The 72,089-nt window shown below is 35.6% G+C and overlaps 1 protein-coding gene across 1 annotated transcript; it reads left to right on the forward strand.

Annotated features, from left to right (window-relative positions):
- Nucleotides 1-11,015: 11,015 nt before the first annotated feature.
- On the forward strand, nucleotides 11,016-37,142 carry LOC111600479 (glutamate receptor 1). The gene is made up of 16 exons (XM_023316590.2): nucleotides 11,016-11,355; nucleotides 11,791-11,943; nucleotides 12,635-12,762; nucleotides 13,223-13,352; nucleotides 21,598-21,851; nucleotides 21,941-22,105; nucleotides 24,669-25,001; nucleotides 25,154-25,255; nucleotides 25,881-26,121; nucleotides 26,216-26,310; nucleotides 26,405-26,572; nucleotides 30,817-30,931; nucleotides 34,416-34,903; nucleotides 35,594-35,838; nucleotides 35,968-36,400; nucleotides 37,008-37,142. The coding sequence occupies exons 1-16, from the start codon at nucleotides 11,247-11,249 to the stop codon at nucleotides 37,110-37,112; spliced, it is 3,264 nt and encodes a 1,087-aa protein (XP_023172358.2). The 5' UTR covers nucleotides 11,016-11,246; the 3' UTR covers nucleotides 37,113-37,142.
- The last annotated feature ends 34,947 nt before the right edge of the window (nucleotides 37,143-72,089 follow it).

A 72,089-nucleotide genomic window follows, 5' to 3' on the forward strand; every position in this document is an offset into this window, starting at 1 on the left:
CAATTAAGACCAAGAAATATGTGTAAAATATAATATATGAAATTAACCTAAGCCACTTCTATTTTTATGAAATTTTTGTAATTTTTTTCTTTTTCTAGAAATGAAGTCCTAACAAATAAACATCTTAATTTATAACAATATAAGTTAATCTATATATTTATTTCAAAATGTTTTCCAAATAAAATTTTGTTGTTCAATATTTTAGTCGAATTACTATTTTTATGATCAAAGCTGTATATAAGCAAAAATAAATTGCATAACAGCTTCCTTATGTCTCCATAAACTAGATGATTATCAGTAAAAACCTATATTAATCAGCTTATCAACATTTAAGTACTCATTTTCATATCTTGTTTAAGCTTAATGACCGACCATTAATGCCTCAGCTTGTTAGAGCATATTTAAAGGTAAAATAGCCAAAAGGTATGAATCATTTCACATTTCCTTTTATGTCCCATTTCATGTAAGCACTTGAGCACTTGGCGCGTTTCTTCTTGTGCAGCTCATTTGGCAATTGGGTCACAATAACAGCGGCAGCTATAATAACAGTAAAAGTAACTGCTCTACCTATGTTAAACATTTAATACTGTCAATTTAATTCGTTTCCTAATTATGGCCATGTTTCGACAGAAATCAAACAGACGAACACACCCTAAGCTGCCTTTTTGCACTTGTCAGCCAGTTGCTCTTTGGACTTATTTCTAACTGTCTGTCCGACTGTCTGTCCGTTCGACTCTCTGTCTGGTTTGCTTTGTCGCACGTCTCAAGTGTCCGGCAGCTGCAAAAATCTTCTACATAATGAACACTTGACTGCTTTGGCTTATGGCTTACGGCTTTTGGTTAGAGCTGAATTGCGGAAACACTTTACCGCAACGCCAAGTCAAAACTCTTGAAAACTTTCCACCATCCAAAAGTTGGCCAAAACTGGGCCGATTCAAATGGGAAAAACAAAATGCGACATTGTACTTTAAATTGATGTGGAATTTGAAAATAAGATCCTACTTCTCTTTATGTGAAATTTTAAAACAATTCCATAAAAAAAGCAAAAAAGTATTAATTTTATTAAAATTTTTTCAACTTTTTCATAATCATTTGATCTGCTTAAATTTAAATAAAAAAATGATTGAACAAAGCAAAAAATTATATAAATAAACAATTGATTTGTAAAACCTTTTTACATAAATGTTTTCTTTATACACACATTATACAAATGAATATATATGTTAAATAATGTATAATGATAAATTCGTTTGGGATTTCGGCCTGTCTTTAATCTGATGCAAACTATTTTCAATTTAAATTCTTAACATTTTATGGCGTAAGGGAAATTAGGCGAGCTGCCTACAAGCTTTAAAGGCAATTGCTAACTTGTTGTTTTTTCGCTCTAAGGGCAGGTAATAGAGATAGAAAAGGAGAAAGGTTAAGAGGCAGGCAGGCAGAGTGTAAGCTGCTTAGCAAACGCTCTATTGCCATGCCTAACTTTTAACGTTTCGACGCCTAGCACACATACGCACGCACTCTCTCACACACACAGCATCCGCTCATTGGGCAGCTCAGTCTAGCCCCAAGCCAGAGTCGAAGCCTTACCTTACCTTACTTTGTACGATATCACATACATATCTTACTTAACGTGCCTGCAAGACTTTTTTCATTAGGATAAGTCTATTTTATGCCAAACATACACCGAACACACGCCCTCATACACACAGTTGAATACATATATAAATGTAAGAACACACTTGGAAGTTTTTTATACCCTGCAGCCATTGAAACTAGGCTGAAGAGGGCATAATCTACAAAGAGGGTATATCTAATGTGCAGACGAAGGCACGTTCGACTTAATTAGAGAGATTTTATATTAGTTATATTAATATCGTGTAACTATCTTGAGCAGAGCAAGTTTTTATTGAAACTATGTTGAGTTAGATCTTTAAATTAATAGCAGAAGCAGTGCTTAGGTCTTAACTATAGAAAGCTTGTGCCTATACTAGAGGTAACTCAGTTTAACTTCATATTTATTGATAACTAAGCTCCTTTCTTGTATATCCTCCTATACTAAAAGATTTTCGCAGGGTATCTGCCTATCACTCACTCTCTGCTAGAGCACACCTGCTTGAGTTTTTTTCTTTTCTTGGTCTGGTTTCCTTTTTTGCCTTTTGCCGAAAATGTTTATTTGGTTTCTTATGTTATTTATTTTATGGCACCTTTTGCGATACTTTATTTTTTGTGCTATTTATTTCGGCTACAGCGAGAGCGAAGACGAAAGGAACTTCGACAACAACAACGACAACGACAACGATGACGACGTCTGAGTCCTTGCGCCCTTTTGCCTCATCGATCCTTTTGATGTCATTTCCGCTTATGGCTTATTTTCAAAATGGCAGGTGTAAAGGTAATCGTTGATTGTAAGTGCCTGCCAGCCAGCCAAGGATTTTACAGGCAAAATGTGCCATGCGCCATGTGTCATGTGTGTGTGTGTTTTACGTTTTATGTCAATTCTCAATTATATTTCAATCATTTTTATTACATTAGCTAATGCCTAAAGAAGATTGCGTTCGCTCATAAATAAGTTATAAATTTAATTGGCAAAGCTTTTGCTTTATCTATAATCTGGACAATTTTGTCACACGCGACCCCCATACAACTAACCCTCCCCCACCCCTCCCGCTGTTTTCCATACCCCTCCCATTTCTACCCACCATCTGTTCATTTCCGCTGCTTAATTAGTTGCTTAATAATTTGCATGCTGCGTGACATGCGGCACACAGAAGCCTTCAAATTTTGTGGACATTGTCCCTCAACTGATTTCAATTGATGATCGGGCTTGGTATGCTCGACTACAATGCCAATCAAGTTGAGGTAGCATTTCAGCTTAATTTCCACCTGGAATACAAATTCACAATGTTGCGTCAAATTTGGCTAAGCTGACAGCGAGTGTTTGCCAGATTGCGTATACGCACCATTAGCCAATGGCCCATACCCCTATCAACCGCTTACAAAAGCGAAATGTGACACTTTCGCAATTATAATAAAGTAGACCGAACTGCTTATACTCTACACAAGGATACATGTATATATATATGATTGCATTCAAGCCAAGAGATTGTAATTAAGAATTGTTAATTAGCATATAAATTGCGGCACCTACCGAAGCTGCGGCTGCTTACCAAATGACTTTAACACTAGAAAGCCGAAGAGTCGGGTCGTTCTGGAACTCTTGAAATAAAATAAGTTGGGCTGGGTTCGAAAAGAGTGAAGAAGGCCTGGAACAGGTAATCTATGTTCACTTGTTGCATTATTTTTTATGATTTCTCTCAGCTGAGCTACGGCTATCAATGAAGCAGCTTTAGTTTGAGCTTAAAGGACCTGCTAATTTTTGACTGGCACTTAAGAAATTCAGCACACATAGGGTTAAGGTTGCTTGGCAGACGTGTGGGCGTTAAATAAAATCACATGTAGCACACTTTTTGGCGCAGCTGCGCGTTGCCAAGGTGCTGATTGCAATTACTTGTATGCGACAACAGGGCCGAGGCAGAGGGAGTAAAAGGGAAACGAAGTGAAGGTATTTTATTCGAGCCTGTTAGCAGAAGGCAGACCACAGCAGCTGCGGTACACACACACACCCACACACCTACAACCATACACGCACACACAGAGGCACGTGAAGCCTAGGAAACCAACTGAATTGACATCAACTTCAGCATGGAGTGAGCGAGAGCAATCGCCCATTAGCAAGCAGGCTAAAAGCAACAGGCAATATAAGCTGGGGGTCGGCTCAAATTGCGTGACTGTGCAACTGTTTATATACACACACACACATATGTATATATTTATATGTAGGTATAATAAAAGTAATTAACAAGTGTTTGCCCTGCATGATGCGGAATTTCAGGCGTGGATAAGCAACGAGCTGTATGCCACATGTTAGCGCTGAATGCCGCCGCACAAATCTAATAAAAAAGCATAAAAATAATATGTATATATATAAATATAAAAAATAAGGCAGAAAAAGACAAGTGAGAGCAGATAAAAAGTGTGCAGCCCACTTGAGCAAAAATCTCAATCGACAAATACTTTTGACAGCTCCGGATATTTGATGCGAAGAAACAAAACGTAAATTGAAAAGTTTTGCACTTAATACGGGTCCAATCATATATATATATATATTTATATGTATATATATTTATATGTATATATATTTATATGTATACATGTATGTACGTGTGTGTGTTGAAATCAATTTGTGTGCATTTACTGAAAATTGAATTTCCAATAAGTATCGACGCGTGCACACATGTTGCTCACATGATTGAGTTTTTTGCTGCATTAGTATGCGTGTGTGTGTATTTGTGTACGCATATGTGTGTGTGTGCTTTTTTTGCAGGTGTTCTTATTGCTAAAATGATTGTTCAGATGGCGCAACAAAAAAATTTACATACACGTTAAATCTGACAACGAGATCTGCAGCAAACCGGAATCGAATTAATTGAGCTGCAGCTATGCCTTTCATTAGATCTTAGTTACAGCAGATATACACATAAATGTACTACACACAAATATTCATTTAAGCAATCGAAGCACATTTTCATATATTTAGAACAAAATTTGAAGTCTAAACAATCAATGAGATATTTTAAGAGCTAAGTACAGTAGTCACTCGCTAATAGAATGCAATTTTACTTATTAATTTTTGGTACTTTATTTGAAAATAAATCTCATTTAATTGTAAAAGCTTTAAGATCACAAATTGATGTTATGCAACAATGCTTTACTACAAAGAACTCACAAAGGGAAATACGTGGAATTCCCTTAACTATTAAAATGTATTTTAAAATAAGATCAAATATGCAATTTGACAAAATTATATTTCTATATTATTGGTAGTCAGGCAAGAAATCCTTTAGCAATTTGCACTGCATTTAATTATTTGCTTATAATCAAATATAAGTTAAAGTATAAGCTATGGCATCTAGGTCTTAAGCTTGTTGTTTATTTTTACGGAGATGTTTTATATTGTTGAAATAATGTAAGTAATTGAAGGAATTTATATGTTGGCCATTCTAAAGAATTTTGATAATATTTTACTCAAGATTGTATTGTGAAAAGTAGAAACACTGTTCCGAAATAAGTTAATATGTTGAGTTGGAGTCTGTTGAAATATTAACTTGTTGCTAGAGTGTGTATGACAGAAGAGTATGGATTGGCGTTACAGAAGGTATATAAAACGAATAGGATTATATATCTGGGAGATGTGCCAAACTGCAAAAGAGCAAGAATCTTCAGTGTTCGATTATTACGTTACTGTTGACTCTCTCTATCGATGCACAACTAAATTTAACAGTCCGTCGGATGCGTGGCATTTTAAAAATACCCTGTGCTTTGAAGTACTTGAGCCTAAGCCCGAATTTGACAATAACGTTAACACAGTCTTAGTTTACAGCTAAAGATTGCAAATTTAATTAATTTAATTTACTCATTCAGTTAAATTTTTATATTTTATTGTTTATATATTACAATTAAGTTGCATATTTACCTGATTTATCAGCCATTTTATATTCTAAAAATCATATTACTTATGTCTAATGAATGATTGACATTAATCTACGTTCTAAGAGAGTTCAGTTTTGATTCATATAAAATATATTTGAGACTTTCTATACTAAAAGGCTTCAGACTAATACAGAGCTCAATAAGCTAAGCCTGCTGACTCTATTCAGCTTTATTTATTCAATATCCAAATGCCTTTAAAGGTAAAATTATGCACACTAAATGTAGTTTGGCAATCTCTTTAATCGCTAACTTTTTTGCCCATTTGCCATTTGCAGGGTATTAAAAACAGTGACGGCTGCCTGTTTGTGTTGTTGTTGTTGTTCCTGTTGTTACTTTTCTCAACAGCCACAACGAATAAACTTGAAAAACGGTTACTAGGTCAGTAACACCGACAGTTAAAGCCTTCGTACTCATCCTCGCCAAACGCACTTTGCAGACTTGACGCGAGAGAGCAATTGAAAGAGAGAGAGTTTACGGCTCTCTTTGGCTGGCTTCGCCCTTTTTAGTACAATGAGAGGATTGCGAAGAGATTTTGTAGCTTTGTCGCCCAGCTGGCAGGCTGTGCCGAGCTGTTCGCTTCGTGGATGCTGCCGACACAGTCAGTAGACAGTCGTGCGTCGCGTCAAACAGGACGAGAATACGGCGGATGATAGCTGCGGACATCGAAGCATAACTCGCAAACGAAACCCGAAAATAATATCCAACAACAACAACACAAAAAAAACACCAAATCTCCTCACTCAATCCAACTGCTTTCAACAGCTCAAAGCGAGTGATAAAAAAAAAAAACAACAAAAATGTTTGTGCGTTGCGTGTTTTTTAGTGCTCAACATTACGTGATAATAAAGAAGCGGCAATAATTTTTTGGGCCAACTTATGCAAATGTAAAAGTCGCTTAAGAGTCAATTTGCCAAAAAGCCAAAAAATTCGTAAGCCGAGCCAAAAAGCCGGCTACAACTGTGGGTTACATGTGACTGACGAATAATAACTTCTATTGCAAATAAGTACAAGTAGAAAAATAAATATAAATTTATAAATTGCTGTTCAATATATGTAAGTTACATCTTTGCTTATTGTTTGGAATATTTTCTCTTTGCCATGAATTTAAATTTAGAATTTTCTGCGGAAAAACATTGAAAGATATGAAAATTCAGCTTAAAAGCGAGCTAAACATGTTTGCCTATTTATACATCTAGTCGAATTGCCATTTTTATAGAAATCAAAATTAGGCGACATACATTTTAAGCAGCTCATTAAAATGCTAATGAGCGGGTTTTTGCATATTGCCAACATTTGGGCATCGCATTATATTTAATACCCTTGTGAAGAGGGTATTTGCCATTTTTAACACATTACTTGTTTAGGGCTGTGATACTGTGGAGTTATATTATATATTATAAAAAGATATATACAAGCTTATATTTAAATCTTGGTCTGCATTTGAGGCATTTATTAAATGAAAATAATAATATTATATTATTTACATATTATTTGTTATTTTTATCATTATCCCTCTCATTACCTACATCATTAACTAAATTATTATTAATTTTTTTTCTATTCATCTCATATCTATAATTTCTTGGAATTTTTTAAGCCTGGAAACCTTATGCAACAGAAGACAGAACCCCAATTTGACACCTAAAACAAACTGTTACTATACAAACTTAAGCCAACGGCATACACTTCTGGAGCACAACATCAAAACAAAAATGTCCAAAACACAAAAGTTTCATCAGAGACTAGTAAGCGAAAAATGATATGTTCGTAATCAGAGAGATCTTAACATACCAAACACTTCTCGAAGAAATCTTAAAATACATCAGCTGATATTTGACAGTGTAGAGAAAGCCATCAAAATCGTTTAAATCTCAACCTAAGAGACAGCAGCATAAGCGAGACCTTCTCTTGAGCTAGCCATCAGTGCGATCTATAGCTAACTTATTCACATTACATATTCCATACAAATTACTCCTCCACTTATTGTTTAACAGAATGCGCTTGATGTCATCAAAGACAGTTGCAAAAAGTGAGAACAAATTTGTTAACTTAAAAAAAATATTAAGAAATGTTTTAATTATATTTTTAACTATATATTCATTATCATAAAGAACATTTACCTAGCCAAATCAATGAAGGCTTTCGTATTATCAAAAACAGTTTCGAACTTTATATATGAAAAAAAAAATAGTTTTTTAATCAATTAGTTAAACAATGAACTTAAATTTCAATGCAATGAAAGACATATTTAGGTATTATAAATATTATTGAATTTTTTAAAAAAGTTCCTTGCGCTCCTCTGTTCCCTGTTAAAACAAACGAAATTACGACTTTCGACAAACACACGCATTCAACAATAATTAAATAAATAGGCACCCTGAGCAAAGAGTTTTTCTCTCTTTTTTCGGGCATCAGGCGAAGTGGAAAAAAACATTTTCGTGTTTCATATGAATACCTTTTTGTTTGCCTTTAAAGATAGATTTAAAAGCGCCTGCAATTTAGGAGCAGCTGATGGCTATCAGCGAGCGTGAGCGTAGGTGCAAGTGATGGAGGTCAGAAACAAAAGGTCGCCATAACCTAGCTGCCAGCAGCCAGCCGCCAGCAGCTGCTAAATGTGGCAAGTGGCGAATGAATGGAAGTCGAGTTTAAAGTCCAAAAGAGTAAAAAGTAATTAGCAAGTCGTTACAAAATAATTATTTAATTAACAAAAGTGGACGCTGTAAGGCAAGTAAGTATGCAGCTACCCACACGGCAAACAGACAGTCTATTCGCCTACCCACAGCCTCCTAGTTGAGCCTAGTCAAGGATCCTTGGCATTCTTTTAGTCTAAATGTTCATTCATTCGTTTCATTTATCTAAGTTTTTTTTTGTTTTATTTTATTTTGTTTTGTTTGCCTTATAAAATAGAGTCGGTTCGTGACGTGCAACTTTTAGGCCTCTAATTTAAATTTAATTAAGTGGCCCAACTCCAACCCCAACCTCAACAACAACTCCAACTCCAACTGCGACTTCCATTCGGCATTAGTTTTGCAGTCATTATAATGAATAAAGTTCCAAGTGCTTAAATAGTCAACGAGTCTGCGGCTCTACTTATGAATATAAAGCGTCTGTTAATCTATTTTCCGAAAGGTCCATTAAAGGACGTTCACTGCTGCTCGTTCCACAGGCAACAAATTGTGGCTCGAGCAAAAAGTTTTCTATTAAATATTTGACTAATTATTGAATTCAATTACAAGTTGGTTTTATGCTATTCTAATGGGCATACAAATAGATATATACCCCTTATATCTACCATCTCAAGCTGGCAAAAATCTATAAAAGCCACAAGTCCTCATCAAATTGTGGAAATGTGTCGTAAAAAATTGTAATAGCAGACTTAGACGTGTCTAAGATATAATGTTAGTTAAGTAGATTATTTTATGACTAAATTTATATGAGACCAAAGCCGAGCAGATGTTGCTCATATAAGGAAAAAGCACAACAAAGTTGAATAAAAAACATATTTAAGAATAAAAGACATTTTCAAAATATAAACTTGTTATTTTAGTTATTCTATTATATATACTATATATTTATGCATATGTAAACAATATTATTTATATATATTCTTTTCATTTTAAATTGGCAAGACTTAAAAAAGTGAAGTCGTCTGTTCAGCTGTCTCTCAGAGCAATATTAATGAAAGGTTTGAACATATATTAACTTCTTTTTTACTAAGAGTCTGCTTATATTTAAACAAGCGACAACTTAATATTATCACACAGCATAAAACACACGATTAACTCAACTGTTAAATCTGCTTATATAATGTATATAATATGATTTATATATAACATTTATCTACATTATATGGTCAAAGCCATTAGCAAATTCCCACATTTCACAGCCACAACTTTATGTTACCAAAAAAAAAACAATATTCTCGGTGCTTACAGCGTATAAAAAAGACCTTTCATTAAAAGCCCTTCCTATACCCATTTTTTCTGACAATGTGGCCGAGCTAAGCGGCTTAAAATACAATTTAAATGTTTAAAGTAGAAGCCGAAAAAGTAAAATAAGTGTGACCGTATTCTGCATAAAAACGAGTTTAGTGCATATTAAAAGTTGATTCTAGCAGCTGGTCTGCCGTTTTAAATAATTAAAAAGCTGAAAGAATAAAAGCGAAAGACATTCAAAGTACGCGCAAAATCAGCAGAAAAACAGGCAGCCAGCCATAAGGATAACGACAGGACACACTGTGCACACAGAGGATACACAATAAGGCTGCGAGTTGACATACTAACAATCAGTGCAACAACAACAATAACAATGAGAATAGCTTTAAGGGCAGCACACCTGAGGGCAGGATTGACAGAGGCTTGCCAGATAGGCCAGAGGATTGAAGCAGCGCTGCCAGATAGTCGCATGTGTGTGTGTGTGTGTGGGTATATGTGTGTACATATTTACATACAGTTCACTAAGCAAACACGCAAACCCCACACACAGCCAGAGAGAGCGAGAGAGAGACGGAGTTAAACATACACAACTGCAATGCCGCGAACAAAGTTGGACATAGCTTTGACTAGAGAGTTAGGCGGGGGCAAGGTTGACAGTGGGTGGACGGGTTTTGGCAATGGGCTCTCATAAATGTGAGCATCTGAGCAGAGTCAAATGGATGGAGCGCTGTCTCCACAATGGCTAGCAGAGGGTGCCAAAGACACGTGCTGCGTAAAGCGTGACAGCGTGAAATGCTCTGTGTGTGTGTAGACAGCTCACATAGAAAATAAATTCAAATTAAGCAGCTTAAAATGTATGCCAAAGCCGGGCAATCAAGTTAAGGCGCAATAAATGGAGCAAATGTATCCAAAATAAGCCCCAAACGAGAAATCAATAGAACGTGGAGGAGAGAGGGCTTCTATGTATATTTTAAAATTCTAAAAGAACACGGAAATGCTTAAAGCTTAAGCTACATAGGTATGCTATTTATAGCTATATAAACCCATTCGAACTTTCTGCTGTGAAGCATTGTGTAATTCTGAGCTCCTTGAGCGAAACAGAATGCATACAATAATTGCGATAATATAGATAAGTTTTTACATATCCAAACAAACAATTTCGCATAAATTTATGTTCTTCAAAAAATAAATAAAAATGATATAATATTGAAATTTACAGACCAGAAACTTCCACAATTCATAGCTGACAGATTTTTTATATAACAAAATTTATTTCTGTTGAAATCGTTGTTTTCATCAAAGTTTTAAGATTTAAACAAATTGAACCTATTCAGTTGAGCAGCACTGTATACCATTAGCCCATAAGCTACTTGTCAGATAAATGCATATTTAGATCCATAAATAATGTTTCATATAATTAATATTAACTTTGTTTCCGTCGAAAATAAATATTAACAATTAACTAAATACATTTTTTTAACATCTATTTTTATTCATAGAGAGCAACTACAATTAATATAAATGTCAATATTATCATTAAAATGGTGCACTAAGCCCACATCGATCAATTGCAAACTGTCAACAGAGTGAAAAAAAAACGTAATGCAAATACCTAACTAAGTGCAACAAAAAACTGCTCAAAATGCCGTCAACGGCAGCCAAAACCAACAAATAATCGAAGTAAACAACAATCAGAACAACAACAAGCACAACAGCAGCAACATCAACAACAATAAGAAGAACAACAACAACACGAGCAGAATGCGCATTTACAACAAATCTAGCAACTGGCTTTGGCGCTGCTTTGCCTTATGGCTAATATGTACAACGGTCAATGGTCAGCCATCGTTAACCGAGAAAATACCGTTAGGTAAGTGGCTGAGTGGTTGGTGCTGGGTAACTTAAGACCAATTGGTAATTGATGGGCACGTTCCGTTAGAACTGCTCTGCCTCCCGCTGCCTGTTGCAGCTGCATGCCCAAAAAGGCAACTGCAGCTTTAGCTCGCCTTGTTGGCCATTTGGGTAAACTGAAACGACAAACGCTTATTAACTTGCACAACATTTTCCCCAAATTGGCCAAGACAGGGCTGGCAACAACAACAACAGCAGCAGCAGCAGCAGGCAAGCAGCTAACGAAGCCTGCCAAGTTTTTTGCTCAAATAAAATTCAAGCGCAAAACCAATTACAAAGTTTAAAGTGCCTTTTTCTCCTACCTAATTGACAATTTCAACAGTAGCTATTGACTAGCAGCAAGGCTAAGCATGTTTTGACTGTTCTTTCTTTTATTTGGCTTGCTTGGCAACAGGTGCAATCTTTGAACAGGGCACGGATGAGGTGCAGTCCGCGTTCAAGTACGCCATGCTCAATCACAATTTGAATGTCTCTTCGCGTCGCTTCGAGCTGCAGGCGTATGTCGATGTCATAAATACAGCGGACGCATTCAAATTGTCACGACTGAGTGAGTAGCTTAGTATTTAAATACAATGTAATTTTATAGGCTGATGAATGCTAGAAACTCAAGATATTTCACATATAATACGAATTCTTTAATTATGTTCATATATAAATATAAATATAAATATAAATATAAATATAAATATAAATATAAATATAAGTATAAATATAAATATAAATATAAATATAAATATAAATATAAATATAAATATATAAATATATAAATATATAAATATATAAATATATAAATATATAAATATATAAATATATAAATATATAAATATAAATATAAATATAAATATAAAATATACCCAATTTAAATTCATTTATTTATTGTTGAGTCTTGAAAGGCTTTAAAATTATATAAAACTTTTTGTAGTAAAAAACTTTATTATATTCGCAACCTTTTCGCGATTCTCTATTGCTCAGTTCATAAATAGCTACGTATATGCATATTTACCTCAAAAGTTATTGCTCATGAAGCATTTAAATAGTTTCAGTTAACACTGAAACGTTTTAATTTACTCGGAATGTAGCACATGCGAAACTCTCATCAATTTGTAAACATTTTGCCGAAAACTAGTTAAAAAGCAAATAAAATCTCATCAGCAACTAATTTTGCATAGTTTTTACTTTCAAAAAAAAGTTTAACTATTATTTTTTGTTTTATGTATTTTATATCTATTCCCAAACAGTTTGTAACCAGTTCTCACGGGGCGTTTATTCGATGTTGGGCGCCGTCTCGCCCGACTCTTTTGATACACTACACTCCTACTCGAACACGTTTCAGATGCCCTTTGTGACGCCCTGGTTTCCGGAAAAGGTAAGCAGCGTTGAGGCCTAATAAATATTAAAGTGCACCGGTTTGCCGGCTTGCCTATTTTAATATGAAATATTAATCATACGCAACACTGGCTGCCCTTAAATTGCTAACCTTGAAATCGTGTGCAAAACTTTTCAAAAAACACAATTTATGAGGGGCTTCCAAATCATAATAATAAATATGCAAGGCTCAAAACCTGTTTTTGTAGCCATAATGATGCTCTCCATGGCGCTCTTTAAAAATTTATAAGCAAACAAGCTCTATAAATCAGTGAGCCAAATGCCCAAAACGAGCCAAACGAAACAATGGGCGCCCGAAAGCAGGACTCAATAATGATTCATGTTTACTAACTTGGCAAGCTCCCTCTATCTCTCACTTACACCCACACACACAGTCTATCTCTGTCTTTATGTTTATATGTATGTATGACCGCTGTTTTCCATAATTTGCGCGTTTTTAGGTGCTTACGCCATCGTCTGGCTTCCTGGACTTTGCCCTCAGCATGCGCCCAGATTACCATCAGGCAATCATTGATACAATACAATTTTATGGCTGGCGCAAAATAATTTATCTCTACGATTCCCACGATGGTGAGTACAATAAACCATATATATAATAAACCTTTACATTTGCCTACACTAACAAAAATTTTTTTATTAAATTTCTAAAAATATATAAAAAAAATATAAATTAAATAAATTCTCAACTTTAAAGTTCCTATACTCAGTTTGCTTTGGTCTATCTTTAGTTAAACGACTTTAACCAATTTTCTCTGAGTGTATAATAACATAACTAATATAGTGTGAGATTGAGCTACAAGTTAGCTTTGCCCAGTTTCCGGCTATGCTCAGGGGAGATAATAATCTTTCATTGCCTGCAAACTTCATTTTACTTTTCTCTCTCTCTCTCTGTCTCTGTCTCTGTCTGTCTTACGCTCGTTATATCTCTCAATTTGCTTTGTAATAAGTTTTTGCGTGGATTTTCCATTTAGCCAGTTTATAAATAAAACTTAATGACACAGCCGTCTGCACTGACAGCCAATTGGCTTATATGGCTGCTGGATAAACATATATACAGACAGAGAGACAGGTGGACAGACAGACCTTATATAGATATTGCTGATAGAGTGACAGACAGGCCAGACGATGGCAGACAATGCTGCCTGGTCAACTGGCGGACGTCTGCATTATTATTATTAATGAATGCCACGTGAAAATCTTTTTTATGGCACTCAATCAATTTAACCACAGCGAGTGTTAACGTTCATTCACTGTCTATATTTACCAATCTCTTTGGCCCTCTCTCTGTCTCTGACTCTGTCTGTGGTATTTGTGTGCGCTTCAAGGCGTTTTGTTTGTTTTAAGTTGTTTGTATAGGCTGCCATAGTTTAATACTGGCACTCAATCAAATTTCAAGCATAACAAACAATCGTGATTTTTGGCACAGGTGTGAGACATGAATATGTATATGAATATTCATTTGCGGCACGGGACACTCACTTATGTCTTTGTTAGCCCAAAAAGAAAACTTGAGATTTCGATTGTTTGCCAAGCAAATATTTGCGTATTAAAACAGTCGATGGAATGCCAACAAGGAATAAGGAGAATATATTAAGCAGATAAAAGTCTGCAGAGTTAAAATATTACAGCTAGATTATGTGTATATATTTATTTCACAGAACAATTGAATTCAATTATTTGCGATATCAGTAAATAAACTAAGATCATCAATATATAGAGAGAATTGAAGCTGTTTTCCAGCTCCTTAGCTTCATATTCAATGATGAAATGAAATAGACTTTGGAAATAAATAATAAATAAGTTAATTAATTAAAACATATTCATGAACCACAAATAGTTAATTTAGTTTAACTTTTTCCTTTTTCAGATTTCTTTTATTACAAGTAAGCTCTTCCCTTACCAAAGCCCCTCTTTTATAAAATATTTTTATTTACAAATCTGTTTTCATCTTTTAACTTTCTTGATATCTATCGAAAATGTCAAATTTTGACCCTCATATCTATTTGTCTCAAAATTGAGATTTCGTTTGTGGGCCAAAGGCAACGCCTTTCGTTCTTTTCTTTTTGTGTTCCACAATAATTGTAGCTCTTCAGTTTATGGGCATGTTTACACAGGCTGCCAGCACAGGGTATTGGAATATGCTCAGCGGCTACTTGGCACGTAACGACGTAGCAAGTTAACGGCTTTTGTTTTGGCCTGGCTCGCATCTGTGTGGCATGTGTGGCACTGGCAACTGTTCGTTCTGCCTCTTTTGTGTCTGTGTGCGTGCGTGTGTGTGCTTATTTGTGCCACGCAAAACGAGTTTATTACACAGAAATTGGAGAAACATTTTTCGCCTAGTGACCCTCCCACTCCATACACAAGCCAAGGAAAAAACTATTTATGGCTATTGGCAGCGCTAAAGCAATCACCACAACAACAACAACAAATACTAATAGTCACTATATGGTAGTTCACCCACAATATTTTCTATATGCTCTTTATATATTTTTCTATTTTTTTTTTGTTTTCTTTTGGGGCATCGGGCATCGCGCCCTAATTCATGCGTATATGCCTGCCAGCTTATGGGTTTATTGTCGCTTGTATTTACAACTTCGACTTGCGAAATTGGCGTACACCCATTTTAATTTTGGGGCTATAAGATTATGGCTTCTATATTGTAAGTCCATGAATCCATGGAGAGCAGGCGCATCTTGTGCCTGCAGCTAGTTGGACAGCAAGACAACAATATATACCCAAGTGTCTGCGCTCTCTAGAGATAGTTTTTACTTTCCTTTTTTTTTCATTTTATTATTTATATTTATTATTTATTTTTATATATATATTTCTTTAATAAAGAAAACCCAATTTTTGTTACTCAGAAATATTCTTAAACAACATTCAAGAGATGGAAGATTCTGAAAGAAAGAAGCGAAAAATGGTTCGATGTCTAAAATCCATTTAGTTTCCACAGATTACATAACTCTATAAGCTATATCTATTATACCTGTATCTACATGTATCATTAATATTATCGATTATTAATACTGTACAGTCACTGTCAAAAGTAAACTGTAAACAATTTTTGGAAACTTTGAGCAACTTTTCCATTATTTTAATAGCACAAATTTTTCAATGAATAAAAATTTTGCAAAATTCAATAACTTTTAGCTCAATTTTGAACTTGCCAAATTTATGCAGAGCTCAATAAAGTTTAATTTACGTTCTTAAAATTTAATTTTCAGGCCACAACAAAGGCATAAGGCCAGTGTTTGATTACACAATTTTTGTCATTTTGTACTCAAATTTCGTGTGCAAAATGAAAATGAAAAATATATATGAGATCTAATATTACACAGCCTCTGTTATTTGAATACAAAAAATCAAATAAGCCAAATCAAAGATAAATGTATATATGTGTATATATATATAGAGATGTTGAGTTGATATAGAATGAATACAATCAAGTGTCTGTAATGAAAGTAAATGTCTCACTTATTTTTAAGCACGCCGTCTCATAATATATGTATGTGCCTGTGCGTATATATATATATACGTATATATTCTCATGTTGCCTCCACATCAAGACAGCAGCAGTAGCAACAACACAGCAGCAGGAGGTTGTATTGAAAGAATGGCTCCTGTCCAAGCGTAGGCATTTCAACTCATTGTTGTTGCGAAAATTTATTACGCAGGCGACAGAGAAAGGACGCCAGCAGCCAGAGAAGAGCTGCTGAGAAACATTTGCATTTATCGCCTGGTTAGCAAAGGATATATAGGACATTTTTGCCAGCTCATCTGCCCGTCGAGTAATGAGTTCTGCTCTCTAGTCGTTTCGTCTCTTTGTGTGTCTTTATAAATATTTTACTAAGCATCCGGCCCAACAACAGGTACTCAAAGTCTTCTTACTTAAAGCCTTAAAACTGGATGGCTAATCAATTCGTAGACAAGTGCACATTTATGCAAATGATTTTATTTATCGATTGATTGTCAATGATTGGCTTTGATTGCTTTTAAATATGGAAAAAGGCCGCAAAATCAAATCAATGCAATTCCATTGGAATACCCTGTAGACAGTAAGGTGTGCGGAATAGGTATGATGATTTTTCTTGTGATGTATGGAAATGAAATCAAATTTGTTTATAGATATTTGGCATTTATGAGTTACTTCAAGTTGAGCATACACTATAGCTAATAGGTATATGGGGCATATACAAACTCACTATAAATGTACAGCATTGTACTTATTGCCTTAATGAATTTATTTATTTTATAAACCCTAGCTTATAGTTATAATGTGGATATACGCGAATTGATCAGAAGTATGCAACAGTTTTTGCATTTCATACATTTTTTCAACTGCTAATTCAATTTTTTAATTTATTAAATTTTCTATGTATACCCTGTACTTAAACATCCATAAAAAGGGGTATACCGAAGGCATGATAATGTTTGTTACATTCTTAAAAATAGACAAAATAAATTTTGAACGAAAAATTGGCTGTAAACGCCAAGCACTTTAAAGCTAAGAAATTAATACATTTAGTTTGAATGAATCTCATATACCCTATATACCCTATAGTACATGTAGCTATTTCCCTAGAGTTCTTTATTCCATTCTCATCATTCGAAATGTGTGCATAAAAATCCAAAACAAATCTGATTGCAGGCACCATCATGAATAATAATAAGGAAATGCGTTGTCCTTCGACTAGAAAATGATATAATAATAAAAATCGGAAAATCGTAAAAAACCGAGAAAAATCTGAAGAAATTTGCATAAGCTGTGTGTGGAAAGGATTCGATCAGAAGTCAAGGCTGGCATAAACTGCCAGCTTGTCTGCCATTAATTTAACCGTAATGGGCTTTTACAGCGATTTCACTTTCATGTTATTTGATACATTTTTGAAGCCGCCTGCTGCCAGAAAAGCCATTGAGAACATATGCGCATAAGGCCGAATCCTGCTCAGCCACTGCCACTGCCACGCCCACACTTTCAAAGTAATTAAACCAAACAAAGTTTCTGATAACAACACACAACAAGGCGAACAAGTGAAGGCCATAACAAGCAGCCAAGTTGCAACGGAGGGAAACCGAAGCATGGTGGGGGCATTCCGCTTTAACAGTTCAACATCTAAGATATTCCTTAAGAATAGTTGCTCTTTTCAAATGTGTTTCAAAAGGGGGCTTAAAGAGCTATGTTTCTAGGAGGCATTGAGATATCAAGAAGTTGCTACGGCAAAAAAACAAAAATAGAAACAGAGAATGATATGAAAAGGTAAGGGCGGAACAAAGAGGCAGACCTGAAAGACAATTATTGAAAGTAAGAAAATAAAATACATTGAAAATATTTCAAATTACACTTATTTAATCTGAATTGTTCATACAAACATCTTTAGGAACTATATAATTATATTTCAAAGCAAGGAAATGCTTAAAAAATACTTTTGTGTACAAAAAATCAAAGCAAAACAATTTGTAATCGGATGCAAACGACTGCGCAATACTCGTTCACGATACAAAAATATTTGAGGCATTTATGGTAGAGCTTAAGAAAGAGTTTGCAGTAACTATCAAGTATAGTTTAAGCTACAAAATATCACTTAGTGTGCGTATTGGAAGCCAATATACTCTCTTTACTACAAGAACAAGTGACAAAAGTATTTACAAGATTTTATGAATACATCAAAGCTATCTTAATTATATAAAATTATATTATATATATATGTATGCATATATATTTATATAAATATATATACATTTATCAGATATGCTAAGAGTCAGGCTGAGTAAATTGTCTACACAAAAACTTGCTTATAATAATTCCATTATCTTTCTCATTTGTTAGGGCATAAAATATGTAAGCAAATGTTTTGCTTGTTAGTGTGTTTTATAGAGCCTAGCTGTAGCTAAGTGTGTGTGTCTGTGTGCGTGTGTATGGCTGAGTGTCACTACCGATGGGAGGAAAACTTCATTTCCGCAAAACTAACTTTTGTTTAACATAACAAATTGTCTTGTTTACTTTTCGCATGTGAGTGGAAAATAGACAAGCAGCAAATAAACAAGAGTCAGGATATGACAGTCTCTACTGCATTTGCATAGCCACACAGCAGGCCCTCAAGATTCACAAACAGAGACAGCAAGACAGCAAGAGAAAGAGATAGATATCCCTTTAAAAAGAATTCAATTTTATTGAATTTGCCATTGTGAATTTAAAGCACCAACACAATAATTGAATTTACTTCGAGATGACTATAAAAAATAAATATAATTGTAAATTAAATTCGCAACATAAATAAAACCAAAGCAGACTTAGAAAGCAACGGGCATAAAACAATGCGACAGGCCACAGGCCGAACAGCAGAAGAAGAAAAAACAATAAAAACAAAACGGAAATACGCACAGGCCAAAATACTTAAGAAGAGGCAGAAAAAAAATTGGGAAAGAGAAAGGAAATATATAAAAATTAGATGTATAGAAGCTAGAATACCCTTAATATAATATGAAATAAATACATTTTCACCCGAAATTCAGATGAAGCAGAAAAACCAATCGGGAGAGAAAAAAATTTATATATAAAATTAGAAAATTATATATAGTCAAGCTGGAATACCCTTAATATATAAAATAAAATTTAGGAAATTTATATATGAAAGTTGGGAAATTTATATATATAATGAAGCTAGAATACCCTTAATAAAAATATTAATACATTTGTAAAACTTAAAAAAAAGCTGAAGAAGCCTTAAAACTTCAAAGCAGAAAACAAATAAAGAACTAAAAAATTATATATATTAAATTTGGAATACCCTCAATATAGTAAAATATAGGAAAAATTAAAAAAAAAACTAGACAAGATCCAACAAAAGAATATAATTTATAAAAGTTAGAAAAATTAGATATAATAATGCTGGAATCCCCTTAACATAGTAAAGCAATAATGGAATTTCCTCAACATATTGTTGCTTTCATGAAAGCTTTATCCAAACGTTTCGCACTTAAAGAGAAAATTGGAATACCCAACAGAACCAGAAACGAAAAGCGAAGAGCAACAACAAAAGAACAAAGCATAAAACAAAAATAAGAATCAAGACAGAAGCCAATTTCGAGCCATCAATTCGGGTACAAACATATTATAGGGAATAAGAGAAGTGCGATGGCTGAGGGGGCGTGGCAGTCGCAAATGTTTTCATATCAAAAATGAAATAAAACAAAAGCCCAACAGTCGCAGCACACAGTACGCTACTCAATTACACTCTCAATATTCGCACACACACGCGCACACACACACATGGAAATCCAAACGACAAATCTCAAATCGAAAAACACAAAACCCAAAACTCAAATCCAAAGGCGAGCGAAGCGTAAGGACTATAGAAAATACTAAAGGAGCGGAAGGGGCGTGGCAGGCAAGAAGCCGATTGACTTTGGAGTGGGCTCTAGATAGATAGAAGTGGGACTGGGTGTGTGTGTGTGTGTGAGTGGGCCAGCAGCCAAATGAAATTGTATAAAAGCAAAGCGCAAAATTTATTGCACTAAAACAGCGCAAAAAATTGGTTCTTCTGCTGAAGTACGAATTAAGTGAGCGGAAATAATCGACTAGCAGATATCCTGTATTAAACTATATTTATGTAAGCTTCTGGTTGATACCCTGTAAATGACAATTGTCTGATCAGATGTATGGGGTATATACCATAGCCTACTAACAGATACCCCTTAGTAAGCCTTGTAAAATAACTGACTTAAATATAGACTTTAGTCTAATTTACTTATTTAGTTATCAAATGGCTATTAAAATACCCGAGCTGAGCTATCAACTCATATACCGCTCTTAACGTACAGGGTATATGCCAACTTCATCCATTGGCATTGGCACAGGATATATGTATATAGTGTAAATCAAAACAACAACAAATTGGATATGTATAGAGAGATAGAGTGTGTGTGTGCTTCTGCCGTGAGCATCAACAGCCGCCTCAATGGGCGTGTCAGCCGTAACGCTCAATGGAATAGAGTCAGAGGCATGTGCCATTGCAAAATCCAAAGCAAATCCCATTTTATCCGCAAACATAAATTGAAGGCGCATTCAAGCTGCATCGAAAGAGACAGAGAGAGAGAGAGTGAGAAAGGGGGTGGCAGTGAGGTGAGGGTATTTTTTGTGCGTAGCTGTCATACAAATCATCTGCGCAGCTATCTGCCTGAGTGTCTGTCTGTCTGCATGCCTGCCTGCCTGCCTGAGAGTGTGTGTGTGTGCCTAGCTAGGCTAGGCTATCTGTCCCCCATCGTCAAGTTTTGGCTGCCTCGAGGCCTGCGTATCTGTTTAAGTGCGAATGAAAGTTGTATGCAGCGTGCAGTTAGTTCCAGCAAAAGCAACAGCAGCACCAGCAACGGCAGCAAAGAGACAGATAACTCAATAAACACAAATGCAAATCTCGGCCAATGATAATTCCAGGAGCGTGCAGCAAAAAGGGGTCACTGCCTGAATGAAACGTGGCTTTGCTCTAGGCACCAATTTGTTAGTTAGCCATGGCTATCATCTAACTGTGAGACCCAGCACATATGTCGTCCATAAATTTTTGTGAAACAAATTCTGAGTTGATTTTGATTTCCTGAAATGCGACAAGAGTTAGAAACTGTGCCCGACTCAGCTTGCTAGGAATTCATATAACCCTCTTCAGTATCTAATTAAACCTTTCAGTCCTCTGCAGGGGAGCACTGCGTTAATCGGTATAGTTGCTCCCCTCGACCGACTGTATGCGATAATAGCTATAATGTGCGCTCTCCTCTGTTAATTAACGCACTTAGAGTCATTCTCGCTCTCCACATGCCATTGCAGGTCTGCTGCGACTGCAACAAATCTACCAGGGCCTGAAGCCGGGCAACGAGTCCTTTCAAGTGGAGCTGGTCAAGCGCATCTCGAATGTCAGCATGGCCATTGAGTTCTTGCATACGCTGGAGCATATCGGACGCTTTACCAACAAGCATATCGTCCTGGATTGTCCAACGGAAATGGCCAAGCAAATACTGATACAGCATGTGCGGGATTTGCGTTTGGGCCGTCGCACCTATCACTATCTATTGAGTGGATTGGTAAGTAGAATAGTTCCAGCCAGCGGCAATGGCAATGGCAATGGACATGGCAAAGTTTTCAACCAATGTGCATCGATTTCGTTTGTCAGGTCATGGACGATCGCTGGGAAAGCGAGATAATCGAATTTGGTGCCATTAACATTACCGGATTTCGCATTGTGGACACAAATCGTCGTCTCGTACGCGACTTCTATGACAGCTGGAAGCGACTCGACCCACAGACTAGCGTTGGAGCTGGCCGTGAATCGATTTCGGTAAGGTTCTATAAATAGACAAAGGACGAGAGACGCACGCTGCAAGCAGTTGCAAAGGACGCATTGTCATTGCTGCTAGCAGTTAAATATTTGCTGGCATTTAATGTTTACCAATGCGAATAGAGATGAGGGCACTTTGACTGTGACTGTGAGATTGTTATATTTGATTCTTATTTATAAGTGACTCATTACATTTTACTAAATATTAATATTAAAACTATGACTAATAATATAGTACTGACTGTTAAAGGCAGATCATGACTAATAATTTAGACGAGACTGTTAATAGCTGCAATAGTTAATAGCTGTTAATAGCAGCAACTGCATGCTAATATATATTTGACTGTTATTAACAGAGCGCTGCATACTAATATAAATTTGACTGTTAACAACAAAGAATATAAATTTGACTGTTAGTAACAGCCAGACTGTTAAAATATGCAGTGGACTGCTATTCACAGTCACAGCCACAGTCACGGCATGTCACGATCAACACTGATGTAACCGTAGCATAGTTTTTGCTCTCTTCCTCTCGCACTCTCACTGTGTAGTCAAATAGCAACACAAACAGCACAAAATGGGCGACAGATTTCACTTTTTACATAGTTCAGCAGCAACTTTCAGTCAAAGGCACACACAAAAGGCACAGCTACATAGCATATGTGTGCCGTTGTCCTTGTCACACACACACACTCACACGTAAACTACTCGACAGTTGGTATAGTTTGCGTGCTGTTTATATTTGTATTTCCTTGGCATTATCCTTGTTGACAAAGATTTCACTTTGTGGCGCTTAAATGTTAGTTTGTATTATGCTTCAGGACTTCAATGTTACGCTCTACATACATATATATGAACATATATACACACACAATCCCTTTTTGCTGTTGCTCTCTTTGACAATGCTTATTTGTTTATTTGACTTGTGCGAATCTCTTTTACACACACACACATGCACACATCCACACATGCACACATACACATATAAATGTGGATGTATGTATAAAGCTTTACTACTTATGAGCTATACAAATTAGAAACTTTTACTTACATTTTACACATTTTCGCTTTTAGCACTTAACACAGAAAAAAGGCAGCAATTTAAAACTTTAACTTGTTCGCCTTTCACATGCTTCATTTAAAAAAAGTTATATAAAAAAAGAATTTCACTTTCCTTTGAGCGTATTTTCGCCGTCATACAAAAAAATTAATCAAAAAAAAAATGTAAAAAAAATTGCACTCACACAAATTGCTATGAAAGAGCTGAAATTTTCGCTCTCCTTAGCGCACTCACTCACACACACTCTCACACACACATACATACTTGCATGCATGTATGTATGCAATAGAAAATTTACAATAATTAAAGCCGTCTTTTCTACTTTTATACACATTTCGCATTTAACGGGCACAACAACAATATAATTATAAAGAATTTAAACTCACTTATTTGCAACTTTTACAATTACAATAAAAAAAAAGAATTACGCACGAAAAATATGGCGGAAAAAAGCGAAAATTTGCGAGCATTTCTTTCGCTGTTCGCTGCTTTTTCTCTCTCGCACTCTTAGGCATTCTTCATATGCTTTCATTTTTCACTTTTGCAGAGCTCTGCACACACGCAAATGAGTGAAGAATTTTGCAGGGATTGAAGCTTTATTCAATATAAAAACTATAAGTTTTTATTTGACACATTCAAATTTCACTTTTGATTACATTTTTAATTATATCTAAGCGAAATAATTATTAGATCGCAATAAACCGCACGAAATGCTCAAAGTCTCCGCCATTTTATTCGTGCGCGTCTTTCGATTTATGAACTACTAATAAGAAAATGTTAAACAAGGATGCGACATGTCTTACAGAAATGTACCATATTTGGTACTTGTGTACTTGATCTTCTGTTAACATAAGACAATAACTTACTCTTATTTTATTTAATAGATTTGGTACTATCCATCAATTTGAAAATATGTTATATTTCGATATTTTCATTGTAAATTGTTTAATGCATGTACTAAGGCTTAAATCTTGTTATCTACGTGCTATTAGAAAGGTACATAATCTTATTAGTGCAACATTCCTACAAGTCGCAGCTTTACAGAATACCAATCAGATTCTGTTAAGCATCTCTGTTATCGGACAGCAACAATCGTGTAGAATTTAAAACTTACGCTCAGCTGCATAATTGAATAACATAATATAGTACATTTTCATTAAATCAACACTAATGCCTGCATTTATATAAGTATTACTTTAGATACCCGTAAAATATATTTTTAGTACACGTTTCACATATCGATCGAGTCTTTTCGATAAATTGCATTTAACGATAGTTGCTGCTGTTTAACAGTCACCTGTTAAAAACAGCGCCCGCCAAAAATCCAGCTAACTTTTTTTTAGTAAGCCGTCGCGACGCGTAAATTCTCAATTCGATTAAACATTAACAAAAAACGGGGTGAAAATTGTGAAAAAGAGCGTGTAATACACTCATTAAGTGCCAGCAAATGAAATGAGTGCAGCCCCGTCCACCTACAATTTTATCATTAAAACTCATACACAGGCACAAGCGGCGCTCATGTACGATGCGGTCTTTGTGCTGGTGGAGGCATTCAACAAAATTCTGCGCAAGAAGCCGGATCAATTCAGAAACAATGTGCAGCGTCGTAGTCAAACGCTGATGGTCGCCCAGGCCCAGGCAGCGGCCTCCACTGCCGGCGATGGCTCCAATGGCAGCAACAACGTTGGCGGTGGCGGCGCCAGCGGCAGCAACGGTGGCAGCAGCGACGCCAGCAGCGGCTTTGGCAGCGCGCCGCGTGCTTTGGACTGTAATACGGCCAAGGGCTGGGTGAATGCATGGGAGCATGGCGATAAAATATCCCGTTATTTGAGAAAGGTGAGTTAGACATCAATGTCATGATCATAATGAACATAAAGACGATGATGATTACGCCGAAGCTCGGCAAAGCAATTAAAACGCCACGCTCATATTTTTCTTTTTGTTTTGGTTCATTTTTTTGTTCTCGTTTTTGTTATTACCTTTGACAGGTGGAAATCGAGGGACTCACCGGGGATATCAAATTCAACGATGATGGCCGACGAGTCAATTACACCCTGCACGTTGTCGAGATGACCGTCAACAGCGCCATGGTATGTAACGGTATATACATATATAAATAACGGCACATGTAACGGGAAGACGAGCTAGAGAGCCAGCAGCAATTGCCTGCAGCTTTAATTCATGTGGCGCAGCTAGAAAAGGAAGGCAGCGAGTACCGTTATTTTTGGCATGCAGAAGCTTAAATATCCTGTGGCTTAAGTAAACTAGCAAGGGAGTATATTAGTTTTGTGCAGTTAATATGTAAATATAAGAGAAGTTGAGAGCTTGATGTTCGGAGTACTTTGGTATATAGAAGTTAAAGGTCTATTAGAGGGCGCTTGAGCTTTAAAACGCTTTAACTCGAGAACTATAAGAGCTAGATCTTCCAAATTTTAAAGGTATACTACTTATAAGTCGCTTAATGTACAGTATTAATATTTTTTTGGATTGAAATTCTTATATCTCTAAATTGCTTGAGTTCCTACGCTTACAGGTGACATGTTATATATTTGCTATATATGTCAGCCATGCAAGCTCAACCAACAATACTTGAACCCACTTTGCTAGGGTGTGACACGCCCACTCAATATGAATATGAACTTCATTGTCTTTTACTTAAATAAAAGCGGAAATTCGTTTTCTTTTCGTATTGTTTTTCTCTTTTTCCTTCTGCAGGTAAAAGTTGCCGAGTGGAATGACAATGGGGGACTGCAGCCGTTGAATGCTAAATATGTGCGCCTGCGTCCGCATGTGGAGTTCGAAAAGAATCGCACGTACATTGTCACTACGGTGCTGGAGGAGCCGTACATAATGATAAAGCAGCCGGCATTTGGCGAGAAGCTGCCTGGCAATGAACGTTTCGAGGGCTATTGCAAGGATCTGGCTGACTTGCTGTCCAAGAAGCTGGGGCTTGAATGTAAGTTGAAAAAGATGTTGCCAGATATACACGCCTATATATATATGGAGAGACAGATATCTATGGCAGCTGTTTAAATGCACGTTTCTTGCAGATGAACTGCGTCTGGTGAAGGATGGCAATTACGGCTCTGAGAATCCGGCCGTGCATGGGGGCTGGGATGGCATGGTGGGCGAGCTGGTGCGCAAGGTGCGACTTTATATACATATATACATGACTGACAGCTAGCTATAACTTCAACTCCAACTCTTTCTCTCTCTCTGTCTCTTTCTCATTTGAGCAGGAAGCGGATATTGCCATTGCCGCCATGACGATTACCGCTGAACGCGAACGTGTCATCGACTTTAGCAAGCCGTTCATGTCGCTGGGCATTTCCATTATGATTAAGAAGCCAGTGAAGCAAACGCCCGGCGTGTTCAGCTTCATGAATCCTTTATCACAGGAAATTTGGGTGCGTATATGTAACTGTTTCTATATATCTATACACACACACACATATATATATTTATATACTAGTCTCTCCGTAGTAGCTGCTCGATTAGAAACTTTACGTTCCAGCCAGTGGCTTGAGCGCAACTTTGACTAAGGCGCTGCATTGCTGCTGCAAGATGTCATAGGGTCGGCGTCCCCCTCTCTAGTTGTAGTCGTGTCCCAGTTACAGCCTAGACTCGGTTGGCAGAACTTATACATACATATTTTGACTTGTTTAGCAACTGAAATGGGTTTGCTCAAGGAATTTTACTTAACAAATTCGTGACTTCGTTTTTGAGCGAAACTTTCTGCAAACTCTTATATTTCTGAAGTATTTTAGAAAAGAGAAAAATGTATTTATTCCGTTCCTGTACACAAGTTTAGCAATGTTATTGATGGTTTATATTATTGAACTTGTCTGTCTGTATTTGAACTATCTGCGGATTAAGACTTTAAAAAGCTCAATGTTATGAAATAGATTGAACGGCTCGAATATTTTTTTAAGATTTTACAAGAACTAAGGCAAAAGGTTTGTTATAGGATATGTCTTATACTATCTTATATTATTGGCTCATGGAATTCGTACTGGTCCAAATGTGACGAGGCAGTCAGAAGTTGTTTACTATGAAATGTCTTATATTATCTTATATTAGTAGTTCAATGTGATTTTATTGATCAAAGTGCCTGTAAAGTATAGCTGTCACAAGCTACATGTTATACAACTCTACTTTGCACTGTCATAGCGAAACTCTTAGCTAACAAATAGCTGATTGATAGACATGTGCTGCATACTATAAAAAGTCTTATACTGCCTTATAATAGTAGCTCACTGGAATTCCAGCTGATCAAATTGCAAAGCATACCTGTCACAAGCTCATTGGTATAGCACACCATTGTTGACTTAGGCTTGCCATTGCCTTGGCGAAGCTCCAAGTTGACAAACAACAGATTGACAGACAAAAGCATCTTGATATGCGCTCCTTATAAGCAACATCAATTGCGATTAATTCCACCATATAAGCCAAATGCTGATAACTGTATCCGCGTCTAGACGTGCGGCACACTGCTTTTCGTTTTTTCTTAGACATTTGGTAACGAGTCAAAATAATGCAAAATTTTGCGCTGCATACAAATGAGTAAAGTTTTTATAATTTTTTTGTTTTTTTTTTGGCTTTTTTTAAATAAAAAAAAAAGCAGAAAAAAATCCTCCATTGCCTGGTAATTTTTACGCTGCCAACCCTCCATTTATTTTTGTTCATCTTATTTTATTTCTGTGCGAAACTTTGCGGGCAGAACTTGGACTTTTGTATATTTATTTCCTTTGGTTTTCGGCTTCAACTTGCTACCTCGTAAGCTCCCCAAAAGTTTAATAGAGTAAACGACAAACTTTTTTTCTCTCTCTCTGTCTACGGTTTGCCTCTCTGTTGTTGTATTTTTTTTATTTTATTTTGAAACATTTATATAAACAACAACTACAAGCGCTGCGAGCAGAAATTACGTCGACGTCAAGTATTAAATTTGGCGCTAGTCCAAAAGTTTTTGGCCGCTCGACGCTTGTTTAAATAATGGCCAGCCATCAGAATTATATGAGCATTTAGTTGATGATGTTGATATAGGAGCCGGCCAAAAAGGCACAAGTTGCAAGGACTCTCAGCATACTCCACAGCAGAATTGGCTCTTTAATCTAATGACAGCGACAACTCAATTGAGCTGAAATGCATGAAAAGTGAAGCAGTTCTGGGCCAAGAGCTAATAAATATGCCTAATATACTCGAATAAAGCCAGGGATTTAAAATAAGCATTATTTATATGCATATCGAGGCGAGTAGAGTGGATTATAAAAGACAAGCATAGTTATGGAAAGTTTTAGCTATAGAAGTATTGCCTTATGAGCAGCGAAGTGCTGTCAGCTGAGATTAGAAAGACGTAAAACGTATCGATTATTTGAAGGAAACTTGAGCTGTGCGATCGAACCACAAGTCACTAACTAGAATACGCTCAAACTGTAATATATATACTCTATGGGATATGCCACGCCTCTTTCTACCTGTTACACACATCTTAACATCATGCCCTGGGTCTAGATGGCATTGTTTGACCTCAAATTATATATAATAATTATTTATTATAAAAAAACACAAAGTGCATAAAGAAATGTTGAAACTTCGATTCATACAAGTACACGTAACATGTATAAAATGTTACCCGGCTTTGTTCGGCTCAATGATATTTAAGATTCACATTTTCTTACCTCAAATCTAACTTCATCTCAGGTTGAACTGCTTTCCAAGCTAACATACGCCTCAATTACACCAAATTAGCAACAAGTTTAGTTAATATGCATAAATAATCACGCCCACATATCATTTTCCAAGCCCAACTGCGACTTCTAAGCCCCAACATTTTCTAGCTTAAAACATTTTCCGGCTAATGTCGACAGCGCGGCAAATCCTTTCTGCAGTAAAGAACGAAATTAAACGCTTATAAAAGTCAGTGAACAGCGCTGTGAAATCTTACGCTTATTTTGACATGAGCTCAAAGAATTACAAATGCAAATTGCTTCGAGCGCAAGGCAAAGAGCAAAAGGTGGCTAAAAAAAAAGGCTAAAAGCTCGACGATGCCTGCTGAAGTTAGCGAGCTAATATAAATGAACTTGACTTGAACAAAAAATTTTATCATAAATTAAATGACGCATTGTACACACACAGACTGGCACACACATGAGCAAAGCAGGCCTACAGTCTCGACGGGTGTGTGTGGGCGTGTGTGTTCATGAAAGCAACTATGACGACGCCGTCGCCGACACCTTTTTCTTTTTTGCCAGCACACAAAGGCGCGCCCCGTGGCAGCCATTGAAGCATTGATAACGACAACGACAACAATATAAACAGCAACAACAACAACAACGGCAACAGCAGCGAGAACGGCAACGGCAACAGTTGGCAGTCAGACAGGCACACATGGGGGCAGCTGGCAGCCTGTCGAAGTCCTCGACAGGAGCCAACGCCACCTGGCTTTGTTTTTATACCCTGTAACCCATTTTGAATGTAGAAAAAGTTGTAAATATATATACATATATAAATATATATTTATATATATATTTACTTTCTCAACTCACAATTAATGCTCTTTTTTGGTAACACAGTTACAGCTTTTTAGGTTTTGGAAGCTTGTCTAAAATATAAATAAATTTGCTAAGAAGCATCAACACCAGAGTTCATTGACTCATGCTCACGTTTATATGAATAAAAGCCAAGGACTGTGCATTTGTTGGTCTTCTTTTCATGATTTACTGTATTTTGCTACAAATCGATAAATATCGATAAGCAGCAATTGCCGTTTAGCGCTAGTCTCAGAGATTGTAAAAGATAGAATTTCAAAATTTTATATATATTGTTGTTACTTCACTTAATATTTAGCTTACTTAATATTTCTTATTATTTTTTTATCTTTTTATTTAGTTTTGTTTTATTTTATATATTTTGTTTTTTTTTTGTTGTTACTTTGTTACTTTTACTACCATCGATAAATATCGATTTTTAGAGATCGTCCGCTTGTCTTAGACAAACATCAACAGACTTGAAATTTAGATTGTGTTCAGAATTTTTGATCCGATTTCTGTCACTTACGTAAATAGAAATCGAAAAGCTTCAAAAGCTCTGTTATTTTCCTTACCATATTTTACACAATTCACCACTTACACCAAATCGATATATATCGATTTTGAGAAAATATATTTAGCAAATCTCCCAAGAGATTTTATAGAAGCTAGAGGTGATTTAGCTTACACAAATACATTACATTTCTTTTCTGAAATAAGACCTTCCATAACACTTACAAAATATAAAATTTAAATTCTATACTCAAAAAATACAATCATAACTCTATAGATATTTACAATGCAGGGTATCTGCTAGTCAGTCATGCTTCTCATTTAGGATACCTTGTTTATTCGCTTGCTACTGCATCCCATTAAGCTAATGTTCCTCCATTTTCTAGGGAAGCCATTGCCGCTTCCGCTTCAATTAGTAAAGAAAATTGAATGAAATTTTTTTCTTTTTTTTTTTTGGTCAAATTATACAGTAGCTAGAAGTCTGTGTGTGGGGCAGGTGAAACGGGCTAGGCAGGAAGACAGGTGGCAGCAGCTGAAGCAGAAGTAAAAGCTATCGTATCTGTATCTGCATCTCACACGCTTCTCCTGTTTTTATTATGCTTCGCCAACAGGTGAGCGTCATCTTCAGCTATATTGGTGTCAGCATCGTGCTCTTCTTTGTCTCGCGCTTCTCGCCCAATGAATGGCGCCTTGTGCAGCAGCCGCTACAACAAAACCAGCTAACAGGTAAGATTTACCTACAATGTGTGTGTGAGTTTTGAAATTTGAGATATTGTTTGATAAAAATGGAAATTAGCTAAAAGTAGCTTTAAAAAACGTGTTTAATTGAAGATGTATTTCCTATGGAATATATATAGGAATGGATATATATTTATAATAGAGTTAAATGCTTTCATTGGAGTTGGGCTAAACTTGAAGTGGAAACGAATAAAAAAAAAGTAATTTTGAAAGCATTGTAAGATATACGAAATAAAATATATATAATTATTTTATATATAAGGTTATAAGCTTATATAAGGTCTTTGAAGAGTAAAATAATAAGAGTAAGGAAAGTTAAAAGATTTATAATATAATATATTATAAATCCCATAAGAGTAAAAAAAAGTTATTTTGGAAGAATTGTAAGATATAAGAAATAAAATATACATAATTATTTTATATGTTATATAAGGTCTTTGAAGAGTAAGGAAAGAGTAAGGAAAGTTAAAAGGTTTATAATATAATATTATATTATAAATTCCATATAATTCATATTCTTAGATATATTTTGATATGATTTACATGTGTGCAAAAATATAATGTTATAAAAATGAAAATTAAGAGAAGAGATTCTCTGCTCATGACAAACGCTAAGTAGACTTCTTAAATTAACTATATAACAAAGAGGTAAATAACATATTGTGCTACTAAATATTATTTATCTTATTACATATATAATAATATTAACTATAGTAATTAACAATTTTAAAGAGAACAGGATAATATAAGTATTTGACGCATTACTTAATTAGCATTACAAAATGACCATGAAAAAATCTTATTAATGATCATTATAGTTAACGATAATTTCCAGTAATAATCATTAACATAAATGATCATTATTTTGAATGATCATTATCGCTAATGAACATCATTATTATAATAACAATTGGTGCTTAATAATAATTAAAAGCTACTTAAATACTAAAATTAAATATTTTTAACATTTAAACAATTAAATAATAAATATTCAGTAAACAAATAGACAATGTTCAATAACAAGAAAAACTTAAATATATATAAAATATTAATTGAACAAAAGAAATTTAAAATTAAACAAATTTAACAAAAAAAAAACTTAAATTTATTCACCACTTGCACTGCACTGCACTGCGACTGACCCAGTCCAGGTCAGAAACTTGACTGATCGTCCACAGCCGCTGCTGCGCCCTTTTATACCCAAAAGTCACTCAAAAGTCAACTCGAGCAGAGCTCTTGAGCACTTTTTGAGTGAGAATTTACATTCGTTTGGAATTAAGTGAGAAGCAGAACGAAAGGCGAACAGACAGAACTAGCTGTATAGACATAACTTGTCATTGCGATAGGGAATATATATGCTACACATATATAACTGATATATATGCATCAAATCTGTTTTCTCTATCTGCTATTGAGCACATTTATTACTTTTTATTTTTTTTTAAATAATATAAAAGACATACAGATATAGGCCACTCTATTAACAGAGAACTCGACCTCTAGCTCCAGCTCAAGCATTAGAGATTACAAGCAGCTGAAAACAAGATATTAGAATATTTAAATAAAATTGAGGCAGCATAAGCGAAATATAAGTACATCTCGTGCAACACTTTTATGGATATTTTATGAGCTGGTGCTAGCTGGGAAAGCCTGGGAAAACGCGCAACGTGTTTTTGTGATTTTTCAGAGGGGGAAACTGTGAAAATTGCTGTGGCATCTGCATAACTTTTTCGAGGCTGGTTTTTTGCTGCTATTCGTATATAATTCAATTATGTGATTCAATTTGGTTGTTTGGTGTTTCGCATTTGGTTTGGCAATCAAAGTCGAAAAAGCGTAGGTCACATATGAAACCGGGGCAGACAATAACAATCTATTGGCATCCTGCAAAACATCCTTAATGTAATTTTAGCGGAAAGTAAACAACATTTTGTATGCAAGCAACGTGTTGCCAGGCAGACACGAACACTGAAAAATATAAATAAAAACCACATAGAACATACAAAATGACGAAGAAGAAGAGGAGGAGAAGGAGGAGGAGTAGGACGAAGAAGGAGGTAATAGGAGAGTGACGAGTGCAAAATAAAAACTTGGAAATGCGAGTGCATGAAAATGTTCAGATATGACAGACCGAATGCCTGAAGCCATTGACTAGTCAGAAGCCGTCACTAGCAGCAATTGAAGCAAATGACAGCAGCTGGCAGTGAGATGGTAGCGCCAGCAGTAGGAGCTGGCAGCAGGAGCAGAAGGCCAAACCAGTAGAAGCTCTGGCTATGCGCTTGATTGCATATCAATTAGAGCAGGCGCAAAAAGTCAAGCCAAACGAAATGATTGACAGTTGCCAGTTGGACAGCCAACACGAGCGCCAGCTGAACAACTTATACATATATGCATGCATGTGTGTGCGAGTGTGTGTGTGTGTGTGTGCTACATGTGTATGCAGGATATGTTTCGTCTGTCTGTCGATAAGGACAGCTGGCTTGTCCAGCATAGTTTGCGTGCTGCGGCTTAGTGTTGGCATAACATATATATATATATATATATATATATATATATATATATATATATATATATATATATATATTTAAAAATAGCTCGAAATTAATTGATTTATGAAGAAAACAGTAACTCAAAGCGCAAATGTTGCTGCTTTTTTTGTAGTGGAGTGTAATTTGATTAGATTTTATAAATACACAAGATTTTGGAGTTCATTTAAAGGAATTTTTATTATATTAGATAATTTTATATATATATACTTTTTACTATGTGAATAGGTAAAAGTTTATTTGGCAGTGTATTAAGTATTTATTTATTAAGTAATTCTTTAAATATATAAAATTATGTCTTAAAATAGCCTAACTATTTTTCAAGTTAAACAAGAGCTATATTTTTAAAAATAAATTGCCATGTTAGATGGAGTGTAAATTATTTTTAAATATGCAAATAAAAGTATAATATAACTAAATAATTTTACAGCTAGGTCCCTTTTCTTGATATTAGCTGAAAAAAATAATCTGAAAAATATTTCTAGACGAAAAATAAACATATGGCTATTATTTTTCTACTAGAAAATATCCAAGCTATGACAGTCTAGGACAAGCTAGATATAGCTCTTTACAAAATAGCTGAAAATTGGCTAAATTCTCCAAAATTGTCTACCTAAGTCTAGCAGACATTAATGACTACGTCAGAACTAGTTTAGGCGCTCTTAAAAGGAGTAGACTGCCTTAAAGGGAACGCACCCTAAAAAGGTAAATGGCCACATAAACTAGCCTTAAGATCAAACCTTCTAGCTAAAATCTAGCTGGAAAATGCCCTAATTAAGGTATTCGTAACGAGCGCTACACCTTTAGCTTTAAAATAGATTGCTTACTTGTCAGCACTGTTGCGGTTACAATTTGTGGCCCACTCACAAACTTTACCCCGCTCATTCTCACTTTTCACCGTTCTCTCTGCCTATTTGCTTCGCTTACAGATCCACATGCACATCACGAACAGCTTGCCAATCAGCAGCCACCCGGCATCATTGGCGGCGCACCCATACCACCGCCGCCCGGCCCCCCAACGCCGGGTGTCCAGACGTCTGCCGCTCTACAGGCATCTCTATCTGCTGCTGCTGCCGCCGCCGCCGCAGCCTCTGGCAACAGTGGTCTTGCATCTGGCACGGCAGGCGGCGCAGCGTCCGTCAATGAGTTTAGCATTTGGAATTCGTTTTGGTATTCGCTGTCCGCCTTTATGCAGCAAGGCTGCGATCTGTCGCCTCGTTCTGTTTCGGGTCGAATTGCTGCTGCATCCTGGTTCTTTTTTACACTCATACTTATCTCTTCGTATACCGCAAATTTGGCTGCCTTTCTTACCGTTGAGCGCATGGTTACGCCCATCAATTCGCCGGAGGATTTGGCCATGCAAACGGAGGTCCAATACGGCACACTGTTGCATGGCTCCACCTGGGATTTCTTTCGGGTAAGTCTGTGCGAACTTTTTGTCATTTGATAATACGAAATTTTAAGCTCAACTGAGCAAAGAGTCGTGTGGGCAGAAAAAGCTTTGAACTGCTATGACTTTTGAGTTTTTTGAGCAATCTGTGTTATCGATAACACTTCATTTGATTTTTTTTGAACGAAATATTTTTGAAATAGCTAACTTTAATTCGAATTTCTGCGCATCTTCGTTAGCCTTTTGTTACTTATGAGTTACCTAGTTGGGTACATTGAAATGGTTATCGATTAAATTTCCAATTCATAATTCATATCGATTCAGCTTAAATTAAATATAAATTATTAAATTTAAGTCTCATAACACATAGATACAGCTTTGATCTGTTACAAGCAACAGCGTATTTATTTGGCTTTTATCTTTTATATCGATATATATCGATTTGTTGATTTTACCTTTTATTAACATTCTTAGCATACATAGATACAAATACGAATACAATTATACATTAATAAATTCCAACTTCCACTTTCTTGAGCTGCAATCATTTTACATTTATTTATCGATATATATCGAAAAAAAAATATAGTCCGTCTGTTAACAGTCATAAAGTCTTAGACTAAAGCTCTCTCAAAGACCTTTAATATTCGAAACAAATTGCAATTATTATAAATACTCAACAATTATAAAAAACACTCGTCTGATTCGTTTTCACAGCGCTCCCCCATTGGATTGCACAATAAGATGTGGGAGTATATGAACTCAAGAAAGCACGTCTTTGTTAGTACCTACGACGAGGGCATACGACGGGTGCGCAATTCCAAGGGTAAATATGCCCTGCTCGTGGAGTCGCCAAAAAATGAATATGTAAATGCTCGAGAGCCATGCGACACAATGAAAGTGGGCCCCAACATGGATACAAAGGGATTTGGCATTGCCACGCCGCTTGGCTCAGCACTCAAGTAAGCATAAGTATATGTATAAATGGTGAATTGGGATGCATAAAGTTGCCAGACTTTATTAGACATGACATTCGAGCTAACCGTGATGAAAAAAAAAGAGGAAGAAAAATCATCGCTACCTATTTGCAGAGATCCCATCAATTTGGCTGTGCTGTCGCTCAAGGAGAATGGAGAGCTGATTAAGCTGCGCAACAAATGGTGGTACGATAAAACAGAATGTAATCCCAACAAGGACAATCAGGACACATCGCACAATGAGCTCTCGCTGAGCAATGTCGCTGGCATATTCTATATACTCATTGGTGGCCTGCTTTTCGCCGTATTCGTCGCAATTATTGAGTATTGCTTTCGCAACAAGGCAAACAGTGCGGCCGGCAATCTTGGGGGCGCTGGTGGCAGTGCGGCCAAGAGCAACGGCTCCATGTTATTGCGACCGGCGAACGCTGTACCCGGCGTGGGCGTGGCATCCACACATCAAAGGAACACCCTGACCGACACAATGCATGCCAAGGCCAAATTGACCATTCAGGCGAGTCGCGACTACGACAATGGACGCGTCGGGGTGAGTGGATATTACAATGTGTTTATTTTCTCTATGCACCCTGTAGTTGTTAAAGGTTGATTGTAGTTGTGACGAGCCTGATTTGTTTGTGTGGAATCAAATTGTTTCAAAATATATTATTGCATAGACTTATCATATACTATCGATAAATATCGATCTGAAATTTTTGTTACTGTAAAAAATGAATGGACTGAATCGATCTGTAATGATCATTTCAGTTGAAATAGAATATATATATATACAATATATATATATATATATATAAAGTACAGTATACTAATGAATAACTATCTTCCTATGTTATCGATGAATATCGATCTAAAGTTTTTGTTATCTTAAGATATTAAAAGTCTAAATTAAACCAAGCTAGGTCTGTATGAAATGATCAATCCATCTAACAAATTGTTGTATACAGTACCCTAATCAACAATAATCGATAATTATCGTTTAGTATATAGACAGCAACACGCAAATATTTTACAGCAATTCCCAAGTATTTACAGGGTATCTGCCCACTCACCATCTCTATCACTTTTAACTTCTGTGGTTTGGGGTTGTTTTATGTGCTTAATTATGTGGTCAGCGATAATGTCTAACCGACGCACAGTATCTCAATTGCACTTCTTTGCAGTACTATCCACCTGCCCAGCTATCGGGGGCGCCCTCCGATGCCGGCGAGGCGCTCCACATGAACGCACATGGTCAGGTTTGACATGAGCACGTGCAGGAGTCGCGTCTCTGACGCACACCCTGCGCGCCCACTATACGACGCATAATGGCGAATAGTCGCCAGGAGACGGAGAAAATGATGGCGGGCTGTGCCGGCGGCGGCTTGGGCATGGCCAGCGGTGGCGGCGGCGGCAGCGGTGGCAGTCACGAAGGCAGCATAACCCTCTCGCCAGTTAACGGCCAGAATGCGACTCTAATGCGACACTCGCCGGACATAAAGAAGCATCCGCAGCATGCCCACCCTTATGACAAGTAAGTGAAGTAGATTTAGCATTAAGCGAACCCTAGTTAATAAGTGCCCAGAAAAAAATATAAAAGGCGCTCATTAAGAAGAAAAAAATTTAGAATTAAGAAATGGAAATTATGTATTCAGGGAGCACACACAGAGAATACTAGAAAATTATTTCTGAGAACTTGTCAAATTTCATTTGATTAACGACATAAATAATTCCGAGTGAACTCTTTGTTCTAGCTGCATCCGCACTTAAATTCCTTAATTGAATATATCAATTATAGCATTCCATATATTATATATATATATATATATATATTTATATATATATATATATATATATATATAATTTTTTTAATAACAGCAAAAAGCATTTTTTAATAAATTTTACTCAAAGCGTGAAGTCAGCGGCGCACAAAAGTAGGCAACATTATTTATGGCATCACAATAGAGATAGAACTGAGCGCGTGTCGTGTTTGTACGCGTGCTAAGAGCAAAGATTATTTAGCGTTTCATTATCAGTATCATTGCTATTATGATTATCATTATGATTAACATTATTATTATATTGTTTATATAAAAATCGTTATTATCTTATCATCATTGGCATTATTTTTATCATAACATTTTTTCATTATCATAATTATTACTATTATCATTATCATTAGCATAATTTTTCTTCATTCTTATTATAAATTCATATAGTTTAAAATTATAAATCCAATTGTAGTTTGTATTATTATCATTATCATTATTCATTATGATTGTCATTATCATTAGCGAAAATCATAAGTTTTGCATTTATGTTAAAAACATCGCACGCGCTCTCTCATCTCTAGGCCGAAAATAATTGCTGTTGGGCAATCAGTTGGCCAAGTTCTTATTTAGCCTGTCAGCAAGTGCAATGCAAATGAATGGGCATAAATTATTGCATTACTGTTAACAGCCAACAGCCTAGGAGCCTAGAAGCTAGGGGCTTGGGTGGGAAGAAGTGAAAACCTTAAACACTATTTATTGTGTATGTGTGCGACGTACTATATATAAATATACACACACAGCAATTCATTGCATTCAAATGACTGATTAATATTTTTAATAAATAAACAAAAAGAAATATAAATAACATTACATGAGCTCAATAGCGAAAAAGTAAACAGAGAAAAAGCAAAAACGGTGTGTTCATATAGCTCTTTAATAGAATATGTTGTTGCATATTTGTTTATAATTAAATTACACAAAAATACATAGCAAAATAAATAATAGTAATAATAAGAATAATAACAAAAAAAAATGAAAACAAAAAAAGCGGATTGGATTGCGATGGCTCAGTAAAAATATTGTAATAAATTAATTAGCGCAAAGAAAATAATTTAAATTGTAGTCGAAAAAGGAAATAAACACTTTGGTAAACCAAAGACTAAATGCCCTTGTGGAGGATGACTTTATTATATATATAAATATTTTTGTCAGATATTTATTATAGAAATAAGCTTGTCCGATATGATAGGAAAGGCAGACATTTCATGAGTGCTTCTCTGAAGCTTTTAATTTGGGATATATATATCATGATATATATATATAAAGAGCTTATCTTTCATGCTACCAAACACTATGTCTATATAATTGAGAAAGTTAACCGATCTGATACTATATTTATATATAAGAGAAAGTAAAATAATTCGATTGATTCAAAAGAGCCTCTGCTAGATATAGCCTCTGCTATATATAGTGTAAAACCTATCTGATTCTAGCAATTATCTGCTAGATACAGATCGATTCGATTGAAGATATAGAGATAGACTAAGTATAGACTGATTGCAAAAGATAAACAAGAGCTGCCATACAAGCTATCTGATCTACTCGACAGACCCGATTATATAGAGCGAAATGATTGATTTCATACTATAACTCTATTGAGTATACTAAATATATAATATAGATCCGATTGATTCCAAAATTCTCGCAAGAGCTCTACGTACAGCAGCTATATAATATAGTTCAACAATCCGATTGATAATGGAAGACAGATGTAACGCATCAGAGACTTCATCGCTTATGCGTTACATAGCTCACATATAAGCGATCATACCCTCTGCAAAGGCATTTTGAAAGTGTGCAGTGAGGCCAGTAAATTTTAATTAAATTTATTTTAATTGAAATCGTTTTGATTTGATTCGCTCACAAACAACACAGCAAATGGGCGACATTAATAAAAACGAGCGAATTGTTTATTTAATAAATACTAAATTGACAAGCTATTCTTTGGCATTTATTTATTTATTTGATTTATTATTTATGGCACGAAGGTCTGAATGAAGCAACAGCAGAAGAAGAGAAAACTAGTTTTAAGGCGACAACAACAATTGCATTACTTCCGCATCTATTTAAATATAAATGTATAAATAAATTAAATTTAATTTGAAAGTTCATAGTGTCGAGGCTTTTGCACAAGCAAACACACATACATACATAGTGTATATATATCTATATACATATATATATATATCGTATATAGTTGCCATACAAAAAGAAAAATTGCTTAAGTCATATCAAAAGACATTTGAATGGTACTGAGATAAACCTTATAAAGAATATATATACATACTATTGTAAACTATTTACGTAATAAACTGTTGCTAGTTAATTATTTTGATTTGATTTTAATACAACTATATAGATACGACATATGTATAGCATAAATATACAAACTTTTTATAGGACTACTCAACCAAAAACCAGTTGCAGGTAAAATGCATTTACAACCATTTCTGTTTAAAGCGCATCAAATCAAACATTCCAAAATCAAAAACTCAAATCAAATTAAAATAATAATAATAAATAATACAAAAATACCAAAAAATACTACATATATGTGTGCAAAGATGAAAAATTATAACTATGATAAATGCAACTAGCTGGAAGAGCAAATAAAATAATAATAAATGGGGAAAAGAGAAAGAGAAAGTAAATTGACACGTCAGATGGCAAAAATCAAATAAATTTTTTGCCAAAAATAAATCAAATAAAAATTAAATCAAACACTAGCTAAAGTAAGACTTAGATTATTATCATGTAAGTGAAATAAAAACAAAAACTAAAAATTAAAATTTGAAAATTTGTTTTTCTTGTTTTGCCAACCCGTCGCAACTCTTTACCGTAGTGTAACTGTACATTTTTTGATATGTATTTTAATTTACGTGTGCCACGGTAGAGGATATATTTGATATATTTATTAACATTAAGTAAACATATTGTTATTACACTGCATTTAAATACCAACAAAAACAAAACCAGAGAAAAACCAAACTTAGAAACAAATAAAAGCCAAAAGCTAAATACAACTATTACAATAAACGTTTTAAATGCGGTTTGTGTATTTAAGTTTTTACTTTGGAATTCTGCTCAATACACTTAAGCATCTCTGGCCATATTTCAATTTAAATATAAAGTATTTATGGTGGTTCGTCTTAAGCTCTATTTGCATCTAATCCAAATGAATTAACAGCAATTCTCTGCTAAGCAAATAAGCTAGAGTCGAGGCAATTTCAGGAACTCTGCACAAATTGTCGGTTAACCGCAGTCGCCACATGACTAAAAACTCAACGTTGCCACATCCGAGCACAAGTGTTAAGAACCAGAGCTCCATCATCACATTAGCAAGTGTTGAGCGTAGGCTTTGTTGCTGCTGCTGCCCATCCCCTCTTGCCTACCCTTTAGACGGCCTTAAACTATTTACAGTTTAATTTGAAGGGCCCCAGCCTTGCCACAACACTTTTGCTGAATTTTTATTTGTTGCATCATAATTGGAAAACGGCTGTGGCAATCCGGAAGTCATGATTCATGCGCTCGCCGCAGTAATTAACACAGCCAGCGTTGACAGTACAGCCGCCAGAAAAAAGATGTTCGTGTTTGCTTGAAGACCGCAAGCGCAACTTGCCGCAGTTCTCTGCCACACATTAGCATAAAAAGTCACATGGCCCACAGCGCAAGATGGCCCAAAGTTTACTTGACGTTTTTCTTCTTTACTACTTTCTTCGTTTTTTATATATTTTTTGGCCCCTTTGGTGTATTTTACATTTGACGAGTGCCAAAGTTGGAGCTGTCATAAAATTAGCGCCGTTTTCAACTTGAAGCACAGGCAAACAGCAGGACTATGAACTCAAATAAAGTCAAGAAAATGGGAACTGACTTGTGAAAACTAAATTGAGTTCTGAACAAAACGAGGCGGCGGTTAAAACAATTTTCCTTATAGTTTTAGCTTTGGTATTTTTATTATTGTTAGTATTATATTATTTTTTATTTATTTTTATTTTATTTTATTTATTTTATTTATTATCCTTATAATCTTCTTGATAATATTAATCATGATGCTTAGTGGTATTTTTATGTGTATCTTGAGTATTATTTTTTTATTAATATAATTAATATTTTGGTCTTTTAATTAGTGTACTTCTTGCTCTTGCTATCAGATGAGGTATATGTTTCTTAATTTATTTATTTCATATATAGTTTTTATGTATTTTCTGAAAATATTTTTGTATTTATACTATAAATTTTTGAAAAATATTTTTTATACTAATTTTCTTAATACATTTTTTATTTTACATATATTTTTATATATATTTACAAATGTATTTTTTTTATGCATTTTTCTATGAATTTTTATTTATTTTGTATGTATAAATTTTCCGTATATTTTTCATATATTTTTTAAATAAAATTATTTTATTTAAGCAAGAAATGTGCAAAGTTGTTCAAAATTTATATTTTTAAATTCATTTTTTATTTGCAAAGTTGTTAAAAAATTATATTTTTTAATTCATTTTTTATTTGCAATTTTGTTAATATTATTTTTGCCTTTATTTCAAAACTTTCAGCATACAGAACAGAACAATACTTCTACTTCTGCTAAGAGCTCTACGTATATAGGGTGAGTATAGTCATTTTTATGTAATATTCTGTATAGCATCAATTAAGTATTTTATTTTTAAATATAAAATGAAAATTCTTAGACCTTATCGATTGAACATATCAATCAGTAGCAAAACCTCAGTCTCAAGTGTGCAGTTTCTTGAAAAGGTTTCACGCACATGGCAAAAAAAGAAGAAGAGACGAAGAAATCAATTTCTATAAATATCTTAATGCAAAGTCGGCTACATTAATGGGCCTAATCCATCAAGGAGCAGATGCCAAATCAATTTGTAGCCGCTTCAAAATGAAACATGGCCAAACCAAAATCACTTACCAAAATGACCAGCCAATTGACATTCGTGAATATGGCTAATAAATCTGTGGGGAAAAATGTTTTCCTTTTTTCCCTCTATCAATATGCCAGCTGGAATTAGAATTTGGTTATGTTACTTGGTTTGATGAGTTTTTAAAGTAGTTGAGTGTGTTACGAGTAGAGCATAGAGTAGAGTAGACTTAGTGTTCTTAACTTTAGTTTCCACAGGTGTGACGGTTGCTTCGCCAGTTAGAATGCTCAACCAATATACGTCAAAGGGCTTGGGGTTTTTAGGTACATTAGGTAATTAGGTACAAAATTTTTATATTGAAGAGTGCTTTTGATGGAACAACTTTTTGCTATACTAATGAAAAGTTGCCTTCCAATGTAGTGAAAAAGTCATGTGTGTTTGTTTTTAGCTTAAATCATATATTTTTTCCAGGACAGCTTCTGGTATTGAGAACATAGCTTGGAAGATAAGGAAAATAAATATTATTCTACTGACAAGTTCCTTTAAAGGAACAAGCTCTTCTCTATCTACAGCTAAACCGCTAACATTTTGCCTTCTAATATAGTGAAAAATGTAATGTGTGTTTATTTCTAACTTTGATGTTATCAATTTTATAAGCTCTAAATATTCGTTAAATGATCAATTTCAAAGTAGAACTCTTTGCGCGCTTAACAAATGTTTTGCCTGTTGTTTATGCCTTTCTTTAAGTTAATAAAATTGCTATAGCAACTTTAATGCCATTAATCATAAGGTTAGCAGTCATAATTTCTTTGAAGCATACCTAAAAACATAAATTATAAATATAACTGAGTGCTTAACAAATTTAAGCGCCACACACACTGCGTATACGTGATGCCCACGGTATGTACTTTATGGGCTTGATACATGTATGTGTGTGTGTGTGTGTGTCTGTATTATGTGCGTTATACCTTGCATATTTTATTGAAATTCCACACTCGCAGTTGCGTTTAGTGTTACAGTTAGCAAAAATCCAAGTAATTTGGCAATTACGTTGCCAGCATATCAAAATTTCGCTCACTGTGTTTGGTCCAGTGCGAAATTCCTCCAGAGAAATGGAGAAGATTCCCACTGGAGTCGAGGACGAGGCCAATGACGACGATGTGTTGGATGTACGCGCGCGCCTTAATTACACGTAATATTAGCCGAAGCCTATGTCCAAGGCACACTCCACTCCCACACACACACACACAGACACACACACTTAAAGCGTCGTATCATATTTTCCTGGGCGTATAATTGATTTCTGGGCTAAAATGTGTGGCCGTCAAGCTGAAACGCAACATGAATATTAAATGCGGCTTGGTGGAGCGGGGGCGAGACTTATGGCCGGCAAACAATAGGAAGCTTAGGGCGTGGCATTGTTAAACCAGTGTTGAGTAATGCCGCTACGCGAAACTAAGAGCTCACATTGCAACTAGCTTTGTATTCACGAAGTACAGTGCATGGAATAAGCAAATACCCTGTACGTGGCATTGTTGTGAATGAAATTGGCAATAGGGGGACGAAGCATAACATAGCTGACTTGGAAACACCCTGTAACTTGTTTTGTGGTAGTGATAATCGGATAGGCAAATATTTAGTTGACGGCAGTTGTCGTGCAGTACAATTATTTTAGCATAAGTTCGATATAATGAACGACTTTTAGATACGCTGTAGATCTGTTTTCAATATAATTGATAATATAGTGATCTAATCGTATATAGCTGACTATACTGCAAAGCAGTTTGATGAGAATACAATTTATATAAATTTTTAGACTAACATGGTTGACTGGAGATACCCTGTACAGTGCTCAGCTGTAGCTATGATTCAAAATGAGGAACTATAGTTAAGTGTTAAGACTTGAGGATACCCTGTTTACTGCTTTAGTGATTTTTCATTTCACAAAGTATGCAATTTTCGAAGATAATACCCTGTATCTGAAAATGAAGCATTCTACTTGAGTTGGTGAACTGACAGTTACCCTCTAATCAGCTATGTTTTTAGTTACAATTCATAATAGAGTTGAGAGTAAAGACTAGAATATACTCTGCAGCTCAATTTGTTGTATTCAAGTTCAGCTAAATGACTCCAAGATACCCTGTATTACGTTTTATATAACTACAGCTCTAGTACACACTTTTTATACCTCCTATCTGGCTATGTTCAGGACTATAGGGTATACAAAAAAAAACAATTAAAACGGCAAACTAGCTTTTAGTGCTCAACGGCATCAATACTCAATACTTTGTGGCTAAAACCAGCTAAAATATTGGAAATTGTTGCGCTCTATCTCTATCTTTTTCTTTCTGTCGTTCTCTTTTCGCTTTTGGGGTTTTTGTTCGCTGCTCTGTCCATTATTAAATGCTTTGCGGTTTTGCTGTTAACCAATTTGCTTGATTTCCGTTGACCCGAAACCCGAACTATATATTAAATGGCAATGGCCGCCAATTTGGTCAAACTGATGGATGGGAAAAGTTTTGTGCAGATTTTTACAATTTCCGACATTTCCGCAATTATCAATTAAAAGTATAACGAATGGAGGCACCCAGCGAGCGACGACAGGAAGAGGAGACAAACAAGTCGTTGTAGCATGTAAAAATCAATCAGACTTGGACAAGGACATCAACCGCATTAGCTGGTCAGCACAGCGGGAGGACAGGCAAAAGGACAGCAGGAAAACGGAGTGCGCTTTGCCAATGCGCCTATAATCCTTGTCGACGTCCTCATCCTTGCCAGCTCGTCAGCCCTGTGGCTATGGCGGCTGCGGTTTCTTAGTTTTCAGCTCGATTTAGTTTTTTGGTGCCGCAAAACTTTTGACATCGTCTCGACTACAGCCAATACAAGAATAATTATCGGAAATGCGGTCTAGACGCAGCGAGGCAAACAACTGGCTGCCACATAATCGCGGCTAATGAGCTGCCTTCCTCGACTTCGACTGGCAGCTACAAATTCTCACATTCTGCATTCAGACATGTCGCCTGTCAAAATATGAGGGGGCGTGACTGCAGCTGACAGACGAACGAACATACGGACGGACGTAACGTCTGCTAAAAATGTGTTTTTCTTTTTCTCAATATTTTTGCTGTTGTCGCAGTTGTCGCTCAACACAGCTCCGCTCGTGCTGAAAGATAGTCAAGTATCGGCTCTGACAGCTGATTGATGCATTTTGCAATTATTTCTGACGCCGACTTCGAATCGAGATTGAAAAATTGTCAGTTGCATTGACGCAAGTCCCAACAGCTTTGCCTCGCAAATCAACGAAACCCAAAAAAAAAGAATACGAAAATGAAACATCCAAAAGATGTGCGAAAAATGCGCATAAATGATGCGTTGTTATGATATCAGGATAGGACACAACAGCTGCTGCCAGATTAATCGATAAATAACATGGCCTATTTGTGTGGCATTGCGTTGAGGCATAGTCGAATTGTTATCATGTATGTAACGTTAGGGTAGATGTAGGGCTGAATGAGAATATCAGTTGATCTCTATACCTCAAGTGGAAGCTGAGTTTCTCTAAGTTTAATATTTAAATGGCGTTTGGGTAGAGCTTATCAAGAATAACGTTTCCATACAGCCTAATCTAAAGCCTCAAATATCTCTTTTAATTCTAGCTGGGATCTTATGGGAGCTGACTTCATCTATGTTTGATATTTACATGTCTTTTGTGTAGAGCTTGTCAAGTATCACGTTCCCATATAGCCTACGCCATTCAGTGTAATCTAAAGACTCAGAGATCTCTTCTAATTCCAGTTACAGATACTTAATCAAAGTCTACAACTACAGTAACTACTCAATATTGTGACACTGACATTATAATCACAGCAATAATTTCGCTTGACCGCATTCACAAAGACTTTATAACTTTTTATTTGCCACATTTTATCAACATCGAAACTTTGCTATAACAAAATATTACCAAAGTTATGCCAGAGTAGCCAAAAATTTCTGCTTCTTCGACTTTTTTTTTGTGTTTTTACCTTTAAGTTTGGCCATAGTTTCGCCTTTGCCATTGCCACAGCCTTCTGCCTTTACCTTTACCTTTGGCTGAAAATGCATAGAACTCAACTAATTAGGACGTTGTGGAACCAGGACGACAACGTGCCATAGTTCTTATCGCTGCTGTTGAGGTGCTGAAAAATATTAGAAAGTTTTGCTGCAGCTTCTCCATTCTGCCCCATCGTCAGCTTCATCAGCTCCACACGCAAAGTTTTGCGTTTGACAGCAAGCGGACAAGGCATGGCTTGGTTGGCTGGGTGGGACTGTGGGCTTTGCTTTGGTTGGTTGCCTGGGCCAGTCGACGTCTTAAGGTGGTAGCTTTGGGAAATAGAAAGCCAGAACGCAAATGACAGCAAATCCTCAAGGCATCGAGTCAGCCAACGACTGCAACGGGAACGCATCTCAGATTGCAACATTCAAATAAATTGCCAAGGATCAGCTTTAAACTTAAAGGCGACAGAAACAATAAACTGTCAAATTCGTAAGGCTTAAAGGCAAAAGAAATGGAAGGCCAATGAATGACAGAAATATCAGCGCGAACTGTGACTATAAAAGACAAAAGTTTGCTTAAATTAAAGAGGATTAGGACTGTGACTGGCTGAAATTAAAGATAAAATTTAACAGAGCGTAGACAATTTTAATGTATTCGAAAGGACTTATAGAATTATGAATAGCACGGAAAAAAGAGAATGAGAAATATAGATATGTAGAGATAGAGAATGTAGAGAGAGACTGTCAGAAAGAAAGACTCTCAGATAAGGGCAAAATGAGAGAGATTGTTAGAAATATACTGTCAGAAAAGAAGTATCAGAGAGAGGGTGTTAGCGAAGGAGTGTAAGCAAAAGGGACTCAAAAAGAGAGAGAGAGATAGAAAGGGGAAGACAGGGAGAGATACAGCGAGAGTGTCTCAGTAAGGCGAAGAAAAAGAGTGGCAAAGTAACAGAAGGAGAGAGAGTGGCTAAAAGAGACAAATAAAAAGAGAGAGAGAGAAAGTAACAAAGATAAAGAGAGAAAAAAATAGAGACAGACAGAAAGAGATAAATACAGAAACAAAGAAATAGACACAGAGAGTTAGAGAAAGTCATAGCAGAGAGACACCGAAAAAGTGTCAGGGACAGTGAGTGTGTTAGAGAGAAAAAGATAACGTGGCAGATTGAGAGATTGAAAGAGAAAAAACAGAGAAAGCGAGAAAGAAATACAGAGAGAACGACAGAAAGAGATGGACAAAGAGGCATTGAAAGAGAGAAAGAAAGGCATGATAGAGAAAGCGTAAATGGAAGAGCGAGGGTATGGGCATGGAAAAGCACTTGACACCTTTGTCTGCCATATAAAATAAATAGAAGCGCAGAATCCAACATAATCTTTTTCTGAATAAACCGAATGATATTTTTATATAATATATATATTTTTATATATATTTTTTTATGTATATATTTTTATATAATATATAAATATTTTTATAAAAAAAGAGACAAAAAAATGAGTGTCAAATGCAATTCTCATATATAATGCATATAAGGGTCAGACAAGTGCTGCTCTTGCGCTCTTCTTGTGCTTGCGCACATTTTTCATATAATCCGCTCTTCATTTTGATGGGTCTGGGGTTTAATTAGTTGTAAGTCGCTTCACAGTCAAAAAGAATGCACAAAATGTAAGCCGCTTAGAAGGTAGCTGTCCGAGCTCTACAATGCCTTTCTTCCTGCTCTTTCACTTACGTTTTTAGTATATACCAATTAAGTATTTAGTTACAGTTGGGTTTTGTGTGCGGAAAATGTGATGCGGCTGGGAAATCAAGAAGCTCTTTAGTTAGAGCTGACAGGAGTTTTCGCAAAGCCATTTAGAATACACTTGCAGAAAATGTTGTTGAACATTTTAAATTAGTTTCAATTGAGAATCAATTTGTTGCTGAAATAGCAATAATAAATTGAGCAGATATTAAAAGTGCATGACGAGCTGAATACCCTGGAAATCAGTTTGGAAATGCTAAAATTTATTTCTCAATTTGACAAGTGATAAGAGAGAGAGACAAACTCTCCCTCTCTTGCTCTGTCATTCTCTTCCTCGCTCTCACTCGTTCTACGTCTTTCTACACTGTGTGTTTCTGGGTCTTATAGAGTCCATAATAGACTTAGGACAGTTTATATAAAAAAGACTTTATAAGTCTTGGGAGATTTCGAATTGATGAGTTTTTGCTTATAAATTATTGATATCATCAATAGCAAGAATCTAGCCTACGCAATATGTTTTAAGTTCAATTTTCAATTTTTTTGCTTGTTAACTCACACTCAATCTTAGACTCTGTCAAGTCTCTAGACAGAGAAATAGAGTTGGTTCAAGTTCAAAGTCTGCAGGCATCAAAATTTACTGATTGCAAAACTAATAAAGGTCAGCCCAATATTTGCAGCTAATACTTAACTCAAAGCTGACTACGATTAGAATATTAGATGTTACTGTGTTTGCTGTGTGTAAACACTAAGCAGATGTTAATGGCATTTAGTTGAAAGAGCTGACAGATCACAGCAGAGAGCTCAGAACTGTCGCTGCAAGTCAAAATGTGGTCGAATACCAAGCAGCTGAAGAGCACTGCGGCTAGGGTAATGTGAAAGGGATGCGGCACACTAATGTCAGAAGCGAAGCCAACTGGCAATAAAAGTGATGCGCATATTTCAAGGAACAAGTGCAACATACAGAAAAAGACATTCAACAAATGCCAGATGCACTCAGCTGTAGCTGCAGCAGCTGAGGCAGTCAGACAGACAAAGTTGCCTTTGGCTGCGACACATGATTTTTGTGTTGAGCTAAGTGCGATGAGTGACATGTTATATATGCATAAATATATATATATACATATATTTATATGTACATGTGTTGTAATTTGATATGAATTCGCAAATTACACTGCCAATTGGCAAATATGTGTCTCTGTCTGTCTTTGTCTGTCACTCTGTTCGTAGTTTGACATGGCGCACATGGCGTATGCGTAATTTTAGCTATGGCACACAGCCTGCGGCTGGCAATTTGTGCTGCGCAAGTCAAAGGGTGTACCTAGCTAAGCAGCCGCAGGTTACCTGAACTTTGATTAACCTCTAGAACGCCAAAAACTTGCAACAAGCTGACACAATATAGAAAGGGTTGCAGCGGCAACAGCAAGGTGCTCAAAGAGTTCACTGTATCGACATTACAAAACGTTTAAAGTTGTGAACTCAGTTGGTTTCCTATCAAAGACTAATTAAAAACTTTTGCCCAATGCCCAAAAGCGCCAAAGATACAGCCAGCGCTACAGCTCTGATAGCTGGGCGGGCCAGGTGCAAAGTTTTGTCATTTCAACAGCGCAGAATAAGCGATAAACTAAAGCCGCAAATGCAGCGAATGCAGCCTTTTATCATAAAGGAAATTTCATGCAGAAATAAATAATAAAACGTAGTTTTTTCACTAGAAGCTTTTGGTTTTCACTGACCAAATCAGTTGGATATGGCAATCAGAACGCGTCGTTAAGCAGGATAATAAAGCTGTCGACTTTTTGACTGAGAGGAGTTTTTGTTTTTTGTTCGATACTCGAAATGAAAGGGTATCAAATGGAGAGCAATAAATTGAGTGGGATTTCTGTTAAAAGTTTTTTTAAAATGAATACTCAGAATGATATAAATATATATTAAATATATATAAATCTATAAAAATATATATCATATTTAAATGCCTATTAAAGCAAAATATAATTGATTTGAGAATTTAAAAATAAGATTGATAATATTTGGTGTATAATATGTTTAAGCTTAATGAAAAATGCAAGCACATTTTTAAGTCTAAATACCCAAGCGCTCATTTACCTTAAGTTTTCTTAAAAGCAGCTGGTTTCTACTAGTGCTATTAGTAAAATGATTTATTTACATTTATTTATTTATTTATTTATTTACAAACAGTCTATGTTAACCCGCTGTTGTCTATTTAAAGAGTATTTATGTCACCAATGACAATCAGCAAGATTAATAAATAAAATTTGTTGATCCTTTGCCAACAATGCAAAAAGATTTAAAATACAACAAAAAAAAGTTTGACATATCTGATAAAAAGCTAAAAAAAAATATTTTCTGCAAAAACAAACTATTTAATAATTTTTCAACATTTTGACATAAGCTGAGAATTAAGCAAAGAATGAAGCAAATGATGCATATAGAGATAGAGCAATACAGATTGAGATTAAGATGTTTATAGAGAGATGGAGACAGTTTGTTAAATATAATAAGTAAATATAAAATACAAACAAATTCCAGTTATTCAAAAGTTCACTTAAAGAGCAGAAACCTACAGACAACAAGCACAAATAGCTCCAACTACAACAGTCCTTTTTCTTTAGTTATTTTCACTCTTGTTGTTAACTTCAAAGTTCAGTTGGCGGTCCACGCGGCGTATGCGTAACGCAGAAGCCAACAATTCAATTTGGCCAAAGCAACAGCAGCCAAAGCCGTTGCTTGCCGTTCGTTTGCCTGCACGCCAAGTTTTTATAGAGCCTACTGCGGCTTACCAGAAAGCACTTCACCCGCAGTCAGGCAGAATCACCCACGCCTCCTCCTCCTCCTCCTACTGTGACGGCCTGTTTGTCAAGCAAATTAGCCAGTTGGCCAAGGCGAAGTTTTTAGCCAAGACGGCGAGCTCCATAACAGCTACAATTTACAGTTGGCAACAAATTGTAACTATTGCCGTTTGCTTGTTATTATTGCAGCGACAGCAATTTGTGCAAAAATTTAATTAAAGTTTCGCCATACTGTTTAAAGAGCTGCAGAGAGCCGACCCAAAGCTAGATGAGATAGATGTCAATGGCACGCAAATTCCAATGCACAGTGGAACTGAAGAAGGCGGCAAAAATAAGTAGTTAAAAAATTTGCTTAAGAATGAGTGAATTTTGTATAAATATGTGAATAACAAAAATTAATTTTTATTATATGATAATAATTTTTTTTAATTGCTGTTTTTATTTGCAATCTGTCTTATACTAGACAATAAATAAATTTGTTGACAATAATATTACGTAACCAGATGGCTTGGGCGCCAATGAGATCAATCCATATATTTACCTACTTTACATATTTATCCATTTCTGTGGGGCAGGTCTTGGACATGAAATCTTTTGAGTTGCCTTTGGTTGCTTGAGCTTGAGCTTGAGTTATGTAGTTTATTCATGTATCTGTTTGCATATAGTTGTAATTGTAGTGTAGTAAGTGAAGTAAATTTTTTTTTCCCTCAGAGTGTCTCTTCGATATGAAGTTTGAAATTTTATAACAATATCTTCATATGCTTTATTAGTCTCACATAAATTTTCACTGATAGAAGAGTTCTTAATACAAATAAAATAATTCTTATAGAATTATTATATTAACTGTTGTATAATAATTATGGTATCATGTTCTTAATTTACTTGCATATTTATAGTATCTCGTTTTATTTATACAAAAAAAGCAAATAGAAATCATTCAATGTCTTAGATCTAAAGCAAATCTAGTTTTAATCTTTGATTTACTCTCAAGCTGACTTTTGCTTCACTGAGTTTCGCTAGCATTAGCTCACGCTCAAAAATCTGTTTTTTATCCTCAATTTGCTGTCATAAAACTAATTTATGGCCCAGTGTAGGGGAATTTGATCGAGTGACTCGTTGGCCATTTTATTTTGGCTGTCCCAAATTGTTGGCAACATTTTTCACAAGTTTTTATTGTTGCTGTCAGCGATAGGCAGTGCTGCCCGCGGCAGAGACAACTGCTCTTCGCTTGTCTGCTTCACGCTTGCTGCTCATCAATTTCACTTTTAGCGCAGCGCAACGAAGATAAAGATGAAGACATAGATGCAGATGCAGATGCTGATGCTGATGCAGATGCTCAGTCTGATGGAGACAGTCCAGTTGGTTGGCGAAAAATAATGGCAGCTCATTTGCAAACAAGCCAATCGACTGTTGCAGCAGCTGTTGCTGTTGTTGTGGGCGCTGCTCAATCAGTTGCAATTTGCACCAATGTGAACATTGGCATTTGCTCCTATATAGAAAGTCAGCTGCGTGGGCAAACAGTGCATTATGCACACAGTGAACATCATCTTTGGAATGAGCTTATTAGCAAAAGTCATACACACACACACACACACACACACACACGCTGCATGAGCTCATTATTTGTTAGTTTCTGGTTGTGCTGCTCATTTGCGTGTGCAGCACAAATCGATGAAGCATATGAAATATTCAGCGTTTATTGATTGCTCTGCTGACGTTTGGTGGCCAAATACAACACAACAACAGCAACATTAGTACACGTTATGGCTTTTAGTTATTTATTTAGTACGTGTAGACGGACCCCCAATGGGGCGCGCCGTTCTAGTTATTGTTGTTAACTATACATATTTCATACGTCTGATGTACACATACATAGATTGCGAAATGTTTTCAGTTACTTATTATCCGCACTAATCATGGGCTTACATTTTCCTCCATTTTCAGTTTTGCATTTTAATTGCGTTTTACCGAATCGCCGAAAATTTCGTACAATTTTACGAAATTCTGTTTTCGCTAATCCCCTCAGATAGTTTGCAACGATTGCGGTATGCGCTGCAATCAGATTTAATCAGGATTCCGAAACTCATCAGTGATAAGTTTCTGAAACGTATCAGAATGTAGAGAGCAAGGCTTAAATACTTACATATGTATACATCATGATGTATGATGTAAATATGCATAAGTAATTGTCTTCTACTTGGAAACTTTAACAAGATTATGACAGAATTTTGATAAATTATAATTTATTTTACATATTACATTATGATGTTATAATTGATTGTTCAAATGCAATATACATCAAGATGAAATGTTTGATGTAAAAACTTTTTCCTTACCAATTAAACTTTAAGTATTTTGCACTTACCTTTAAGCTTATCTCTACTACTTAAACAGTTTCGGTTCCTTATAATTCATAATATGTAAATACATACTTCATGATGTAAGCATGCATAAATATCTATAGACTATAAAAATCTGCTTGCTATGCAAATCGAATAAATTAGAAATTTTTATCACATTACAAAAGTGTTGCTGTCGAGGCTTTTTCCTTAGGTTTTTTCCTTGACTAAATGGAAAGAAATAAAGAATTTTTTCATTTGTTTGTGATTGACCCTTTTGTGTTATGGCCTCTACTAACATTAACGTGGCTGGTCAGGAACCGATTTGATTTCTTTTTTTTTTGTTCTTTGCTTTCCCAAGTCATTTTCACATTTAAATCCCATGCTTCGGTTGTCCTTTACCCTACACGAGCAGTCCAGGCCCAAAGGCATAAAGCTCACAAGATGTTCTGCTAACGCATAACCACACACTTCTACACACGCACGCACACCTCGTCCTTCTCAAATTCACATATGCTTCACACAGACACATGTGAGTGTTGTCGAGTGAGTTTGCTGGTTGTATATATCTGTTTGCCCCTTCGCTTCATCGTCCAATGCACATTTGCTGTCCATTCGTTTCGTTTTGTCAGAGCCATTGTCACCTTTTTGCCTACAAATCGAAAGCACAAAAAAAGCCCGCCCGAAAAGCAACTGTCAGTGTGGCTTGTTGTCCTTTTATTATGCTACTCCGACACACACGCACTGTCCGCCTGCTCCTCCTTCTTTTTTTGTGGCTCACGCTTCTGCTTTTGTGAAGAGGTAGCATCTTATGTCCGAAAACCCAACTGTCAGCAGTTTCCTGTTCGGCTTGCACAGCCATTTGATTTGCTGTGTAGTATCCTGTCAGTTAGCCTGGTTGCTTCGCTTCTTGTTGCATCTCTAATCGCATAAATATGCAGCCAATGAGTGTGGCTATTGCATATTTTATAAGCAAACACTAGGCTGTGTTTTCTGTTAAGCTCTGCTGCAACTGGCTACTGGCCTATCAGCTCTTGGCTCTTCGAGCTTAAAGATTTTTCAGCATTGTAAATGCATGTGGCTAATGGCAGGTAGCTTTCATATAAGAGTTAGCATCATCAGTTTGCTGGCCTGGCTTAATGATAGTCTCAATTATGGAGTGAGGCATGTAGCTGGTTCTGGAACCAGCCAAAAGCTTGTTTATGCCAACAAATGGGGCAATGTCGAGGCACGACCGAAATGTACTGGGCGCCCTTTGCTAGCTATATCTCGCTCGTTCTCTCTCTCTCTCTCTCTCTCTGATGATTTTGGCCTGGTTTTCTCAACGCCAGCTTGGCCACGCCTTTGTGTGTCTAACTGCGTAAAAGTGCAAACAATTTGCATGCGTGTGCGCTGCGCCTGTTGACAAAGCCAACTTATAGCCACTGTGCAAATGGCTACCAGATGAGCCAATTTAAAGCTATTGCCTCGGCAAAATGCGTTTAATCATTAACACTAAAAGGCGAACAATAAATAAATGTGCAGTTTAAATAAGTAAATATTAAAAATTTTCAATTGTTTTACCCTTTTTGCTTTTACCCTCGTCATAGAAAACTTTTTACATATTTGTTGCAATTCCCATTGCGCAAAGTTTCAAAAGGTGAACAAAAGAAAAACTTTACAGAAAACAAAGTTTTCATTTCCGTTTAATCGCAAATATATATATATAGATTTTTCTTATTATTTGCTATTAAGTAAACTTTGAAATTTTTTAAGCAGGTTCGAAATTCACTTTAGTAAGATAAAGGTGAAGAACAAGTGTGTTTAATGTGTACTAATTAATTTGGTATCTTGGCTAGATAACAAACTCTGAATCGATATAGAGTGCAAACTATTCTAAGACTGTTTGCTGTGCAATTCATATAATTATGGAATAAATTTCGATCAATTTTATACTTTACCTTGAGCTTGAGCTATTTTTAAATACATCTATAACTTTAAACAAAGTTAAAGTTATAGAGTTGTTACAAAATATTATATGAAACTTAAAATTAAACTGATTGTAATATCTCTCGATAAGTAAAGATATCGAGTGATACTACTTTCGATATTAAATATAATTAAAAAAGTTAATTTATTGCGCTATAAATTATTTTATCAATATTCAGTTTTATTTTTATCGAGATATGAAAATTTGTGAATGGTTTCGTTATCGACTGAAAAAATTATCGATAATGTTCATTAGATAAGCTCAGCTTCTGTTTGACTTCTCCAACATATAATAATTTTTTGTGTTGACATTTGCAATAATTCCAAGTTGGACCCGAAAAAAAAAAGAAAAATCGCCAACTTTATAAATATTTGAATGGAAAATGTTGTGTTTGGGAGGTCTTGGCATTAAAAAGAGGTTCTATTGATAACTTTTACAAAGAGTTTCCTTATTTGCAATGTTTGTATTCGGCTTGGGAACTGTTTAAGCAGCGTTTAGAGAGAGTTGATTGGGTAGCTGGCGCTCATTGTGCCCGCTCGACTTTTGCCTGTTTGCGTTTACATTTTCATTTTCATTTTCATTTTTATGATATTGTAATATATTTGCTTTCAGCGCATAATTGACATGGGTCGTTTATTCAGGCAGCAGGCGTCGATTTTTGCCTTTTCTTTCAATTTTATTTTATACATTTTTTTTCGTGCATTTTATATTTCCCGCTTTTAGCCCGGAGGCTACAAATTGGCCACGCTCAGGTTACTTCTTTTTTCTCTCATTGGCATGGGGCATCGGAAAAAGGTTTAGCTAAGTATTTGGCATCTCGGTCATATTTCTGGGTGGGGCGTCGGCATTCATCTACGGGTTTTGGTTGTTTGGACAGCTGCCACTTCATTGGCAGTTTGCTAGGTTATTAAATTTCTTGATCAACTTTTTGATGGCTTCATTTAAGATGCGTGGCGCTTTCTAATTTTTGCTTCTGCCTTTGCTTTATTTCTTCATTTTTATGATTTTCCACTGTGGCCCTGATGGCCGAACAATTTGCATTTTCCAACTAGTTAAAGTCGCAAATCTCGGCGCTAAATTTCTAAATCGCACCCAGAAGTGTCATCGAGTTAAATGAATTGTTGACTGTGTGTGGGTGTGCGTGTGTATGTGTGTATATTTATATATAAAGGAAAATTCGATTTAGCAGCAAGTTTGTCTCATGTCTTTGAGTCTTGTAGTTTTTAAATTAAAAATTCTGAATAAATTTGCAGAAATAAATGTTACTGTGAGTCGACAAACCTTGAAAATATGTAAAATTGTTAGCCTGAATTGAATATGTGTGGCACATAAAGAGAAGCAACTGCAACACCATGAGGTAGTTATGCTCGTTTAGATATGAATATTTGAATCCATAAGGCTATACGTAGCCGTCTGTCTTGTCGCTTCTCTCTCTCTCTCTCTCCCTCTCTCTGCCTGAGTTACATACCTCTCTTGCTCTCTATCTGCCTATCTCGCTCTGTCTCTATCTCTCTCTCATATTCTTGTTCTTTTTCACGCTCTCTGTCTCTCTTGATTCCTTTCTTTCTCTCTCTCTCTCTCTCTCGCTCTATCTATCTGTCTACCTTTTTATCTCTCTTCCTCTCTTTGTGTCTTCTTGAACAGTAGATAGTCTCTTGTAACTCAACCTCTTTGTTCTGACACCTCTCCTACACATCTTCATCATATTCTAATAATATTTACTTCAGTTTCTCAAATATCGATAAAAAGCAAATTTGTGTTTTTGATTTCTTAAGCATGAGCCGTAACCTCCTAGACGCAGCACATATGATATGAAGCTAATACCGAAGAATACACAGATGCTGCAGCAAGGTATAGGTGTGTGTGCTTGTGTGTGTAACCACAAAGCGTTCTAGATAGATGGATTTGAGTTATATTTTGAAGACGTAGTGCGTACACATTTGGGCCATTTTAACGCAACTTGGCAAACAAATATAAAAATAAATTGTTGTCAGACACACACACACACTAGCAGGCTTAGATATCTCTATAGAGAGTTGGCTGGCTGGCTGTCTGTATCTTTTCTATTGCCACATTGTTAAAATCTATTAGCCACATTAAATGTGGCTCGTAAAATTCGATTGCATCATTTGTTTCTCGGTACTCAACAGCCAGCCAGTCAGGCAGCTGTTAGCTGGCTTTGCCCAACCATTATTTTGAGCTTTCGCAAAAGTATTTCAAAACAAGTTTGGCCTATTAAAATAATATGGGTTTTCTTTTCTACTTTTTCGCTTTTTTTTGCCTGATTCGCACGCTTCTTGCCAATAAACAAATGGGATAATCGAACACAGCTGGGCAACGGCACTCAACAGTGATACACACATATGCATATATCTGCTCTCTCTTCAGCCAAATTTTAATGTATGTACTGGGCATGAGCCGACATTAATTTCACATTTTGTGGTAACAGTTTGCCTTAACAAAAATTGCCACAAATTGGAGGGGACAACAACTAATGTTTCTCCTTTTGCTTAAGGTGCTGTACGAAGTTATTAACGGAAAGTTAAGTTCGATAACGAACTTTGATAGACTACAAACTATGAATCGAGCTATATGGACAACGAATTATTCATTATATTCTAAACTTCATAAGCACCGAATTATTCATATGATTCATTTAGGCTTGATCAATGTTCTGACAATTTTTAGTAACTTAAAGTATATAGTTTAAAGTAGATGGTAGAAAAGATATTATAAATCACATTTCAAGCAGCATTCTAGAGCTTAAAACATGATCTAAATTATCGTAAAATTGATTTAATATCAGGATCATGATTCATGACTCTATGCGAATATCACTGAAAACTGCAATAAATCAAATATGATAAGAGAAAAGAAAGTATATATCATATATGCATATGCATATATATATATATGAAAAAAAGAAAATTCAAATTATGCTTTAGGCTTCATAAGAATAAAATCAATTTCAAGCTGAAAGTTTTGCTTCTTCTTCAAATTATGCTTTAGGCTTCATAAAAATAAAATCAATTTCAAGCTGAACGTTTTGCTTCTGGCTGAGCAGAAGAGCTTACTGCAAGAGTTTAAGTGTAAAGTTGGCAACTCGCTCTATGGCATGACAATAAAGTCAAATAGAGAATACAATCAAATTACAATTTAAATTTGAGCACAAACAGATCTAACTTATCATAAAATCATTTCAATTTCCAACAACAATTTTAATGAATTGATTTTCCGAAACAAGTTTTCTAGTTTTTCCCCATGCATGCTGCAATCGCATTTGCGTTGACTCGCAACAATATTCATAGGTCGTTAAGCTTAAAAAGCTTAGCATATAATACGTTGGCAAGCATGCAACAGCACGCAAAATAAGTGATCGAATGTGTGTGCATTTGTAGTCGAACTGTGCTTATATGGTCAATTACAATTGTCATAGATTTGCATTAGGTCCGAGAGACAAAAGTATGCTGCTCTCCCTCTCTCTCTCAGTGTGTCGATGTGGCTCGTTCTGTTGACTGGTTTTGCTGTGGCATGTGCCAAATGTCAATCACTCTCTGGATATGTAGTCACATCAACTGTCAAATAAGCGTTGCAGCATGCACCAGGCGCCAGCCGCATGTGTGTGCGTGTGCAGCACTCAACAGCAATTCAATTCAGAATTCAAACATGCAACAGCCATCGAGTTACTGACTTTCCTAGGTGTATGTGCGAGTCTGTGTGTGCCTGTCGCAGTCAAAGAGGCACCCAACGGAACTAATAGTAGCAGCCAACGGTTGCACTCTGTGTGTGCGAACAACAACATTTTTGTACAATTCGAAACTGTGTCAGAATTGCGTCGAAACAAACCTATTTGAAACTTGCATTTTCTGGCGTTTCAGGAATTTAATAAAAAATCTGCATTTCAGCAAAGTTGGCGCCAGTCAAAACGAAAAGATTTCCAAACAGATTTTCTTTCGACTTAAAGCATTTTAGAACAGTAGCTAGTAAAACAGATGCAGAAAATAAAACGGAAAATGCTCATTAAAAATTTATAGAAATTGCAAATTGAACATAAAAAAGACAACAAATAAAGTGAGCTGTAGTCGAAAATGCACGACTAGCAGATACCCGCACTAATGTAGATAATGTAGAATTGAGATGAGAGATTGAGATACAAGCTTATCTTAGTATATATACTTCAATTTTCAACGACGAAACATTTTTATTCACTCAGCTTATCATTCTGATCAAGTATATCTACTTTATGACATCAGCCACGCCCCCTTTTGGCTGTTTTATACAGTTCAATAAGAAACATTAAAGCCCAAATGACCACTCGAAGCATAAAAAGCGACATAAATGTAAAACTCTTTAAGTACGAATTGAATCTGGTATTTGGCAGCGTTGGCTTAAGCTACTTCCGCTCAGCCAGCACGAAATTTCATTTTGCATTTTATATAATTTATTATTTTTCATCGGCTTAAATTGTGAGAGCTGCGTGAATGAAATGAAAGTCAATATTGTGTTCACAGCTTTAAAATTTAAATCAATTGAAATTTATTGGTCAGTTTCGTTGTATTTATTATTTTTTTAAATTTCTTTTTGGCCTGATTTTCTGCTGTTGGCCTAATTAAAGGTTTATGGAGCGCGCATAGGTATATAAAAGTATATATATATATATAGGTATATGTATATAGCCTGAAGGTGTTTATATAGCCATAAACACTGTGACGAGGCAATCTTTTTTTGGCACTCTGCTCGCCAGCAACCCCTAAGGACTGCCCTGTGTATTCGTCAGCTACATTTCTGTGAGAAAATTTGAGAAATTTTCAAGGTGCGTCTTTGTCTTAGTCACGACTCGAAACGAGAAACCTTTACACACACACACACAGAGGTAACTTTTATTTGCGCCCTTTGTATGGCTTTTTGGATTGCTGGGCTCCGGTTGCCTGCCCTAACGATGTCTATGACAATATAGTCGCACCTTTTGCTGATTTTTATTTCGATTTCATTTCCATTGGCATTTTATTGAGTGACCACGCCCCAAACGTCCAACCTTTCGGGCTGCTGTGCTTATTACTTCTGCCCTTAATGCGAGACATAAACGCTCAAATGAGCCTTTCATCGCAGTAAAACGCATTTATGTGTACATATATTATACATATATATGCGTAACTGCCACGCCCCCTTACACTATGCACCCGGAAATAATCACAATTATTTGGCCATCAATATTATGACGTCTATAAATCGCGCCTATAAATTGGACGCTCACAATAAATGTCATTCGCTGCGTCCTTGAGCAGAGAGTTTATCGCACTTCACATTATTTAATATAATTTAAATTTATGTTTCTAAATTAAGCCCACGGAGCACTGAAGAAAAGTAAAATAGGAAAAAAAAACAACAAAAAACCAAAAAAAAAAAACAGAAAACAGAAACCGGGACAAGCAACCGCAGCAAAATCGCTGCACAGGCGTCTTTTAAGCCCCGAGGGACTCGTTAATCAGCATTTTTATGCTTGCCTTGCTAATGATGTGTCTGGGCCTGGGTTTTTGTTTTTTTGTCCACCTGCCATTTGTTGCTGTTGTTGTTTCTTTTTTCTCTCACCTGGCAGACAACGGCTGTCGCTGTTTTACACCTAAATTAAGTTAAGCTATCCTTGGGGGCAGAAAAAAACGACTAGAGCTGCTGTCAGTGTCAATTGATATGATGTCCGCGCAGAACCAATTAGAAATTCACAGTTGAGATTATGTGTACAGATATGATAAGTTATAGCCAGAAACTAGAAAAGCTCGTTATCATTTTAAGCGATGCTTGTGTATTATGTCGACTTACAGGGTATTACATTAAGAATCATGTTAGAGTAGTGGAAGTGATGGAAGTCATATATTTGCCCAGAATATGTTCTTGTATCATATATAGTTTGTTCGTTTAAATATAACTTATATTTTTGTAATTATTAGCAAATATATTTGTATTATTATATATTAATATTATTATTATTATATATTTTTATTCATAAAAAATATTCTTAAAATAGCTTGAATAATTCTCACATTGTTTCATTAAATATGACGCATAAGAATAAAAATCTAAATGGATTTACTGTGTAAAATTTTCGAGTACTGGTATACCAAATTTGGCTGACGTAATTCTTCTAGTTTCCGAGTTCAATGAGGAAGTTGGTAATTTAGGGACCGATATAGGTAGAGCTAATGGAATTCCTGAGTAAAGGGATGTCTCATAGATTCTGGAATATGAGATGGAAGATGGAAGATGCAAGATGCAAGATGGAAAATGGAAGATAGAAGTTGGAAGATAGAAGATGGCAGATGGAAGAAAGAAGATTAAAGATGGAAAATGGAAGAAGGAAGAAGGAAGAGGGAAGATGGAAGATGGAAGATGGAAGATGGAAGATGGAAGATGGAAGATGGAAGATGGAAGATGGAAGATGGAAGATGGAAGATGGAAGATGGAAGATGGAAGATGGAAGATGGAAGATGGAAGATGGAAGATGGAAGATGGAAGAAGGAAGATGGAAGATAGAAGATGAAAGTTAGAAGATAAAATACAGGAAATAAAAATGATAAAATAGAAGAAAGAAGGCAGACAGGCAGATAGATATATGTTAAGATAATTACACAATTCGTAGAAATAATCTCTAAGCCTTCAAAGATAATATTTTTGTAATTCAAAACGCATTTATTCGTATCTACCTCAAAGAACTCCAGAGTTCAATGGCATTTTGCAGGCACATTCCACAACTCATACGGTTTGAGCTACACGTTTTTGGGCAACAACTACCTACCCTATTTCTCGCCGTAATTTATGTGCACAGGGTATCAGAGAAATCTAAGCCCAAAGCAAAAACTTGCTGACCTTTTGCGAACTCTTTGCTTGCCAAAGCCGAGCACGTCAAAAGTCAGCCCAGTTACTGGTTGCCAAGGATTAGCGCAAGGATTGACTTTAAAATGTCAGACAATAAAAAGAAATATACGAGTGTGAACCCCCCCAAAAAAATAGGAAAAGTAAAAGGAAAGTGCGAGCAGCGACTAGACGAGTCGCAAGTAGATGTGACTCTCGTAAGGACGATTTCCTTGGCTGGGCATAAATTTCAAGTTTATTGCATAAATTGTCGTATTTTGAAAATCTTATTGCCTTTATAATGTTTGCCAGACCCAGCCAGCCAACCAGCTAGGTGAGCCAGCCAGGTGAGCACAGCAGCGGTAGCTACGGCCGTAAAAGGCCATGCTCAGAGCTCAGCTTCTACGTTACGGTTATACGACTCAACGTCGTCTCATTTGCTCGTTTGGCTGCAAATGCATAGGCGACTGAGGCGAACCAAGAAAATTCGCGCGTTTTCGCTCGCTCCGGTTATTTTTTCCTTTTCTCTGCTTCTTATTTTTTTTTTATTACGATAATAATCATAAAACATGCACTTAACAAGCAGCTTGAAATATGAGCTCGAGCTCTGGCATCTAACTTAAATTTTCACATTTTATTGAGGTTGATTTATGTACTAAAGGCACCCAAAGCCCCTTTACCCAGTCGCATTTGCAAAATTTCGGTCTGGTCCGGAAAAAAATCAACGAGCACTTAATTGATGCCAAACTCACTCTGTCTCCCTCTCTCACCCTCTGGACTGAGTTTAGCTAATTCATTTGTTGGCACAAACAAATTTGTTAACAAATTTGCGTTAATGCTATAAGAAATATTTATGCTCATGCCAAAGCAACAGCCAACACTCTCTTAGGCTCTGTCTCATACTCTGAGTCTCCCTCTCTCTCACTCTCTCGCGCTCGTCTGTGTTATGCGTACATGTGCTGTCATTAATTCAATTCTGGCCAGTCCCAAAGCGACGCCCATCTTTTTGGTAAGCCTTTCGACCTTCAATGAGGCATGTGCCAGCAGCAACAGCAACAGCTCATTAACCTAGCCATGGATGAGAAGGGGGCTGGACGGGGTATATATGTGCGGCTGGAAGGGGTCTGCGAATTGCTACTGCGGTTTATTTTTGGCTGTTATTATTTGTGTAATGAAATAAACGCACGACTTTCATCTTCATAAAATGGCATTATGGCATTAGCGGCACAAATTTATGGGCCCAAAGCAAATGCCAACAAATAACAAAAACATCAGCATCAGCATAGCGTTTAAGCGCAGCCACGAGCTTAATTTGGCATAGATGTCGATTTAAAGCATTTGCCTGGATCTTAATTAATGATGCAAACTCTCAAAGTCGAAGAAGCTAGAGCGTTTGACCAGTGTCGAAAATCAATTTGTTTTTCAATAATCTGGCATAAATTTGAATTTTAATTAATAACAAATTAAAATTAAATAAAATTAATTAAATTAATAACAACTTTTCAATGAGCAATTTCATAAAATTAAAACATTAAAGTATCAGTTTCAAATTACCAAACCAACAAAAATTAAAATTAATTTGGGTGCTACAAAAAAAATAGTTTCATACTTCATTACAGAATTTTAACAACATTTTAATATTAATAATTGCACTCATATATTTTTTTTTATAATTTTGAAGTTGTACCTAAAATTAGTTTTTAACTTTTTAAATTTTACTCATATTTTTTTAATTCATTTTTAAATTGTACTTATATTTTTTTATGATTTTTGAATTGTTTTTATATGTATTTGATATTTTTTAAATTGTATACAATTTTTGTTTTATGGATTATTTTTTATATTTTTGTGTTGAATTACAAAAATATAAATATATAGCTAATTTATTTTGGTTTTGTTGTGTTTTATTTTTATAATTAATATATATATTTTTTTTAATATATTCAATTTAATATTTGTCGTATTTTCTGAGCTTCAAAGTGTTGCATACTTTTCAGAGCTTAAATTATATTTTTCAGCAAGTTATTAAACGCCTTGTAAGAGCTTTTCTATACACTTACTGTTACTGTTGCCCCCCTTTAATTCCCCATGTCATTGCCAGGCTACGTCATGCAATAGATTTCTTTACCGCAATTAATTAATCATCAAATGCAACAACTACAACGTGAACATGCTCAGACACAAAGCGTACTTAGAAAATGAAAATTTGTTATATATTTCTTAAAAAATATATAAAATAAAGTAAAAAAATTAAGAAATGGTTGAAGGCGACAAAAGCAAAATAACGTGGATAAAGTTTTTCGTTTGATGTATGGTTGGCCTCCAAACAAGTTCACAAGGCGCTGATGCGTACCAGATACACACGCACACACATATATATATATAAGTGTGTGTTAGCATTAACAATTGATCAAGACGATGCTAGGCGAAAAAGTATTATGTGGTAGATGAGCAAAAATTGCGAAAAGCAAAATAATCGCAGGTGCCGAATTACATGAAAAATCACTTAGGAAAATTAAATTTCACATATTTTTTACTTCAACGCCCCAGCCCTAGTCTCGTCTTGGCATTAGGTTCAAAGTTGTTCCCGTTACATGTTGTTGTTGTTGTCGTCGTTCTCCAGCTTCAGCATCTTTTTATTTTACTTGTACTTGAGCTCTGTTGAGCAGCGACAGCAGCAGCTGCGTTGAGCTCCTCTTCTACCACAAACATGAGTAATGTGATGTGTTTTCGGTTGAGTTTTTACCATCGACCCCGCTCGCGCTTTCTTGGAAGCTGGCAGGTGTGAGCGCCAATGTGTTAATACATTAGATACAATAGATCTAAGCGAGCTGCAATCTATTTTTATAGATTTAAAGACCACTTAATCAAAGACATCTGTCGATGTCCACGATATCGTGAATGCATTTGAAAGATGCAGCTTAGCTCCAAATGATTTACTAAGAGATGAATTCTTAACTGTTGAGCATCTTTGTCTGTTGAAAGGATACTCCATATGCTGATATTGAAACTTTTCTCTTCTTTCCTTTCGATAAACTGCTTAAGCAGCAAACATTCCCAGCCCTCCTTTGACTACAGAAAGTTTTGAATACTTGACCTCACTTAACAAACTGCTTACTGCTTACTCGATGGCAATCCAATCGAACCCGCATTTTCGTGCATTGTATATAAAAATGTAAATATAATTTATGCACTTTAAGTGCTTTGCTACTCGAAAGTCTGCCAAATATTTCGCAGTTCTTTGTTTACAACGCAAATTTCAACTTGTTTGCTCTGCTTGAATTAATCTATAGAAATGAGCACAAACTATGCTACATAAGACTATTTACCCTCCGTTACACTTTCAATATGTATAGCCGCCCGCTCCTCAGCTCTCTGCTTCTCTTTCTATCTGCTTAATCTGCTCTGCTCGTCATTTGTTGGTCCCAATCGAAGTTCAGCTTTTCGCAGCTTTTTACATAAATTTCTTTAGAAGAAAAAAAGTTTTATGTACAAGTTACTCAGTAAGTTTGATGAGTGCGCGCCGTAAAAGTTTATTAAAGCCCGCAACAAAAATATTATTGTTAAGAGTGAAAGCGGCAGAAAGGAAAAAGAAAAATAACGCAAGCACAAAGAAGAAGAGCAAGCGGAAAAAACGGAATGAAGTGCAGACAATAATATAATAACGTTTGTAAACGCTAAATGTCAGCCTCTTAAAGTCTTTATACAATTGTGACCGGACTTATGATTAAGTCATGGAAATGTAAGCTGTATTTGAGGTCATATCGGAATATATAGATGTATATCCTCAACAATATCAATATATAGTGTATTTATTGTGATTCTAAGCAGCTTGTTTAAAATTTATTTATATAAAATACTTATTTATAATAATATATAAGTATCAAGCACAGAAATCAGCTGAAATAAACAAATTTATCTTATTTATTAGAAGTAAATTAAGTTCTTTTATGTAAAGTTTTTCGCTTTTAAAACTATGTAAACTAAATTTTCTCTGTATTAAAATTTATAATAATTATCTTTATTAAGGTTAATTAATTAAAATATATAGGTCTCTAGTTAGAATCAGTGGCATATTAAATTTTTATATAAAATTTTTTAGATTCTTGTGATGAATACACGAAGATCGCATTTTAGATACCTTCACCCAATGATCCCAATTCGAAAAGGAACGTATTTCAAATTCGAAAGACTTGTGCTTGCTTTGATAAGTCTATTGTGTGCTATGTATATACAAAAGAAGCGTAGAATGAGGGAAAAGTACTTGCTAGTCAGGCACTCCCGACTAGAGTACTGTAACTGCTATATCAAAGTTTTCGAGACTCGAAGTTTACTGTTACTAAGACGCATAAACCTGGCCAGTTTAGCATGCATTAAATATTTATAATATTTTTTTAAAAATACAATATCTAAGCCCAATATCCATAAAAGCATCTCAGCTTCATCTAGACTTTCATAGAATTTCATTTTTCTTTTATATTAAATTAAAGATGATTTCGATGATTGCGACTCCACAAACAAGAGACAAAATTGAAATTCAATGAGAGCTTATACGTATGTATATGTATATAGTAAGCCAAAGATAGATTGGATGTGTGTGCGTGTGTGTCTAGCCAGGGCCAAGGACACTTGCTCGTTTATTTGATAAAATATAAATAGAATTTTCGTTTTTATTATTTTGCAATTGCAACGACATTGATTGATGAAAATATTTTAAATTGTGAATTCAATTTAACAAGAGCAGCAGCAATTGCAGCTGCAACTAATTGTGTATCTCTCTATCTGTGTGGGTGTTTGTGTGTGCGTTTGTGTATGTGTCACATAAGCCGGGTGGCAGACGAAATGCACTTAAAGCTCAACGGCAGACAACTGCTGCTGCAAGTTGTGCGAGCTTGAAATTGGAATTTATGTGTGGCAATGAAACATTTTTACAACAATTTTTCGTGCAACTAGCAGCAACGAATGTCAACAGCAGGCGATCAAATTGTAAAACTCTTGCACATAAATCTTGAGTTCTGCTCGGCACACACACATACAACTCTGCCTTACTCTGTCTCGCTTTTTATGTGTGCTGTCATAACTCACATACACACACACATGCACACGTACACCTGTACCTAAACTCGAAAGTTTTTTTGTTTTTTTTTTTTTTTAAATGCGTGACGCATTTTCATGTGCTTTTTACTCCAGTTTGTGTTCCGGCCAAACAAACACACACAAAAAACGTAAACATTTTTCATACATTTTAAGCTGTACGCAACAACAAAAAAATATATACATATATTTATATATATGTATATATATTATATTTGTCACAACAAAAAATGTTTTGCAGTTGTTTAATAACTGCATAATACTCTGTTTGTAGTAACAAGCAAAGGCTTAGGGACCAAAAAATGTTAAATTAACTTTGCAAAGAACTTGTTTTGCGGCATTGGCAAAGATCATGGCTCAGTTTAAATTCAAATGGCAGTTGAAGTAAGGTATGCTTCATTTTCAATAGAATTGATTATGAACTCGAGGCGAAACATAGTTTTATTTCTTGTTGTCCGAGCAAATAAGCTGCCTGAACATTAAGTTTAGTTATCATATGTCGAGTATACAATAAAATCATAGATCAATTGTTGACAGCTGCAAAGCTTTTTTAGCAACTCTCGCTTTCATCAACATTAATTTAATTATATTATTGATTATTAATTATTAGAAATGAGATTAATAGATAAACTACTAAGGTCATATCAGAATGTGTCTCTAAGGTATATATATATACCATATCTTAAAGCAATATAGGCTCGAAACATTAAAAACCACATCGTATGATCAGCAAGCGCTCAAGAATGTTGTCAATGAATATCTCAATCTGAGCCAATATACTTCTACTACCTACTACAAAACAGTGTATTCAAAAAAAACTTTCTACTAAATGGCAGCAACAGCTGCCCGAAGCTGCAGACATCAACTGCATGAGAATTTATAAATATTTCAGCTTGATATGATTTTCGCCTAAAGTCAAAGCAAAGTCACGCAACAGAAAAACTGCTGAAAAGAAAACTTAACTATTGCTTCGAATACAATTTGTTTTCTTCAGCTTCTTCTTTATTTATATGAACAATTTCGAGCAAACAAAAGCAGAACAAATATTTTTGATTGATTTCACTTGTTTGGACGTTGTTCAGGTAATTGGCCAAATGGCCAAACAAAAAATAAAAATAAAAATGAAATGAAAATAATGCAAATGCTGTGTTGGCCAGTATCTGGCTGTCTGCCTGCCTGCCTGCCTTTATTATTATGCAAATCTTTTTTTGGCCCGGCTAACAATGTCATTTCCGTGCGAAAACGCAACGCTCCAGCCACATTTCCGTCGCAATTGCCGCCATTTATAAAAGACCACATCGTCGATCAACAATGAGCTGCCAGCGAAATTGTTTGCGGCTTTCACCTTGGGCTAACCAATTGCCTAGACAATAGCCAGCCGCCAACTAATTGACCAGCTTCCATAATAAGCTGCAAGCAAATTATGCCAAATGCCAACGGCCACAATTTCCATGGCAATTTCCAAAGTAAAAGTTTTTGAAGAAGGGAAGGAATAAAGGGTGACAGTGTAAAATTATTTTGGCTACTGCAAGACTTATAGTATAAAAGCTTTATTAAGAATATCCTTTTGTTAAGAAAATTTAAATTACATAATATTTTTTCTAATTAGCTGTCATTGGAACATGATTTCTTTTCTACATCATATTTTTTATTTATTTTTTTAAATTCTTTAATCTTTCTAAAATTGTATTATTTAACAAAAATCTAAAATATATTATTATTTAGGACATAATTTAATATATTGATTGGTTAATTAGTAAAACACAATTGCTCATAAAATTAGTAGAGCGACTGAGCACCAAATGTTGGGAAACAGGCAAAGTAAATATGCATCAAATATATATAGTACATAAAAAGTATAAATTCTTCTATTTATATTTAATGTATCGAAAAATCGGTCAATCTCATGTAGATACAAATTTCATCGCTCATTTAAATGTGCTTAATTTAATTTTTAAACCCAACTCGAGCACTACACAAAGATTTACCTGTTTATTTTCTGCTTTTTTTTTTAGTTTCTTCTGCTTTTTGGCAGCAGCAGCAAAAATTTGTCAAATTCAGCAAATGCTCGTTAATCAATGCTCAGAGTTATAGACGAACGCAGTGTCCCTCTAGCTGGCTCCCTACTTCGTGCACAATCAGAACTCGGCAACAGCTACCAGGCTGATGGCCGCTGATGGGTTGCCATGTGTAGCTACCGTTTGTGGCTGCCAGTTGCCATTTTGGTGTGCTAATTGTTACGCTTGACAGGTGCGTTTGACAGTTAAATTTGACAAGCTTATGCAGGGGGCTGTTGCGACAAGCATTTTAGCGACTGACAGGGCGCAGCAAAAACTTTGCCAAAAAAAAAACAAAACAAACACAAACAAGAAAAAGTAAACAAAGAAAGAAATTGATGCTTCGGGCACGTGAAAATGCTGTGAAAATATCAGCTTGAAGTTTTTCAAGAGCTTTAACTGTTTCATTTGGGGAAATTTAAATATAAATAAATAAAATTATGGAGTATTAAAGAGTTTAACGTGAATTGAGTTCTCTGTGTGTGGCATATATAAAAAAAGTTTGCTGACTGCTTGACTGATTGAAGCATAAAAACCGACACAAACTATTGACGTGGGGATTGTATTAAAAGCCAACTTAATCGAGTGTTCAAAAGAATGTCGAGCTGATTGATTAATTGCTGCTTAGTTAGGTTATGCTGCTACTATAGCCGTAAAGAAGACAGCCTAATTGACTTTTTTGCCTATTGACACATAGACCCAAAGAGTTATAGTTAGCTAGCTGAGCAGTGTTTCAATTGGGTACAACAGGTTAGAATACTTTCCCATAGAAAGCATACACATGTGTGGGAGCTCAATGATTAATTGATTAAAGCCTAATCAGTAGCTCAAACTGTTCGTGGTAATGATAAAATAAAACTACATTACATATATAAAGAAGATATAATTGTGATAATTCTGATGAGCTGATTGCATGATTGATGGATAAAAAATTGAAAACAGTTAGAAATAAAAGCTGTAGGGAAAGGAACTTGTATTCAAAGTAATAAATAATACAAAATAAATTTAACATAGATAAGAGAGAAAAGTTCTCAAAAAAAATGGAAAATCTTATTAAGATTCTATTATTCTGAGTGACTAACTGCCTAAGACATACATAATTAGTTCTCAAATATAATATCTATAAACTTTATACCTGATTGATAAGAGCCCTGAATACGGAGCAGATCAAACTGCATTAGCTCAGTTATCGATATGCTATTATAGACTACTTTTAAGTATAGCTCAATACAAACATATAACATATACATATAGAACTATAGTATGTATGTGTATGTGTATATGTGTATGCTTATATATATATACTTAACTATGACTGCCCTGTGACCTGTGCCCACTTAATGCATTCAAACGAGTGCGTAGCTTCGAGAGTGTGCGAGATTGTGGGTTATGTTTGTGGTGCGATGTGCTTGGGGACAGTTGGGCGGTTGGAAATATATACATCCCACACATACACGCACACCATTGTGCCGCTTCCTGGCCATAATTTCACTAATTAGTGCAAAAATGCGCTTCGGGTGCGACGGGACGGCGGTAATTACATAAATTGAAAACGGCGCTCGAAAGTATGCAATGTTTAATTATGTTGCACCCAAAGGGCCGGGCCGAACCATAGCGACTCTACATAAATAAGGCACAAACACCTTGAATAAAACATAAAACTCGCATAAGCAATCAAAATTAACAGTTTTAGCTGATTATGGCGGCATTTGGACGCTAAGTAAGTTCCTTGATTGCATTAGATTAGAGGTGTACATGTGTGTGTGCATGCGTGTGTTTGTGTCTGTTTTTCTGTTGTTGTCAAGCTTATGAAATTGTTGGAATATTTGCACTGTCTAGCATGAGTTTATCAGCAAACACCAGAACTTTGTTGGGCCACAGCAGAGTGATAAAAATGTAAGCCACAAAAGCGTGGCACACACAAAAATACTCACACTCACACACACATGCGCAAACACACACACACGCACAGAGCTGCTGGCACATATGACACAGTTTCTTGCTGCTGTCCGTTCGTTTGACTAACAAGCAAAAGACAGTGACAAATTAGTTTTGGGTGAGCTGCTTATATGAATGCCCGCAATTTACATAATGAGACCAGTCCCAGTTCCTTCTCTCTCTCTCTCTCTCACTCTCTATTTCGCTCTCTTTCTCTCTGCGTCTGTGCCAGATAGCTGGTCATAAAAATAAAATTATTTTTGACACTTTTTGAGCTGTCTTGATTTGAAAGCGCTTGGCTAAAGTTTATCAACTTGATGAATTATGTACAACGAGTGAAACGAGTGCATAAAAAATGAAACAATATGTGAATATTATTTGCATCTAAAAAAATTGATTCTATTGACTATACTCATAAATATTATTTGATCAAGCTGAACGATAATAAATTCTTTAATAACTTCGTTAATGGGACTTCAGAGTAAACGTTTTTCATTTAATATCAATTTTATGAACACCTATATAAAAATTGATTAAATAAGCTATATTATTTATCAATGATTATTCATATATTCTGTCATAAATCGATATATATAAATATATGAATCAGTACCTTAATATTGAGTTTTCTAATTTAAAGTTTTCTCAGAAACATTTTTAAATGTTTGCAATCATTTTTCATTTTTATCATCATTTTTATTACACTATTTCAGTTATC

The sequence above is a fragment of the Drosophila hydei genome, unplaced genomic scaffold (genome assembly GCF_003285905.1).
Source record: "Drosophila hydei strain 15085-1641.00,03,60 unplaced genomic scaffold, DhydRS2 tig00000283-arrow-arrow-pilon, whole genome shotgun sequence".
NCBI classification, from domain to species: Eukaryota; Metazoa; Arthropoda; class Insecta; order Diptera; family Drosophilidae; genus Drosophila; species Drosophila hydei.

What these genes read in the sequence shown, in the direction of transcription:
- LOC111600479 (XM_023316590.2), top strand. Translation starts at nt 11,247, where the DNA reads ATGCGCATTTACAACAAATCTAGCAACTGGCTTTGGCGCTGCTTTGCC. An exon ending in CGCCCTGGTTTCCGGAAAAG is followed by an intron (nt 12,763 to 13,222) that starts GTAAGCAGCGTT and finishes GCGCGTTTTTAG; the next exon opens with GTGCTTACGCCATCGTCTGG. An exon ending in CTTTATCACAGGAAATTTGG is followed by an intron (nt 26,573 to 30,816) that starts GTGCGTATATGT and finishes CTTCGCCAACAG; the next exon opens with GTGAGCGTCATCTTCAGCTA.